The sequence below is a fragment of the Ostrea edulis genome, chromosome 1, assembly GCF_947568905.1.
Source record: "Ostrea edulis chromosome 1, xbOstEdul1.1, whole genome shotgun sequence".
NCBI lineage: Eukaryota > Metazoa > Mollusca > Bivalvia > Ostreida > Ostreidae > Ostrea > Ostrea edulis.
Genome location: NC_079164.1, coordinates 105,231,715 through 105,289,570, shown reverse-complemented (window position 1 = coordinate 105,289,570; position 57,856 = coordinate 105,231,715). Strand labels below are relative to the sequence as shown.

Below are 57,856 nucleotides of genomic sequence, written 5' to 3'. Positions count from 1 at the left end.
AGACTCAAGTATGCCTTAACCTTTCACCCCTCTAATCAGCAATGAACTTGTTTGGGATCGGCATTTCGCGGATTCTGTGGTCGTTATAACGATCTGGTTTGCCTACACAACATATCATTGGGTCAAATGCTGTCTGACATGTTTCATACCGATTGTTAGGCCGTCTTTGGCACACTGATTTTGGCTGCGGATGGCTCCGTTTGTCAGATTGAGATATAGGGCTCACGGCGATTGTGACCGGTCGACAGGGGGTGCTTGCTCCTCCTGGGCACCTGATCCCACCTCTGGTGTATGCAGGGGTCCGTGTTTGCCCAACTCTCTATTTTTTATTGATTATAGGAGTTACGAGATTGATCACTGTTCGTAATATTCACCTTCTATAAAGTGCCTAGCGGGCGATACTCGAGAAAAAACTCATGTGAATATATTTTTTCCTGTTATTTTGTAAAACGAACATATCTGTTTGTCTAGTGTTAATAATTTAATTTTACTTGTAACACGCGATTTGATTGATTGAGCACGCTGAACAAATTTCGTTTATATTACGGGACACCCCCCCCCCTCCCTTTTGACAACCAAGACGGCTACTTTTTCTTTTCTAATTTTACATTGCACCATGGAGCACTTTAGTTTAAACAATATTTATTCGTAAATAATTCGATAATAATGTTTACAAACAATGTCTTAAACATGAAATAGATTGAGAAACAAGGCTTATGTTAATCTCGAATGCTCCGATATGCGAAGAACCAAATTGGCTTCCTCCACGGTCGACAATTTGTCGGTATGTTGCTAAGCGAATCCCTGTGCTGTGCTATCAATTTCTATTTACTGTTTACGAAATAAAATTAAAAATGTTTGCATCTTTTAGTGTTGGAATTAAATTTATAAGAATTGAATTTTTTTATATGATGTAAATTGGTTTGGGACAGTGTACGCTTTTTATAAACCGCTTTATAAGCGTAAACTGTCGCAAACCAATTTATATCGTATAAAATAATAATTTAAAAAAAAAATATTCCTTAGTAATTTGAAATAAGGTCTCTTTGTTTTAAATTTTGAAATTTGGAATTAGATTTATATTTTCTGGACACATTATTTCAAACAAAACGAGAATGTGAGGAGTCTCAAAGTCCTATGCAATATATACATGCGCGCATCTAGAACACATTACATGTATATACATGTACAAACGAATAACACTACAAATTATATACGGATTATCCTAAGTTTAATTTTTTTATATTTCAAAGATATTTCTTAATATAAATATACTATGGTAATTTTTTTTTAAAATTTCTGCCCAATCCTGATATAGCAGGGTCAAACACTAGCCTGGTATCCGATGCCTTCCGATGTTCAAAGAACGTTCTTTGAACATCGGAAGGCCTCATGTACCAGGCTAGGTCAAACACGAACCTGCATTAGGACCATATATAAACTGGCCACTTAAGAGTTCAAATCTCATACTTTTATGCAATTAAACTGATCTGCCTGTTGATTGAAAGAAAAAGTTAATAGAAATTTACACATTTTGTCGACAGTTGAATAGTTCTAATGTTCTATACATGTACATGATGATGCAATGTACTGTGTGTCATTTTATCAAGCTAAACTTATGTTATAATTTTCTTTGGACAACGGCAGGTACTGTATGTCGAAATTTAGAGGATGTACATGTATCCCAGAATTTTGAGATGTGTTTTCGTAATTTCGAGATCTTTTCTCTTGATAACGATATTTTTTCCTGGATACTAATCAACTTTTCATAAGTAGCAACACATTTTGAAATCATTTATGATTATTATCATTATCGTTATTAAATAATACTACAAATTACCATTTAGGGGTGTGTGTGTGTGTGTGTGTGTGTGTGTGTGTGTGTGTGTGTGTGTGTGTGTGTAAAATATTGCACGCGTTGTTGAATCCTGTAAGAATTTAATGATTTTTTTTTATACATGAAAGCTTAATTCATAGTTTAATTAATATCGTTGATTGATCACATTTACAAATAATAATGATGATAATATTAATAACAATTGAAACTATATATACATATATACAGTATAAATATGTATTGATTGACATAAAAACATACTACAGATACTTGCATGTGTATATCATTACGGTTTCATCTGAATTTCTGTTAGATAGTATTAAAAATGCTAGTATTAATGAAAATATTCCTTTCCTTTAGAGAAATGTCGTCTCCAAACTTTTACCTGCTGTGCTTCACGATTCTAATAGTTCTTCATTCGGGTAGGTGCATGTTTGTTTTTTGATAAAAAGGTAATAAACTGCAACATGTAAATTAAATAATTTATAAATTATAAATAATCTATGTACTGTTGAATTTAATGAACTTTGGGCACATTTGTGTTTTAGATTCCTTTGAGTAGTTTTACTTGTTTGTTTTTCATATACTGTATTTAGGACGTTGTATGCTTGCATCATATTTTATACTTTAAATTGTCTTGATTTGTACTTTCTATCCATTATGACATAATGTTGCATTCATGATTATATGTGTAAGGATTATTCGTTGTGTATTCTATGGTTTTTCTTTTAATTATCAATTGTAAATTCTAGTATGTTGTACAGCGCTTTAGAGTATTTTTAGATAAGGCGCTATATAAGTGTACTTTTATTATCATTATTTTATTATAATATTTCTTTGATCTGAATCATCACTTATTCTGCTTTATGATCTGGATGGATTGAACATAAATCATTAGAAATAATTAGTTTAACATCAAAGCTATGGAACAAAAATAGTTGGGGGTATGATGTTACACAAAATATATTATTGATATATTAATAGTAGTTTTTGCCTCATTGTGCGCCTCTCCACTGAAAATACAAATTAGTCTGTCATTAGAACTGACAAATCGTAAAAGTAATTATTATCAATTATGATTTAAGAAGTTTAATGTTGGTAATTTATTTATCAAGTCGGCTTCAGAGACCAGAATAAATGAGATTTGGGAATTTTCCTCGAGTTCCGTTGAAATACACGTATTGTGACCACGAGGTGCAGGATCAGTGGATTCTTGTTGGAATCAGGAATCTTATTCGTAGTGTATTCCTGGGGGAAAGGGGGATTACTTTTGGAATGTTGAAAAGAGTAATTATTACTACAATAAAATTTGCTTTTGTAATCGTTGACATTTCAAACCAAGTTCAAAGAAAAAAAAGTGTGACAATCCATTATCAATTATTGCTTTATACACATACATACCTGTTTTTACATTCTTACGACGTAGAGTTTATTCAAAAGCCTCTACATCAGAAGAAGAAAAATCTTACTGTGGCCTTCAACTCAACATTTAGATGTATCGACGGCGTTTTATCTATTTCATTTACATGAATAATAATATTAATAATAATATAAATAATATATCGATTCGATATATCTATGTGAACTCGAGATAAAAGACACCACATAGTCCTTTTCACCTGCTTAGTACTTATACATTTTCTTGAAAATGAATAACAACGGCAAACTAACAATCCAACTTTTTGAAAAACGGGATGATTTCAGATTCTCTATCGTTAACTTCCCAGATTTATGTAGCAATATTCCATTGTTATTTATATCTCTCAACTGATTCGACATGTAAGAGCTTGTTTTACGTATGATCATTTCCAATCTAATTAAAATTATATCTTCTTTAACGGTTACACTGGATAAGGATCTGACAGCATTGCAATTGAGGTCATGTTATTGACCCCAGTCTCATGAATAATTCAATAAATATTCGACCAAAAACAATAGCTTGACAAAGAATCAAGGACCAATCAGGAATCGTTTCACTGAAGTGTATTCGGATTGTAAGTTGATAAGAAATAGCTTCGATTCATGAAACGTTTAAACAAATTCCAAATATCAGCATTAAAGGAAGAGTAAAGGAAGATCTTAGATATTACACATTCCTTATCGTTAGAATATATTTTCTGTCTTCTAACAACGCAAATGGCTGCCTCCCTTTTTCTTCGATTATTCTTCCGTGCTTCTCGGTAGCTATTGACATGCGTATGCTAAATACCAAGTATGTTCCGATATAACAGTAAAACTTTCATCTTAGCGAAAGCCGTCATTTGATTGGTCAAGTGAGAAATAATGACCTCAAATGTAATGCTGTCAGATTCTTCTCCAGTGTAACAGTTAGAGGAGATCTAATTTTAATTAGATTGGATGCAGGCTACTGACAAACAAGTTAATGTTACAGGGTTTTAACGGTCTTGTTTAAGTCAGCATTTCTCAAATTCTACAGTCGTTACACTATCATTGGTTCAAATGCTGTCTGGTGTATTTCATACCGATTGTTAGGCCGATCTTGGTTCACTAATTTTGACTACGGATTACTCCGTTTACCTAATCAAGACACAGGGCTTACAGCCAGTGTGACCGGTCGACAAGGGATGCTTACTTGGATATTCCTCCTAGGCACCTGGTACCATCTCTGGTGTGTCCAGGGGTCCATGTTTGCCCAACTCTTTATTTTGTACTCCTTATAGGAGTTATGAGATTGATCACTGTTCGTTTTCTTCACCTTTTATACATAACAGTGCTACTTATTACTCGATTTGAACACGACAAAGTTAAGATTTTTGCTAGCTTCATATCAACAATGGAAATATTTTTGGTTCTATCAAAATACATCGTACCATCATCATACACTATGAATTAAGTGTTTTGTTTATTTTTATGTTGTATTACAACCCATTTGAGAATTCTTCAATCTTTCACCTGCTGTGGTGAAGTTCTATAAATTATGACCTACGCATGACCTTGACAGTGAGGGTTCCTTATTGGGTCAACGTCTAGTGTGACACAGGTTTATTGAGAAAAAAGAAAACCCGTGACTTTCACTTACATGAATACCCGGCATTTGGCAGAGGAACATTATTACCTATATTAAACGTCTAGGGTTTGGCGTGGTGCCAAGATCGGGAAGATTTGGGTTGCTAAGGGAATGCCATAACCACTAGCGCGGCGACCACTCATTGCCTATGTTAAACGCCTTAGGTTTGACGCGGCGACGACCAAAACGTGCCCTAACAATCCCACTAGGTGCTCCGGTAGAGAATTCATATTCATTTACCTGGCGACTGCCACCAGTTACTAAATTGTTCTCTCTTTCTTTCTCTCTCTCTCTCTCCTTAATTTTCAAACGTAGGTGTTTACAAATAACAGCGTTATCATTTGTCGGGTCAATTCACAGTCATATGAATGTTTACGATGTCAAAAGTCGACAGATAGATATATATGTACATTGTACGCACGAAAAAATATCAATCTGAAATAATATGCTTACGTATCCGCACGTAGAGCTAGGGGCCTGCCCCACCCCACTCCCCACCCTCCCTCACTTTTTGATAACCATGTTTTCCCATTAATTTTACATGTAAAATTAGTTATTTTCACATGCAAAGTAAGATACCAGTATTGTTACCTTCCCCCAACATTTTTATAGTACACTGTAGTAGTGAATGGGAAGAATGTAAACTTGAATTGGTGAATTGAAAAACGAACGGTGCCTCTCCCCTTTCAACGATTTGGGAATTTGAGATTTCGTCAAAATAGAATCGTTGAGGTATCTTGTTTTGCTTGTCAAGAATTTCAGACAATGGTAAGAACTTCTTCTCCCCCCCCCCTCCCTTAGTACGTGCCTGCATACTAATCGAACCTCTTTAAAAATATAATTATAACCCTGAAGTACCAAGTACTTCATTGGTGGCCACCAAATAAGTTACGTGGTGGCCGCCCGATGCATTAAATGAAGGGTCGCCCTTTAAAGGGCGGCCGACGGTTAAATGAAGCCAATGGGGTCGACGGATAAGACACTGTCACCATAATAATACTTTTAAGGGGCAGCCGCCATATAAGTAAGTGGTTGTTTAATGTGTTTATCGTGTTTATTTCCTTGGCGTAAATCGAGAATCTCAGCCATTTCAGCACAGTAAAGATATACTTAATAGATGGTTTCACTTTTAGTCAGGGATATTCTTAAATACAATATGAAATGTGTTTTAGCTTGATAAAAAAATGTCTGAATGATAATTTTATTTCTTTAAATAAAATATCTAAAAAAAAAACCCAAATGCAATTGATATGGGGATCATTTAAAAGGCAGAATGCATAATTATGAGATTGTGAAAAAAGGAAAATCATCATGAGTATAATGATATCTAATTAAAATAATTGTAATTTTTTTTATTATTTTCGTTGAATAAAGGAATATAATCATACAGATTTCTGCAAATTTACATTACCTTACAGTTTTTTTGACATCTACAAAACAAAGACTGACACTGTACCCCAACGCTTTATCATGGAATGACGCAAAGACAGCATGCGAGCAGAAAAATAGTGCCCTACTGAAAATTTCCTCCACCACAAAACAATATTTCGTTGAACATTTTCTTCAGAATGAGTGGATCACTTCTGTGTAAGTATAAAGGATTTTACAAGTGCACGGTTGTTTACAGTTATGTTTTGGCAATTTCTTAATTGCGTGTACATTGCAAGGTGTTAATCTAAAATCCACACAATGTCAGTAGTTTGCCTGAAATCAATATTTCAAAATATTTACAATTCTAAAAATTTTGCCTATTATATCTTTACAAATTGTGATGATGTGCATTTCCCCGTGAATGTTCTGCAGTTGTAAACAATGCGCGTATGAATACAGAACTACTTGATAGATATAGTACGTCTATTTTACCGACTGGGAATTGTGACAGAAACGAAATCATAATGCAAATATAAAAAATAGATTTCCTATTTGAAAATGAACGAGGGCAAGAACAGCAACGGTCCACGTCGGCGTGCTTTTCATGAGGCACTAATGTCACGACATGAAGTGTCTCAGTTCATATCTCGTATTCTCAAAAATGAAATTCATTTCTTAAATAGCATTATAAAAATTGTAATAAAGGCGATATGGATTTTTTGTATAGAATTTAATTAGAATACCATTTCAAAGTTCTCTCTAATGCTATATGCTGTTTGTATATATGTATGTATAATAACATGAAATTTAATGATTTAACAGTTTAGAATGTATCTAGAATTGAAATTACATATAGAATGAAGAATATGCCGGTATCTGTACGAGAAAATTATATTACATTTAAGGAATGACTGTCTATTTTGTTGGTATGCGAGGTGAATATTGAGAAATGCGATAATTTGCATAACGGTGAAGTCGACACTGAATGAGACACTGCCGCTTATTTCCACATCATAATCGTGTGTTGTTGTTTTTTAAAAAAAAAAAACCATTTATCGATAAAATGGTAGAAATCATACCAGTGCTGAAACTCAGAACATTTGATTTTTGTTATACATTAATTTGGTCTAAACTCCAAGATATGAGAAAAAGGGCAAACATTGCTATGAATTTATTTCTACAGAGTGGGAAATGTATGGACGGGATTACATGAAATAGATTCGTTAGACGGATCAAAGGTGAAATGGACTGACTGTAGCGATGTAACATACTACAATTACCATTCTGCGCCAAGCCCAGTGGTAGACGGCAATAAATGCTTCACTGTGAACCCTACTACAGGACAGTGGAAGGCGGAGAGATGTGATCTAAAATTAAGCTTTATCTGTGAAGAAAATTTAGGTATGAATCAATGTATGTACGGTCTTAATTTTCATTCTAGATCGGAACATATCGCAATATTTTTACTATCGTTATTGTTTTATCTGTACATGTAATTAGTATACGGATATTACCGAGTGAAGCTCGGACGGGCCTAAGACCAGTCCGCAAAACAAGGCTCTAGAGGTAACACGTGTGTGAAGTAAAAAAAAGACATAATCGGCAAAATTGATAGAGATAATCTCTACATACTTTCATTGAAAGTTCTGCGTCAAACCTAAGACAGTGATTGCTCCTTCGCTAAACGCTCTGCATTTAGAAGTGAGAATCACGGGTCTTTCGGATATGGCCTTAAAAACGGAAGTTCCGTGTCGCGGCAGGCGTTGGCCTGATAAAGAACCATCACTGCTACGGCCCTGAGCGCTAAGCATAGGTCTAAATTTGTGGTACTTCATCTACAGCTGGTGACGTCTCAATATGAGTGAAAAATTCTCGACCGGACGTAAAAGAATCAATCAATCAATCATTAAAAATTCCGTGAGCTGTATGGGCACCACCATTTTGTTCAACTATCGGTATTCTCTTCTGTATTTGTTTAATTCGTACGAAGCCAAACCAAGGAGTTCCGGGTAGTTGATTCATTAGTTGCTTCCACCGCTGGTGAGTCCAGGAGTCCGTGTTTGTCCTATTCTTAGTTTTTATTTTGTATGGGATTTAAGAGATTCATCACTTCGTTATCTTTACTTTTTCATGGCATCAGGGTGAAATTATTCTAAGACTTCTCCTTGTCTGCTTTCTCTGCATTAGACCACCTAGTGTCGTGACTATTATGTCGTCCCAACTACGATCATCAAAGTTAATGCAATACAAGCCGTAACTGACGGTAAACAAATTGAAAAATAAAAGAACAAAAATTTAACTGCCTGTGGCAAACCTTGCAACTGATGATACATAATCGCTGTTTTTACCTTAAGCTGGATGCGCTTCACAGATGATCGACAGTTTAACTGTGAATTTGATAGAGTGATGGAATGAGTTGGCAAAGACAATGAAATTATTGAGGCTTTCTGAGCTGTTGATCCACTTCATTTCAATGTCATCAGCTTAGGGCCAAAATGGCGATTGCATCAGCAGGCAGTTTTCTGATGAATATGTTGATAGACTAGGGTTTCATGTTAGCATTACAGCTAATGTGGTAGTGATCACCATTTAAATTGAACGTGTGCGGTTTTTCCATTCGTTATGTATAATTTTCTATTTGTATTTTTGCCATGCATTAGTGTCTGTTAACTTTGCAATCATTACATGTACTATTTTTCGATTGATAATTTCACACCAAATTGTTCTAATGAGGACATTTTCAATTTAAAGATCGGTTTCTGCAATGATCTCTACCCTCATCACCCGATAAAACAATAAGGTTTTATTGTTTGTATTTTTCAAAAACGTAAGCTAGATTTAAGTACTGAAATATATCGTAGACTCATTCGTTACATTAAACTTAACAACCAATACACCCTTTGACCTTGACGACGCTCCATATTTGGTGATGGTAACGCGGACAGGTGGAACTACTCGTAGAAACCGGATTTAACTAGTTTGCAATAAATATGTATTCATTGCCGAGGATGAAAACAATGCCAATTTCAAAAGAAATATAATAGAAAAGATTCAGTGAGTGTAAATATAGTAATATATGGTAATACATGTACTCATAATGTGAATAGGATCATTTCTAATTCATCGTCTTTAAAGCTACCAGACCAGAGAGATAACTTACTAAATTGGGGCACGGAAATCAGGGTGATGTGCAAAGTTTTGCAATAGAGTAAAAAGGAAAAAAATATCGCAAGTTGTCAAATTGATTTTTCAATTATTCGTCTCAGGGCTTTGTGACTTTTCCCGAAGATACCCGAACACAGGCTGTGGAGTGACTTTGAAGCAGACAGACGAGTATAGCTTGACGGACTGCTTAGACACATGTCGAAATATTCCAATACAACCAGGAAGTAAGTACATCTTTCTCATCCGGGGTCTGCAGATGGCTTCATTTAATGAGTCAGCACAATGCACATTTGACCAGAGGAACCGGTATAGTTTCCTTCTGTTTTAACCGAAATCCAGCATTAAAAAAAAAAATAAACAAAAGCATGAAACAAGGTTAGAATGTATGTAAATGTAAACACTGGAATCAAATCGTTATTTTGATTTCAATACCATAAAAGGATGAACTCTCGTCATTATTCAAGGAAATTAGAAGATTATCATATCAATTATTTTCTTCAGTTCATAAACTTAATAGTCATGAAATCTCATTATTCCTTCTTATTCATAGTTGGATTTTGAAAGTTTTAACGATGTTGAACGTGATAAATTGCTGGGTCATTATTGCATATGAATATCTATAAAGCTAATGAATTACATGTAATTGTAAACTATATTATATCTTTTTGGTCCTCGGCATAACAAAGCACTTATTAGGTTTGTTAAGGACTGTCTACAAAATACCGTGGGAACTTCGCCTCGTCTTCTATGAATCTGTAGACCGTCAGTAACAAACCTATTGCAATAAGTAATATTGCTCAAACTATATGATTTCCTGGAGATCAGAACGGACACATTATAGGTTAGAAGACAAAGTACAAGTTAACTTAATGCGTATGTAATAATTTCTTTTAAAGATAGACAGGGTACTGACCACGTGATTGAAATATCTCATGTCAGAGACTCCACGTCATAATACGTGCAGTAGCTTTCTTCACTTTACTACATGTAGGTACTAATACTTATTCCCCATAAAATCAGACAAAATGCGTCTTTAACAATTAGTGCATCTTCGCAAGCCCAGTGACCGATTCGCTTACTCTCATCTCCCCCTTGACGGATTTAGTCGCATTTCTAAGACTTCAAAATATCGCGCTTTGGCTTTCCAAGGCACCCAATCAAATCGCGCCATACATGCAGTTTGGTTTGAGTAATGGTGGCCCCCATGTCTAGCCCATGTTGTTCCCTATGCCATGACATTTTTTCTAAAAAAAAAAAAAACAAAGACGGGGGATTTTCGTATAAAGTTTTGGGGTTTTCGATCAACTTCTATAGATAATCGATAATGTACCTCACCCAAATGACGATAAAGGATGGTTTGTGCTGGAATGAACTGAACAAAATCAATAAAATTTAGACAGTATCAAAACGAAAGTAGAAACACTGAAATCTGAATGAATTGTTTTGATACGTGATTTATGCCTTAAACACAAAAGTGGCATACCCGTCCAGCAAGTATGCACTCATAATTAAAAAACAATTCTATTGTTTTCATCTGTCAACTCCATTTTGTAAACGTACATATGTAACAGAAATTAAATTGCGTTATCTGATTGGTTAGATTTTGTTTTCGTCAAGAACGATAACTCGCTCGATCCGTTAGTTGGCAATTCAGTCGCAACTAAATCCGCTAAGGGGTAGATGAGAGTAAGCGAATAGGACATTTGGCTTGTGAAGATGCAATTAGTGCGGAGTGGAATACTTTATTTATTTATTTATTGAAAGTATGCGTCTAGCTCTTTATAAACAAAGAAAGCTTGGGAGTTGAAAACATTCTGTTGAAATTCTGCGTCAGGCTCTTTATAAATGAAGAAATGTTGGGTGTTGAATACTGTAGATTCCTAAATATACACGAGGAAGTTATTATCGCGTAGTTTCGTGAGACGCATCACTCACGAAATAAATTTACTGGCTTTTAATTTGCTGTTGCTGAATTATCTGCAAAAACTCTTGACTAACAGGCGAAACGCGAATTCATGTTCACGCAATTTGACGTATATACGAGTGATTTCGCCGTATTCGCGTAAACTAAGGAATATACAGTACTCTCTGTTGAAATTCTGTGCCATCTCTTTGCAGACGAAGAGTGCTGGGGAATTGGGCACTTTTTGGGTTATAGCGGAGATGACTGTTGGATGTTTCTATCGGTTGACCCTGAAGCATGCGCATACAACACTTTTGCATCTGGATCCATTGATGTGTACATAAAGACCTGTTTTACACGTACGTTTTAATCTATCGATACATTTATATCAATATCTTCATGTAAATCTATAGCTCAATACCTTTAACGTTTTAATCTATCGATACATTTATATCAATATCTACATGTAAATCTATAGCTCAATACCTTTAACGTTTTAATCTATCGATACATTTATATCAATATCTACATGTAAATCTATAGTTCAATACCTTTAACGTTTTAATCTATCGATACATTTATATCAATAACTACATGTAAATCTATAGCTCAGTACCTTTAACGTTTTAATCTATCGATACATTTATATCAATATCTACATGTAAATCTATAGCTGAATACCTCTGGTGGTAACACTGAGCCTATGCTATGGATATCCGATATCTATCTAAAACATTAGTCAGGATTTTGAAAAATAGTGCATGTTCACAATTATTATACTGACTGTCATTTTTTTTTTTTTTAATTTGTAAATCTAATCCCGACTCGACATAACACAAAATACGTCATGCATCAAAAAATGCTAAACGAATTGCGGTTTCTTGACTTTATATACGTTTTAAACTAAATTATAACTTACCATTACATGTGCAGCATTGTTGCCTATTAAATCCGACACAGTAAAATGTAATCAATTCACAGAATGCGATCCACATGTCATCAATTTGGCGGGACATCATCTAGTATATATGTATGACGATTTGATAGGCGGATCAAGCAATCCCCCAAGTAAAAATATATTTTATAATGAAACAGCAAAGTTGCAAGTATTTGTTATACCATTATTTTGCAAATGATATATCGTTGTATCAGAATTAGTATCCGACGAGTTTTTACCGTTAATGTTTTGTATACTTATCATGTGCGCCTTGTTTAACATCGAAAAAAATGTCGAACAAATTAAAGATATCTTATTCTGCACGGTTTGATCTGTTGATTTTCTATTTCATAGAAGGCCTACAGCTTTACGGTGCTACAATGTGAAATAATAATATAAAAAAAAGTAGTACCGTTTTGGGTCGTCAAGGGGGCGTGTCCCCATACCAAGTTACATTATACAATATAAACTAAACAATTTCAGTGTGTTCAGCCAGTCAAATTGCGTGTTACAAGTGAAATTAAATTATTGTATTACAGAAGCTATAAACATTATATTACAGAAGCTATAATATTATATTACAGAAACTATAAATATTATATTACACAAGCTATAAATATTATGTTACAGAAACTATAAATATTGTATTATAGAACCTATAAATATTATATCACAGAAGCTATAAATATCATATCACAGAAGCTATAAATATCATATCACAGAAGCTATAAATATTATATTACAGAAGCTATAAATATTGTATTATAGAACCTATAAATATTGTATTATAGAACCTATAAATATTGTATTACAGAAGCTATAAATATTGTATTACACAAGCTATAAATATTATATTACAGAAGCTATAAATATTATATTACAGAAGCTATAATATTATATTACAGAAGCTATAAATATTGTATTACAGAAGCTATAAATATTGTATTACAGAAGCTATAAATATTGTATTATAGAACCTATAAATATTATATCACAGAAGCTATAAATATCATATCACAGAAGCTATAAATATCATATCACAGAAGCTATAAATATCATATCACAGAAGCTATAAATATTATATTACAGAACCTATAAATATTATATTACACAAGCTATAAATATTATATCACAGAAGCTATAAATATCATATCACACAAGCTATAAATATTATATTACAGAAGCTATAAATATTATATTACAGAAGCTATAAATATTGTATTATAGAACCTATAAATATTGTATTACAGAAGCTATAAATATTATATTACACAAGCTATAAATATTATATTACAGAAGCTATAATATTATATTACAGAAGCTATAAATATTGTATTACAGAAGCTATAAATATTGTATTACAGAAGCTATAAATATTGTATTATAGAACCTATAAATATTATATCACAGAAGCTATAAATATCATATCACAGAAGCTATAAATATCATATCACAGAAGCTATAAATATCATATCACAGAAGCTATAAATATTATATTACAGAACCTATAAATATTATATTACACAAGCTATAAATATTATATCACAGAAGCTATAAATATCATATCACAGAAGCTATAAATATTATATTACACAAGCTATAAATATTATATTACAGAAACTATAAATATTATATTACAGAAGCTATAAATAACACTGTAATTGCGGATAATTCAACTCTTGAAACGCCATACTCATCCTGTCTGATTCAGTACACCACGACAGAGGGCAGACTATCATCAGATGCCACCACCCAGAGTACAACTCCATTAAATAGTACGTATATTTATTTATCCATCTATTAGATTTGACAATAACGGCATCATTGTTTTAGAGATTTTTTGAAATGAAAAAATGCATATAGTATGTTTTCTACATATAAATGTTTGTTAAAAGTTGCTGTTTGTTTTGTTTGTCCGTTTATTTCTTTTCCGTCCCTTTGAAATGTTTGTTACTCGTATCGCGAGGTCACCAGCTGTAAGTCAAGTGCCACAAATTTTAAATTTATACATGACGCTGAGGGCCGTAGTAGTAAGTGTTCTTTATTGTGCCAGCGCCTGTCACAGCACGGAACTTTGGCACCAAATGCAACCTCATTCAAAAGGCCCACAACTCTCCCTTCTAAACGCCGACAGTTTGGCTAACGGGACACGACCTATGGTTGGTTTGACGCGACTAATATACGAGTGGGGCTTGAACCTACGACCAGAATGGTTACTTACTATCTAAAGCATATGCATGTACTATTTCTCTGCAAAGTGTATACAATAAGATAACATCATCGAAGCATAATGCAGAGTAAGGTGAAATAACTCAAATCAACTACATTGCAAAACCATTTGGTTTTCGACAAAATGATCATGACTTAAATATTGCAAAGATTCCACAAGTTCATTTTATTTCATGTGTACAAAAAGATTATAAGACTGTTGCATTCCTTAGGAAGAATTCAACATAAGAATCCTAATTGCTGTTGGGGTTTCCTTGGTGAATTGAACTTTAAAAAAATACTTTGCACGTTTTTTGAACGATTTGAATCTTTTTTAAAATTCTGAATTACCAAAATATCAATTGCAAATAGCGGAGAGTTCTACCACTCCTGCCATGAGTACCTTTCCTACTACCGTACAAAGTCGGGACACCTATGCCACGGAGAGTAAGTGACCCACTGTCGAACGCACAAGCACTTCTTTAAAAGCACTGTCTTTATATATAATTTTTACTATGGCATTTTTATACTTGTAGAATTAATTTCATGTCTCTGATTTACATGTTGAGCTTCTAGCAATTTAACTCTCCGTAGATTGATTTAACAAAAGTACCGCCATAGATACAAACTAGGCCCGTCTGAACAATAATTCGTGACATTCGATGAAACTGAATTTTATCTTCAAAAACCACAAGTACAACAGAGAGAAATCTACACAATTATATCGATCAATTGAATTAATTTTATCAAAGAGCCGCAACTCTGCAAAATGATTCCAATTTATGATTTGACTACGGATTACTTCATTTACCTGATCAGGATATAGGGCTCACGACAGGTGTGACCAGTCAACAGCAAGTGCTTACACCTCCTACGCACCTGACCCCACCTCTTGGGTGTCTAGGGTCCATATTTCGCCTTCAAAATGAATTCTTGCAGTGAATATACCACACGTTGGAAATGAATGCATTCGTTTGAAGGCAGATTGATAATTATATATTTATCTTATTCATTATGACCGATTTATATGATTTGGGAATTCTGATATTTTTATGTTTTAAATGCTTTGAAGATATTTCAGATATGTGATATTTGCTGTTGTTGTATTCAGTTTGGGTCACAGTTATATTTCCTTCAGCAAGAAAGTTATATGACTTGTTTTCAATGGTGATTCGTGTATCGTTGTCTTTTTAGTTTTAGAGATTGTTCTAATTAAAAGATATTTTCGATGATATACTTCATTGCCCTTTTGTGTTTGTGATCTGATAACGAAGAGATTGTAATTCAAAAACGATAATACTATTTTGAATAAGTTATAATTCTATTGGGTGTACAGAAATATTTAGGGCATCAACAGACTGTTCTTCTGTGTCTTGAACAGTTTATTTCATAAAATACAGATTCATGACTTTTGCGTCACGTTTTGAATATAACTATATATACTAAAAATATTTGCACCTAGTCTGATTTTAAGATTTTATCATTTGGAAACAGATGAGATGAAAATAATACCATTTTTCTCCCTCAGTAACCTCCATGGCAACCGTAAACGGATCCAATGCGTGTAGCTGTCCGTGTAGTACAAATTATTCGCTGTCAGTAGAAGAACTTCTGGCGCAAATCAAACAAGAATTGCACATCGATAAAAAGGAAACGTCGGCGTTTCAGAGGACACGAACCTGTGCAGACGACAAACGACCCAGTGCGATGATGATTGGCGTCGGTGGAATAGTATTCATAGTGTTAGAAATGGGATTTTTTATTTTATTAGACATCCCGAACTTAATCGAAATGTTTTGCTTTTTTCAAAGGAGAGGATGTGGACGATGTAGGAAAGGGAATAAAAAGTCAGTATGATGTGTGGTGGGTCAATTGTGACAATGCTGTAAGTCAATGTGATGTGTGGTGGGTCAATTGTGACAATGCTGTAAGTCAATGTGATGTGTGGTGGGTCAATTGTGACAATGCTGTAAGTCAATGTGATGTGTGGTGGGTCAATTGTGACAATCCTTTAAGTCAATGTGATGTGTGGTGGGTCAATTGTGACAATCCTTTAAGTCAATGTGATGTGTCAATTGTGACAATCCTTTAAGTCAATGTGATGTGTGGTGGGTCAATTGTGACAATGCTTTATGATCATGGTTTCTTTTCCATTTAGTCTGTTGTTGTTCTTTCCTGATTTATGATTTAATTTTAAATTAAAGTAAATGATTGATTGAGATTGCGTTATCAATTCTTGAACTGCTAGTGTTAAAGTTACCAACACGGATATACATGTATTTGGTGAATGTCTGGTACAACAGTGGCGTTGAAATTACTGAATGACTGACGAATATGAACTATAGATGTACATACAGTTTCCGTTCATGGAATTCATGTTGAATATTTACATTTCCAATGTTTTTGCCTTAAAAATCCTTACAAATTACAATGATAACCATTTCCTCATCAATACCGGTATTGATCACAACTGTGGCGTATTCATGAGGATATCAAAGGCAAAATCATTTGAAATATGTATATAAAGCACAGAAAATTTCACTTTATTTGGATACCCACTTCCACCCCTACCCGGGGTTGAAATCGCGACCTGCGAAACCAAATCTCCTAGCAACATGTAACCAGCAGCGCGCTAGACCGCTCGACCATCTAGGTAAGACTTTTAAAAAACTTTCGATGACGATGGAATTCTCGCCACGCTGTCACACGCTACACGGTCGTTGAGAATGGAAATGGGATACAGTTATTTAACGTACATTTAAGAGGATCATACAAGGTACACATACCATTAATTCTATGGTCGTTATAACCATCTACCCGTCGTCAAGTCGAATGCTATCTGATGTGTTTCATACCAATTGTTACACCGTTCTTTACATACTAATTTTGACTACATATTACTCCGTTTATTTGATTGAGATACAGCACTGCACGGCGGGTGTGGTCAACAGGGAATGCTTACTCCTCTTAGGCACCAGACGTCATCTCTGGTGTGTCCAGTGCTCCGTGTTTGCCTTATACCGGTATTTAATTTTTATTCTTTATATGAATTATGAGATTATCTAATAATCACTGTTCGTCATCTTCACGTTTCTAATTATACAATGGTGAAACTTAACATTCACAATTTCTTTAGGGATACATTCGATCATACTTGCTTTAGTTGCTGCAATTGACCTATATTTTTTGGATGAGCGACGAAATACAAAAGAATTGCAGGCACATTCAATGCTTACTAACTTTCTGTTCTTGTTTCCGATGCTGCAATAGACCTATATTTTCTAGATGATCACTAGTGGCTGAGATGAAATTTGTTGTACAGACTCAGATTTCTGGTAACTATATTAATACTCTCTTTGACTGCGGATAGCTCCGTTTACCTAATCAAGATATAGGGCTCACGGCGGGTGTGACCGGTCGACAGGGGATGTTTACTCCTCCTGGGCACCTGATCCCACCTCTGGTAAATCCAGGGGTCCGTGTTTGCCCAACTCTCTATTTTGTATTGCTTATAGGACTTTGATCACTGTTCGTTATCTTCACCTTTCACTATATGGAGTAAGGAATCTTTCATGGAAGATACGTTTAAGAAAACTTCATTCAAACATACTTCAGATGTGGCAATTGACCTAAAGATATTTTTTTCTGAAAAATGAAATTATTTTTAAAATGGTGATATGCAAGTATAAATGTTTATAATTAGATTAGCTGCAGAACTGTAGCTCTCTGAAAAAATATTTTAACATAACAGAGAGATACAGAGCCACCCCTTATAAAAACCTTCGATTTACGGCTGGGAGTTTTCAGGTCGTATGGGGCTTTAATGAATATTTGAAGGTATGTTTAGACACAAGTATAGTAGGAAAATATGTTAAGATTTTTTAAATATTAAATTTATTAGACAGCAACTCAAGAATACAACGATATCAGGCCTCAACCGTGTGCAGCTTTTTGTGTGCTGTAAATCGAAGGTTTTTATAAGGGGTGGCTCTGTAGCTCTCTGTTATGTCAAAATATTTTTTCAGAGAGCTACAGTTCTGCAGCTATAATTAGATTAACTTCATGTGTGATAATAGTCTTAACTAAATGTTCATTATATCTAAGTATATATAATGCAACAACAGGGTACAGGTATCATTGACTTCATGTCTAGTTATGTCAGTCAGATTGCTACAAATTATGTTATTACGTTTCTGTAAGTCAAGTATATAATCCTAAGAATGCTGACAAAATTTTATGTAAATGGTGCAAATGTAAACACTCAAAATTGTTTCAATTTTTTATGCATATAAATTAAAATAGCATAAACGTGGTATTTACAACATCAAATGTAATTAATAAATAATGTGCATCAATTTGAATTTTTAAAAAAAAAATGATTTTGTAAAAATATATATTCATATTCTTTCAGTTGACAGCAGACACCCTCAGTGTTCGCTCTTTTTCTTTTCTAAGACGATGAATGATACTTAGTTGATCCTCAGTTCTGCATGTTTGGCCCTCAATTCCGAATGGCTTGGTTGCTGGTATAACCCGATCGTGTTTAGTTTCAGAACTGTATTTTATATTTTCGAGTCGTCTGCATGTGCGATCTAACTTCCCTTTGCAATCATCAAGGTCAGACAACATTGCACGAATCTGATTCACACATTTCGTTTTTTGGCTTTGTGTTTTGCGTTTTGTTAAAATGGATGAATTCTGTGGCAAGGTTGGTGGCGGTGGTATAAGATAACCAGATTCTTTTCTTACTCGGGTTCCCTCGGCACTAGTCGTTGCTCGCTCTAGTCGAAGCTCACTGGCTCTATTCCCCCCGGATGATCGCCTGGAGCCACTTTCTGTTCCCGTTTTCGGCGATCGTTTCTGTGAGTCGACACTTTCTGATCTTTTGTGGGATTGTTTAGTTGGGTTTCTTTTAGACTCAAACCTTGGCGTCCAGCAGTCCTTCGGATTGTCGAGATTCAGCTGAATATTAGTTCTGTGAAGCGTTGTCTTTGGTATTACTAGATTTAGATACTGATTAAAAGGCATATAGTTTTTGCTGAACAACTTCCCCTGAAGTTGATGTGTAGAAAACTCCAGCGGTGGCGAGTCTCGCACGGGTGCCAGATTAAGGTTCTTCCCTCTGTCGCCGACTGTCAATGACTTAGTTAGTTCGCCGTTGTTTTCAAACATTTCTTTTTCACTGTAAAATTTGATTTTATTGAAAGTAAATACAGGATTGAATATTCAAAATGCATGTATGACACAACATATGAATGGCTACATAAGGTGAAGTTATTATATGTTATATTATTAATATATGTCATATATATTAATAGCCCAATATCATAAATATATGTCATATATATTAATAGCCCAATATCATAAATATATGTCATATATATTAATAGCCCAATATCATAATATTGGAACTGCATAATTTCCTGCTATTTTATTATTATTATAATATATATATATATATATATATATATATATATATATATATATTATAGATATATATATATATATATATTATATATATATATATATATATATATATATATATATATATATATAGTTTGTGTTTTAATACCTTGCGTCTTTCTTTATGGCTAATATTGCAAAGATATCGAAATTGTCGGCAATGGAGCTGGAAAAAAAATTGTTAAGTACATATATTAATTATGTTTAATTCTGCTGGTAATTCATGTGGGAAGAATTCTTTATAACTAACTGTACCCGATTATCAATGTGTCAGATTAATCAATTAATCAGAAAATCCTGTTATATAACTTTATAAGTCTAGAAGTAGATAAAATATGTTTTGCTGATAAAGTAAAACGTGTCGAGTTCAAATGGATATATTATGACGCAAAAACTTTGAATATTAAATCGCAATTTTACGTCTGGCTAACACACCTTTTATGTGAATTCATTTTGGTGTTTTACTATATATACTTGAATTCCCATGAAAGTAATGACCATTAGAATTAATCGTCTTATGTACGTTAGATTAGTAATTGAATTTAAACAAACCGTGTTCTTGAGAAAATTGACTTTAAAAGGTTTCTCCACAACCGTGTTAATTTTGTTAAAGACCAGTCTACCGATGTATTGATCGCATTCAAAATCTATCATGAGGATAAAATTTGTTTTTCGAGTGACATTAATGGTTTAGGTTAACCCAGAGTATAAACATTTATAAGTAAAATATTATCTTAAAGAGGGACATTGTGATGGTTTATCAGATTAACATGCCAGATTTATTTATAAAAAAATAAATATGATACAAAGCAAAGTTCAGTGTTCGTTATCTTTACCTTTCATGTAAATGAATATAATTTTTACCAGTCGTATAAACACCAGTGAATATATAAAACATGTCATTTATAAATATCTTTGTTGTAGAGTGGACATCGGGTCTCTGACACTAAGTTTCTCAGGAAAAAACATGCTACATTTTTATATTTTCTTTTAACATATTTGAATAATTGGGCTATACATTCTCGGATAAAGTCAAATTTCAAGTGGCAAAATAGCGTCCTCCACCATTTCGTCAACAGCACCATAGTAGTCCATCGTGTAAACAAAACTACAATTCACTCACTTTACAGGGGATAAATTCACTTTGGAAAAAAAAAACCTTCAAGAAAATGCTTTAAACAATGATGATGTCCAATTGACACAGTCCGAAGGGAAATTATATTCCTAAATTAGAAATAGATTTTCCATAGAATTTCAACAAAACTGAAAAGACTTTTTAAAAAAATAAATCCTATTGCATCTTTAAAATTTTCTTACCGGAGTTTTGTCTCCTAGGGGTCTATACAACTTTCGGTGGGAAAATTACTAGCCAGACAAAATTCCCAAAGAATTTCGTCAAAAATCCAATAGGAAATTTGTTTGTCCGCATCGAAAAATAACTTACGACGAAGTGGGTCGAATGTCTTTGGATAATGGTTTATCAAATGACACCTGATTTTCCCTTGAAGTTGACATGAAACGGGAAGCTTAATCCACGAATACATTTTAGCTTTTAAAAATCCGAAGCATTATTCCTAAATTTCGATTACATTTCAACATATAGCACTGTAATTCTAACAATTATAAAATAACCATTATATACATAAAAAAGTAAAGATAATGATCAGTATTCGATCTCACAAATCCTATAAAGAATACAAAATAGAAAGTACAGCAAACACGGACCTCTGAAAACATCACAGGTGAGATCAGGTGCCGAAGAAGAGTAAGCATCTTTTAATGAACTATCGAGAGAATCTGAACTGTTTGTTCATTGAATTTACAACATTGCATGAAAGGTGAAGATAACGAACAGTGATCAAGCTCATAACTTGTTGTCAATTAAATAAGTTATTTCTAGACAAATTGTCCTATATCATAAGAGACACATATGGAATGACATACCAAGCCGTGGAGCGGAGTCTGCTTGTGTAGGGATCTGGCAGAGAAACCGACATCTTGTTTTGTCTGTTAAACGCCATAGATTTCTTAAACGTCCCAACCGACGAGCAAAGTTCTTTGTATTGCTGAATATACTTGCTTCTGTTCTCAAAATGACAGAAAGGATAACTCGTAGAACATTTGGACGAATGGCCATAAATACGCTTATACAAAGAGGTTGCTTGGCAGTGCTTGGCGTTACTACTAGGATGGTCCCTTTGATCCTTCTGGCCGTTATTTTTGTGACTACACGATGTTTTCCACGGACCAAAAGGATCACTTTCGAAGTGTAGCATGTTTGATAGACAATGACACTCGTCGGGTTCTTTAGTCTCTAATCTTTTTGTTGCATATCTCATGGGGACCACTCCAAAGTGACAGCCTTCTGTATCGAAAGAAAATCCATCGATTTCACTTTTCATATCAGAGTCATGTGGTGTATATCCCTCGTATACGAGATCTTCCTCAGATTCTATAGCGGAAGATAGCACCGAGGAAGCTGAAGGAATTGAACATTTTCTCAAACTTGGTTCTCTGTGCATGGGTATTCCAAACTCAGAATCACAAAGCGTTGAATCGCTGTCGTATGCTTCATCCGGGATATTTTCGTACAGACAATCGTCATTTGTCTCTTCGCTTAACATCTCGAGTTCTTGGCACTTTCTGCGATACAGGGATGTCTTTGGCCTCCAGATGTGTGGAAGCGTGCCATATTTTCTAGAAACTGCTCTCGCTGTGGATGGTCTACGAATTCCTCTACGCATTTTATCAAAGTGTAGCAAATTCACCCAGGCACAGAGAGTTTAAAGCTTCACATTCAGATATTACACTCTACAGCCCTTCATTCCACATAGATTAAACCAGATTGGTTTTGACACTTGATGAACTTCATCGTATATTTTTATTTGAATCTTTCATATAAGGATGTCGCTACAAGTAATCTGAAACAGAGGAACAGAAGATTCATGAACAATGCCTTTTGAAATAAATCTCTTCAAGTTCTAATTTGCTTTTAAATATTTCTATGTATCTCACAATAGTCGTGTTTGAAGTTGGAATAACTGAAAATAGAACAAAAGCGGAAAAGAGAGAAAGAAACTCTAAGCCTGTCCTCCACAATATTGACTAATTGGTGCAAAACGGTTTAATGGTTATCAAGAATAACATATCCGCAACACAGGAGCACTGTTGACATACACTGACAAAGTGTATTTAAAAAAAAAAACGATGGAAATCTGACTTTTTGCATCTGTTCAATTCAAGATTGATCATTAGTTGCAATGCATATGCCTCGATTTCTATCGATAGCAGTATCACAATTTGCACACAGTAAGTAAGGTAAACTCAGATCATATACAATCTATATAGATTATTTCTTCACTTACAAAAATGAATCCTCTTGATTATCCAGAAATAAAAATGTATTCGATCTATTTGAGAAAACACTTACATGATTAGAGATATCAATGTGAAACTTCCGAATGCATGAGGTAACAACGCACCTAATGTTTCCAAACAATGTGGAGTTTGTACACGATAGACATTGGAATTTAAAGCGAAATCTAATCCCCTCCAACAATGGCCAACAATATTACTTGCTGAAAGCAATGGCTTTAACACTGACTTTAGTTTTCTTTGTGCACCCTTTGTTCACACAACATCGGTTTTCTAAAACAAAAGTCTTTCATTTTTCTTCACGTTGGCCTGAATGGTGACACTGGATACTGTCCTATCTACATAAAGTATTGACTTATTGTTTAGTATATCGATATTAGTCATAGAAAATAGACATAAAGATCGGAAGAAATACGACAGTGATCAACTAATATGCACATCAATAAACATTTTTTAAATTGCCTTCTAACTTCAGTGGTGCGTGTGAGATGAATTTGCTTATCAAAGACTAAGTAAACATAAACTCGTTTCAAGTATTCAAGTAAATTGACATAGACATACAGAGATATATGCATATGCATCTACAATGTAATACAATTAGAGCAAACTTGTTTACCACTCTCATCATACAAATGCATAACTAGTCTGCATTGATCAAGTTCGTCTATCTGATGAATGATACTATCGGAAGCTACATGCATGTATAGCATGTACATTTCCTTTGTAAATTTCTTGCATGAATTCCACGATAATTCCCACGACTGTATGACTGTTCACGTGGTTTCCGTGATTGAAGTATACACCCAAAACTTCTCTTAGACTTTGTATTACAATGTTAACTCGCCTAGAACTGGATGAACACAGGTAAAGGTTACACGGAGTTGCAGTTTTCCCCACATCTTTCTAACCTTGAAGATAAATTCAGGAGGCTAATTCGTTACGGAAAATGTGGGCCATTTCCAAAAACACACATAAATCGACATTCATATTAAATTTAAACAAATGAAAGAACAGATAAATACTCCAGGTTTATATCTGATATTTACTTTGCTCGCAGACAATTAATAATTTATATTGATTGAATATTCGTGCCCATCGACAGCTGTGTTTATTGAGTTCACCACGTTTTAACTATTTTCACGATGGCCACGTTACATTGCACTTGTCTTTTTCAGTGGATATCGGTAATTTATCTATCTATTAACACCAACTTCTTAGTTTTCTTTTACATGTAAAAAATAAAATAAAACAGGACGCTTTATTATTTCGGGTATGCTGTGTGTATCTTACAATTATCAATTATTGATATTTTAAGTTCAATGCGATGCTTCAAGTACCTGAGAAGTACTATAGAGAGGGCATCTCGACTATTGGATATTGATTTGAGGGTACAATAGAGAGGGCACCTTGACTATTGGATATTGATTTGAGGGTACAATAGAGAGGGCACCTTGACTATTGGATATTGATTTGAGGGTACAATAGAGAGGGCACCTTGACTATTGGATATTGATTTGAGGGTACAATAGAGAGGGCACCTTGACTATTGGATATTGATTTGAGGGTACAATAGAGAGGGCACCTTGACTATTGGATATTGATTTGAGGGTACAATAGAGAGGGCACCTTGACTATTGGATATTGATTTGAGGGTACAATAGAGAGGGCACCTTGACTATTGGATATTGATTTGAGGGTACAATAGAGAGGGCACCTCGACTTTTGGATATTGATTTGAGGGTACAATAGAGAGGGCACCTCGACTATTGGATATTGATTTGAAGGTACCTCAAGCATCGTTTTGACCTTAAAAAAAATCAGTAATTCTTTCATTATATGATTGTGTAATTTAAAGCATTGAAACTGGCTACTAGAGCCTGCGAGATAATATCTGGTCGACCATTTTGTATACAGATACAGTGCAAGACCTCGTCGAAGGTGATTAAATTGATTGATTGTATTTTGTTTAACGTCTCTCTCAAGAATTTTTTACTCATATGGAGACGTCACCAAGATCGGTGAAGACTTCAAATTTAGGCCTTTGCTCGGCGCTTACGGCCATTGAGCAGTGAGGGTTCTTTAGCGTGCCTATTGTGACACGGGACATCCGATTTTAAGGTCATCTCCGGGGACCCGTGACATTCACAACTGATGCCGAGCGTTTGGCGATGGAATTATCACTACCTGTTTTAACGACTTAGATATGTCGCTACCGGTATTCCAACCCCCGCCATCCGCATGCGGGGCGAACACTATAAGCTCTAAACCACCGCAGCGGTCCGAACGTGATTAGAAATGCGAGTTCTCATTGAACGACCAAAATGATAATCAATCGAATCATTTTGGAAATTTCCAATTGAAATTTGGTCCGATGTTGGAGATGGTCCAATGTGGGAGAAATCAAATGTTTTACATTATGTATTCACTTCGAAGGCACCGTTTCGTTTGAAAATACATGTTCACTAGGGAGAAAATTGCTTGAACCGTATCTCAGAGAATAAGATTCATTTTACCAGATGACGTCACGACGCAGTGAATCGATTGACCTGAGGATTGCGATCAGTGTCACTGAGTCAGATTTAATTGGCGAACATGTTTACATAAAATGATAAGTTTTAATGTACAGTCCTAGAGACATCCCCCTATTTATTTCATGTAACGCCATCTTTTTTCAAAATCTTCACTTCCTCTTCACTTTTGATGAAATAAACACCACTGAGTTCAGAAGTATCAGAAGTCATATTTATTTTTAAAAGATATTCTTAAAATGAAATATTGCAACCACATAACATTTATTCATACTGTGAATTTTTTTTATTGTTATTGTTATTAATTAGAAAATTACATATACTTGAATAAAGAATAAATCAATGTTGAAATTGACATATTTCTACAATACATGATTATAGAATTATTCTGAAATTATTAGATGATAATGTGAATATTTTTGAGATCAGTGTTTTCTATTTCATCAAAATTGGACTAGAAATGAGTTCAGAATAAATGTTTGAAAAAATGAAAAGGTGAAGATTACGAACAGTGATCAATCTCACAGCTCCCATAAAGAATAAAAAATTAAGAGTTAGGCAAATACAGACCCCTGGACGTACCAGAGATGAGATCATGTGCCTAGATATAATTTTGCATGAAATTCATAATGAAAATTTTTTTGGGAACTAAATTTTGGTCATGGAGTGTACTTAAAAATAGAAAACCGCAAATTATTACATTTTATGGTAGTGTATTTGAAGACGTGTTTTGTGTGATGTCAAGAGTACTTTCTTTCACGTCGGATTATAAAGTGTAAACTACCACAAGTTAGGTTACATAGCATAACATAGGCAAACATAGCTTCATTCCTTAAAAGTCTACAATAGCATACGTTCTCATGGTACATGTACATGTTCTCGATAGCATCTATTATATCTTCTTCACAACTTTACAATAAACGGGGTGATTTCAACTTCTCCATCGTCAACTTCCCATATTTATGTATCAATATTCCATTATCACCTACATATGGTGTTCATATCGCTCAACAGATTTGATACGCAAGAGCTTGTTCTGTGTGTGATCAGTTTTGAAATCGAGGTAGGCTACTGACAAAGAAGTTGATGTTGCAGGGGTTTCAACAGTCTCGTTTAATATCAGCATTTCGCAAATTCTATGGTCATTATAACAATCTAGTTTGCCAATACAACCTATCCTTGGGTCAAATGCTGTCTGACTGGATTCATAGCGATTACTAGTCCGTTCTTGGCACACTGATTTTGACTACGGATAACTCCGTTTACTTGATCAAGATATAGGGCTCACAGCGGGTGTGACCGGTTGACAGGGGATGCTTACTCCTCCCAGGAACCTGATCCACCTCATGTATATCCAGGGATCTGTGTTTGCCCAACTCTCTATTTTGTATTGCTTGTAGGATTGTAGATTGATCACTGTTCGTTTTCTTAACTTTTCATGTACTCTAATCCAAAGCCATGCTGAGGGACCAATATCACAATAATGCATCCTTTAAGCACATGCGCGACGTTTCTCATTAAAATATAACTTTTTTCTTGACATTTTACATATAATTGAATTCATTCGTATCATGGGTTCTATTACTATGTCTGATTTAGATTTAGCATATTTTGACAAATTCCTGGTTGTTGCAAGTAAAAGTGTAAAGTAAGGTCTTATGCATTACAGAAGGTTGTATATCATTATATATGGAATTACAAAGTTATTGTAGCAAAGTGGGGAGAAATTTCCTTGGAACAATCGGGGGTCCACTGAATGAACTCTTCATATCGAGGAGATGGAAAAATATTTCTAGAGAAAATGTCAGAAACGCCATGTATGTCCTTAAAGATCAACATGATGACGAAGCGATCCATAGCATTTTTATCATAGGGGACCCCGGCCGTCTATTTCCTCTACTTTAAGTTCCTTTCGTGCACTCTATGCTAAAACAAGTACCTCTTGATTATCTTATAGTGAAAATTGTAGAGTACAAGAGTTCCTTATCCTCCATTAGAATATGTATTATCTAATGGCGTTAATTTTAGAGGGGTGCTAATTTGGTCTATTTTGCGATGGGTTCCAAATCGCCAAATATAATAATCACCAAATTTAGATATTTTTATGGTGGACATTAATCAAATCGCCAAATTCACAGTCCCTAAAATTACTGACATACCTTGAACTCCTAAATTCCTCAATTTTACTCCTGCCAAAAATACACGATAAACGTCATCATCAAGACATCCCTGATATCTTTAAATCCGATAGCTTAATATGATAAAAAAAACAAAAAAAAACTTCGTGTTTCATAGTCATATTTGAGTAATCTTAAACATTGTTTCTATCCTGAACGGTGTCCTCACACGTTGCTAGAATACAATGTATTCCATATTTGTCTTGAGCATACATGTACATATCCCCCGTCGATGGTAATGAAAATATTTCCTTCTCTATTTTCCATGCCACTTTCTTCAAATCGTATATTTGGACAGATTTAAATTGTTCGTCGTTAATTGAAAAAATTACTAGGTAGAATAGGGGTGGTGTAATTTTCAAGGACCGAGGTTGACAAACGAACGACGGTAGAGATAATTGAACTCAAAACATCCACTTAACTGGAAGTGACACTTCTCCGCTACACTATTTGATCACTGTCAACAGAACTATTGCGGAAGATGTTTATAGATTTCCACTTTAAACGTTTCCTTAACTCTTTTTCATAACCGACAGAAATCTGGGAAGAAAATCTCTTCGAAATGACAAACGACGGTGTCCGTAAATTCCTTTACAAGCAACACTGAGTGCGCTCTCAAGGCTATAGACATTGAGATAATAGTTACTCATAGGTGTGACTTTGATCTTTCAGACAAAATTATGGATATATTTTGAAGAATTTGAATTCATAGATAGAACAACATTTTCACCATTCCAGTCAAGCCGTATAGACAATTTACCAAAAGTTAATGTAAGAGTGTTTCTTATCAGATGACCGTACCAATTTCTCAAGTTTCACAAAGCATAACTAATATACATGAATCAATCACATGGAGGTTTTGAGAGAGAGAGAGAGAGAGAGAGAGAGAGAGAGAGAGAAGCATGTACATGTATACATACATTTCAATATTATCACTCTACGACTTCTTGTCAGTCACAGGATGAATATAAAACAGACACATTCGGGTTCGGTCACTGATATTGTAAAAATATAGATAATCCACTTTCAATCCAATAGAATCCAATTAATTGAAATTTGACATTAGGAGCACACTGTTAACAGTTCCAAATTAATAATTGAATGACATTTAAAGCCCCATGTTCAGGACTGAATGTCAATATCAGCCGGCGAGGTTACTGGTTATGCTTCGATCTTTCAATAAAAGATTATGAGATATACCGATATACAGGTTATTAAATTGTAAGAAGCAGGTATAGTATATACAGTGGGTTGTACTTTAACATTTGATACAATCACAATTTATGAAAATAAACGGCATTTTTAACTGTTTGTTTACCTGAGTGTTCACAACGAATCAAATTGTTATTGTAAACATGGACAATCAAATATTTTACAACCCTATTTGTAATGTATACGGCGAATAAACACTAATTGTATTTAATGTTTTCAAAAGGAAGCAATCAATTCAGCGGAGTATATTTCTGATGCTTTGTTTTCATAGTCTATAAAATAGAAGGAACAAATTTACCTCATAGAGTCAGTTCTGCTCAAACTAAGGATATTCTAGATTTAACTATGACATTCCTTCATGCATTGTGAGCATATGATATTTATCTAAGAAATATAGACGAATTTTATGGGGGGAGGGGGAATAACCCACGAGGGTGATAGATTTTGTTAAAAAAAATAAAAACCAAACCCGATGGGTCGAAAATTGTTATGGAGAGGACATTGCCTGTTGTCTAAGTGTATTCTCTCTGAATAAGATATTGTTAACATTAAGATGTCTGACAACCAGTTAATATTAATCATTTATTATGACATCATCATACATATAGTGATGTATAAATGATTTATACATCACAATATATACGATGATGTTTGTAACGCGTACAAAATGTTGCTTTTCTTTAGGAAACAAAAGCGGTGAAAGTATAAAATCTCCAATAAACCACCCAACGTACATATAACAATAGTTTTTTATGTCAAGGGGTTAAGTACAAATTTTAAGACAACTACGTGTGGAGTAACTTTAAAGTTGCTATTATAATCATGATGCATACAGGAATAAATCGATTGATTGATTGTATCGTGTTTAACGTTCCTCTCGAGAATGTTTCACTCATATGGAGACGTTGCAAGAATAAAGAAGAGTAATGTAAAAGGACTAGTATATGAACTTATCTCATACGACAGAGGAATTACACAGTTAGTGGCTTTACTAGGTTCATTGACATCATAGGGAAACCCAGTCTGCTGATACAGCTGCACTTATCCTGCAGAGTCATTTCTATGTATTGATAATAGAGCTGAAAAAAAGTCTAGGCTTCAAGTAGGACCGGAATGCACGCTGGTATGTTATGGCAGGTCATGCTCCAAACTGCATAATTTTTAAAATCTGTCCTACACAGAGAGAGGGATCTACTAACTGTTAAAAAGCTATTTTGGTTGTTTATATGAGAACATTTTGTATCATAACAATAAATAATAATAATACACTTATATAGCGCCTTATCTAAAAATACTCTAAAGCGCTGTACAACATACTAAAATTTACAATTGATAATTAAAAGAAAAAACCCATAGAATACACAACGAATAACTACATGACAAACATGCACTTCCGTATGACGTCATTGCATGACTGTTATGAATAGATCACGGATGTACCTTAATAGAAAATGGAAAAGTAGCACACTACCCCAGAATTTAAATATTAGTCTAACTGGCGATAATGACGGTAAAACACCCATAGTTTATCAGAATTACTGATAGAATCCTACTACTTTCAGTCAGAAATAATTATTAAAAAGAGGGGCCTCCGTGGCGGCGTGGTTAGAGCATCGCGCTCTAAATCACACGGCCTCTCACCTCTGCTCGGCGCGGGTTCGAATCCCGCTCGCGACGGTAAGTGAATTTACTTGCGGAAGGTCAGTGGTCCCTTCCCAGGTACATTGTATCTGGGTTCTCTCTTCCACCAATAAAAAACTGGGCGCCACCATATAGGTAAAAAAAATTGTTATGTGTGGCGGAAAACATCCATCAATCAATTACTAAACATTTAAACACGAAACCATCGAGCCCATGTTTTACATTTTGCACTGATGCTATGCGGTTTTCTTTAAAAGTTTTCTTAACAGTAATTTTCGTGTACATTAGTTTATGACCTTTCACACGGTGTGAAAAAAGTATGTGGCGTAGTGTGCTACTTTAGCAGTTTTATTTCAGTGTGTGACAGAGGAAAATCGGATCGACATGCTAAATGGAATGTTTTCCCCGTTAAACAAAGTTGTCAATGAATGAAATCAACATACCTTCATAATATCAATAATTCTCAGCATTTCACATATATATCCCATGTCATATATTTCAAATACTCCATATTTTGTTGATATTTACACGGCACACTTTACTTTACATGTTTCAACGTCACTCGATGTATAGTTATGACGTCATCAGTTTACTTTCATATTTGTTGCATGACTGACCATGCCATGTGCGTTTTTACAACGTTTTTATTGAACTGAATCATAACAGAACAATCAACACATAAGACAATACACATTCAATCAAACGCATCGGGGACGCTGAGCGGCATATGGTAAAAGTAGAATACATTACATCCTTCCCTTCAAGATTGATATCATTATCACACACACACACACACACACACACACACACACACACACACACACACACATATATATATATATATATATATATATATATATATAACTTTAAAATATGTAAGAAAATTTACCAATATAAAATTTTGAGTCTTAACTTTAAAAACAATCAGATCAAAATTTAAATAACAAAATGTCCTGAAGAATCCGAGTCATCCTTAAGAATTCCAGCTCTTGAGAATCTTGAGACTAGACATCACGGAATAGCAAACAAATTAAACAAACACATATATAGCACTTTTCACAAATACACTATTTTCACAATACGATTAACTGGCTTTTCACAAAAATACTATCTTCACAACACAATTAATTGGCGAAGTCCTCAAATTTCTTTGGCAGCTTCACAACGCGTCCTGATTGGGTAACAACGCAAGACGACGACTGAACTGTTTCAGCATATTTTGGTGAGTCTGATTATTGTGGTGTGCTCCTGGCATTCTGTGGATTTTCATCAGATGATTCTTTGCTTATTGTTGAATTGGACGAGTCAGAGATTTCTGTTTCTGTGGGGTTCTCATAATGGTTGAATTGAGCTGCGGTTGGTCTTAAATGTTTACGATTTTGTCTGAATTTGGATCCATCCTTGGTTTTGACTATATACTAGGATCTGTTGCAGTGTCCATTCATCATATTTCCAGGTACCCAGTCTTTTCCATTTTTCATAACTATGTTTTCACCTGCTCTAAGTGGTCGAAGTTTAACTTCTGTTTCCTCTTTCTGGTCTCCATGTGCATCTTGAGATCACTTGAGGAGATTGCTGCTGACAAAAGTGGAGAAGCAGTAGGAAGATCCGTTTTTAGTATCCTGCCTAAGAACATCTGTGCAGGCGATAAGCCCATTTCCTCTATGTTAGTATTGCGATAGTCAAGCATAGCTTTGTATGAGTCTTTGGCTTTACGCAACAAGTTTTTGACTGTTCTAACAGTTCTTTCTGCTTGGACATTGGCTTGCGAAAAACGAGGTTACATGAACAAAACCGTATTCTTTGCTAAAGTCTCTGAACTCTTTGCTGCTGAACTGTGGTCCATTATCAGTAAGGACAATGTCAGGTAGTCCATTTCTGGAAAATTGGGACTTTAAACACTGTATGGTACCATAACTGCTAAGTCCTGGTAATTTTGCAACTTCTGGCCATTTTGAGTTATGATCAACTGATACTAGAAATTGTTGGTTCTCAAACTCAAAGATGCCTGCTGAAATGTTTGCTCATGATCTGTCAGGTACTTCCAAAGGAATAAGTGGTTCCTTCGGGTTTGGTGGAGAGTGTTGTGCACATACCTCACACTGAGACACGATTTTCTCGATGTCTTTGGACTTTCCTGACCAATACATTGCATCTTTGGATCTGCTTTTACACTTCACAGTTCCTAAGTGGGAGTTATGTATCAGGTTCAACATTTCTGCTCTCATCGACTGCGGGATGATCAACTTGTGGCTTTTAAATAAACGTCCATCAACACACGAGATTTCGTCTCGAACATTCCAGTATGTCCTGATCTCATCTGGAACTTCAGCTTTAGAGTCTGGCCATCCCTCTAATACTGTGTCTAGGAGTGACTGCAATTCTGCATCATTTGCTGTAGCTCTCTTGAATTCTTCATACTTTGAAGGAGAAACCGGCAAGTAAGATATCAAGTGAATATCATTTACTGCAATGTCTGGAACAAGCTTTCCCTTTGTTTCACTGAGATATGATCTGCTGCGAGTGTCTGCTAAATTCATTGTTTTCTTTGGATTGTAGATCACATCTAAGTCATACTTCTGTAAACACAACAAAGGTCTTTGTAATCTTGGTGGAGCAGAATGAAGGGGTTTTCTGAATATGCTCTGTAAAGGTTTATGATCACTTTCTATGACAACATGACGTCCAAATATATATTGGTGAAATTTGGTACAGCCAAAAGTGATTGCCAATGTCTCTTTTTCCATTTGAGCATAGTTCTGCTGACTGTCTGTCAATGCTCTAGATCCATAAGCAATGGACTGATTCTCCTGAAGAATACAGGTTCCGAGTCTCTTTGAACTTGCATCCACTGTGAGTACTAAATCTTCATTGGGGTTGTAATATTGAAGTACTGGAGCTTCTGTCACCAGCTTCTTCAGTTTCTCAAAACTCTTCATTTGTTCCTCTTCCCAGTGCCATGCTATGTCTTTCCTGAGTAATTGTCTCAATGGTGCACTAATTTCGGATAAATTTGGAATAAATTTTCCCAAGTATTGCACAGATCCAAGAAATGTCAGTAGCTCTTTCACATTTCCTGGTGGTTTCATCTCTTGTACTGCTCTAATTTTTCTGGTCTCACTCCAGCTTTAGAGAGTTCATGTCCTACATATGTGACTTTGTCTCTGCGAAACTCACACTTTTCTGGATTAAGTTTTAAGTTGAATTTCTTTACGCGATCCAATACATGTCGTAGACGTTCATCATGTTCCTGTCGATCTTTGCACCATACAAGAATATCGTCTATGATGGCTTTACATCCTTCAATGTCCTTCACCATGTCAGAGATCGCTCTCTGGTAGACTTCTGAAACAGATTTGATGCTAAAGGGCATTCTGGTGAAACTGTATCTTCCATATGGTGTGTTAAAAGTGCATAGCTTGGTACTCTGCTCATCAAGTTTGAGCTGCCAAAATCCGGATGTTGTATCAAGTTTGGTAAACATACTAGCATCTCTGATTTGTGTGATGACTTCATCCACTGTCTTAAGTGGGAAATGCTCTCGGAGAATGGCTCTGTTGAGGTTTTGAGGATCTATGCATACACGAATTTTTCCATTGGATTTGATGGGTGTGACCATTGAATTTACCCACGGTGTAGGCTGATCCTGTCTCACAATAACACCATTTGCTTCTATCTTGTCCAGTTCTGCTTTCACTTTATCTTCAAGTGATATTGGTATCTGACGAGGTGCGTGAATGACCGGTGTGACATTTGGATCCACTTTTATAGTGTACGCACCTGGCATGCATCCTAATCCTTCAAAAACTTCACTGTATTTCTCCTGTAAGTCACTTGGTATGCCACTGTTCTCAAGTTGATATACTCTTGATACAAGTCCTAAATTTTCACAGGAATTTACTCCAAGAATTGGTTTGACATCCATTTTAACCACACGAAAATTTAAATGAATTGTTTTGTCTGTGTGTTTGACTGGTAGACTTACAAATTCTGTTGGCTTTATGGTGTGACCTGAATATGATCTCAATGATACGTCAGATGGTTTTATAATGTCTATGCAGTGCATCTTTTCAATTTCATGAAATGGCAACACATTGCACATTGCTCCAGTATCCAGTTGCAAAGTAATCCGTTTTCCATATATTTCTAGTTCTGTAGTCCATGTGTGTTTGTCTATTATGTCGACATACAGGCTTCCCATAAACAGAAATGCATCTCCTCTCTCTGTGTCACTTGAATCTGAGTAGTCTTCTTCCTCGACTAGGCGAACAGACTTCGATTTGCTTTTGTTAGTTTTGGTTCGGCAAACTTGTGCAAAGTGATCTCTTTTGTGGCACTTCTTCCATGTTTGTCCAATGGCTTGACATGGTTTTCCATCATGTTTGTATCCACAAATAGTACCCAGTTTTTCCTGCTTAGAGTCACTGAAACTGTATTTAGGTTGTTGATTTCTATCAGATTTAGCGAAACTTTTCCTGTGCGGTTTACCATACTATATTTCATATCCATTATATAGCAAACTATATTTACAATCTCACATCATCTATACACTGAATGTATTGTGTCTATTAATCTGACGTGCTGTGACACGGGCCCTCGGTTTCCTCGGTCTCATCCGAAGGACCGCTTCATTTAATCACCTCATACGACAAGCAAGGGATATTGAGGACCTTTTATAATCCAGATACCCGAACCGAATGCACAGGATGATGAAAAACATTAAAGGCCTTGTTTCGTATTTAGAGAACTTGCATAATTTTATGAAAAATATTCTTTGTAATATAATTGAAAATGATACTAAATACAATCAAAATTATGAGCATATTTGCAGAGATATTGCGAGTTGAAATTCTAACACAGCAATATATGCATATTTCGATCAGAGATTTATGCTCCATATTACAGTGATGTAATACAGTAAAATATCTGTATCTCGAATATGGTTTATCTCGAATATCCCGCTTGAGTCGAAGTCGACCGCTGGTCCCGGCCTTGTTCCCTATATAAATGATTAAAAAACTTCGGATATTTCGAACACGGTAATCTCGAATACTCCGCTTATGTCGAAGTATTTTCAAGGTCCCATGCCCTAAATTCACCTGGTTTATCTCGAAGTACAGCCATTTTTCCGCTCTGCTTAGCATACCTGGTGTCGTTAAGTCCCATATTCACGCCCACGGCTTCACCAATCGACTGCTAATCCACGCTCGCCTTTTTCGAGTAGACCCAGGTCGCAATAATTGGTTCAACAGCTTGGGTAATTAGTGAGGGGCCTTCCCACATTACGGATTAAGTCCACCGCCAATTATGAACTAATACGCCCGATTCCAGGGACGGTGTTTAAAATGATACACGCTATATCATTAACATGTGGTTTAGATAAACGAACGAAATTGTCGAAGTACGCTTGAAAAAAAAGTAATGCCCATAATTACGAAAACGCATTTGATAATACACGCTTCATCATTACATTAAAAAAATATTCAAGATCGAATTTGGATATCTCGAACCCCTGGATATCGAGGAAGTTTTTTCGAAGTCCCTCGGACTTCGAGATAGAGATATTTTACTGTATGTGACAATTGGAATGAGAAGACCAATTTTAACTCGGCTATTTCCGTAACCGCAAATGAACCTCGTATGTAGATCGATGACATCAGAGTCACATGGTTACGGAAAAGGACGAGCGCGTGATCCGATTGTAAGAAGGCATGATTGATTGTATCTTGTATATATGGAGACATATCTATGAAGGGCTTCAAATTTAGGCTTTAGTCATTGAGCAGTGAGGGATCTTTAGCGTGCCACATTTACTGTGACACGGAACATCCGTTCTTAAGGTCATCTCTAAGGACCCGTGACATTCACACCTGATACCGAGCGTATGGCGATGGAACTGTCACTCCCTGTTTTAACGACTTAGGTCTGTCGTGGCCGGGATTCGAACCTCGGCCTTCCGCTTGTAAAGCGAACGCTCTAACCTCTAGACCACTACGGTGGTCTGACAAGGCATGTAGTCAGCAGGCGGTCATTTAGGTGATAATACAATTATCTTATCAATACAACCGCATTGACATTATTATATGTGTATTTACTAATCAATCAATGGATTATGGTGTATTGTGCGGCATACGGTTGCACCAATATTCAGGGGAAAAAAGTGGTGTGGATTTTAGAGACCGTCCACGCAGATATCAGGCAGTCGCTGTAATAAGGCTGGCACATGCTATTCTCCACAATTTGAATTATACTCAATAAAAGTGAAGATCATATACCAATTTTATCGTATGTAAAGTAAATTTCGTGAAAAACATTGTTAAGGGCCAAAACTTGGCCCATTTCATTTCTCTGAGGAGCCTATATAATCTATAGAAAACGACCAGTTTGGAAAATTAAATAAAACCCAATACAATAAAATTTGTATACAAAGTATAGTCACTATTTAAAGAAAACATCTCAATGATTAAGATGAAACAATAAAATTGCTGGGAAACCATGCTACTGCTGAGTGTTTACCGACAAAAGTAGCCGATGAGCGAGTAATCTGAGTTACCTACCTTTGCGTAAAAAAAATAAAATGACCCAAACTTTGCATAAATTGCAATTTTTGCAGAAAAGAATATTTATTTATAATACATCTACCTTATTTCAATATGATTTATACAAAATGTAAACGTTTAAAGTTTTTTTTAATTATATGGTCAAAATATAAATATTCAGCCCGGATCTTATCAAGGTTTCGTGGGTAAACAAAGATGGCTGACAGGTGATGGAAAAGTGCAGTTTCTATGGCAGTGGTCCTTGTTTTGGGGACTTAACACCTCTTACTAGTTGTTCTAAAGATATAAGCGGGCATTTAAGATATCTGAAAGTTGGAACGCCTTGCAATTCAACCGAGATTGACCTCCTGCTCTACAGATCGGGGTATTTTGATGTAAAACTTATACGGTACCAATTTTGATGCACCAGATGCGCATTTCGACAAATAATGTCTCTTCAGTGATGCTCAACCGAAATGTTTGAAATCCGAAATAACTATGAAGTTTTAGATCTAAATATAGCCAAAAACAGCGTGCCAAACAAGTGGAGCCAAATTCGTCCAAGGATAAGAGCTATGCATGAGGGAGATAATCCTTAATTTTGAAATGAATTTCTAAATTTTATAACAGCAATTAAATATACATCCGTATTTTGATGTAGAGCGATTGTGCAGACGACTTTTACTAGTATGCCAATGGCATCGTGATTCCTTGGGGATTTACTGGAGGCAACCCACCATTAAATGCTGTTATCCATTACATAGAGGAAAATGTAAACCAGACAGAGCTGTGAACTTCAGCGTGTTTAGGGAAATATTTTACCTATTTCAAGAAGTTGTTCCCGTTGGAAGTGGTAATATATCAATGTCGAATTTTCTCTGATCTTTTTCTTAGATAATTCTGTCTTTGGTTGTTTGACAATTTTGATATAAATTCTTATTATGGATCAATGCCAACAATTCATTTGATAAAATTAGTTTTTGTTTGAAAATAATTGTTTGTTTTGTTTTTTTTTTCAATGTAGGAATTTGTAAAACCTGCAGAACACAACACCTCCAAACCGTTGAATCAAGAAACAATGAAATCCTATGCGGACAAGATGAAGAAGGTCAAAAATAATAAAATAGATATGAGTGATAAGTTTTTAGAAAATGTTTTCTGTAAATGTTTTTTTTTTTGTCCTGCAAGCTATGCACATGTAAGCACTGTATGTATAAAAATGGTTATATTTATTCATATAATTAAATATTGTGTGACCATTATAAGGATCACCAAAATATATATATACTATAGTGACTTGGAGCTGTTAAAGGTTGACAGTGTTACTACTAACTGATTACCTTTTTCTTTGTTAAATGGATTATATGTCACTGGGAAACATGACCATGTTATTATTATTGGTTGTATGCCTATGATTAGATGTGTAAAAATACTGCCATAATTTTTAAAAAGCATGTAAAATATATCATTTCAAAATCCATTTTGGTCATCTTCCAAATTTATAGAGAGTAGGGAATTTGGAAGTGATTACTTAAAATGTTTACACACATTAAATTTTATATCCTAAAGATTTTACTGAATTTTCATGTCAGAGATTGAAGACCATGTTAGTGTTGGCCATGCCAAATTTTACACACAGATGGCACATGGTAAAGCAGTAAATTTCAAAGTCAGACCACTCCCTTGCTGAACATGTCAGGAAATTTTACAGTTTCAAAATTTGGCTCTACCCATTTCCTATTATACTCCTACTGGCCTCAGTTTTAAACTTATAGCTCAAGTGTTCTAACACTGGATTTTAAACAATCATAGCTGAGTTATTCCCTTTTGAATCTGCAAAGTGATCATGGTAATAGGCATTATCATTTTATATGCATACATATACAAGTCATTATTAGTTTGTCTTTTCATTTTTAGCTGGGATTCAAGGTTCTACAAGTGTCGCAGCTCAAATTTCTACTCCTCTGTCCTCGATGGAAGCTCCAAAGCCTGGTAAGATAAAAGTTTTCCATGTCAAAAGTGTGATGGCTAATCTCATTTTGAATTCCAGATTGTTTAACACGACAAAAAATCTTATCATGATATGTATGCATGCAATCACCAAAGTTTATTAGTGTAGTAAATATACTAAAGCTTGTTAATGAAATATTTCTAAGTATTGATGCTGTTGATTAACTAAAATGCTAAGTACTGTGCAAACATGAAATCATCATTGGTTTAACTATGAATGATAATGAAATTGTTCTTCTCATGTTGGAATATTTAATTTTGATACTATGATTTTATCAAAACACCCATTTTACTACAGACATGGAAAATAATGATAGTCAAATTACTCTTACTGCAAGCTAATTCTCTGACTGTAGCAGTGAGTATACTTTTATCTTTCAATCATAGATTTTAAATCATTTGTAAATTCAGACCATGGCTCGGCTGACCTTATTGTATTGTCATAATTCATAAAACTTTTTAGCTTCCCTGAGGATGCAGCTCAGAAGAAAGCTTAGGTCATCTCTTGCTTTGGACTAACTGTCTTTCAGATTGTGTCTTTGTGCCGTTCTTAAAAGAATAAACTAGAACGAGTCGACTGGAACTCCATATATATATTCTTTATTCGGGACTTTCCTCATGAGACGAGGGTAAAAAACTATAAAACAAATAAGAAACAATCATAAAACACTGATCAACTTCATCAAAATGTTGGCGAAAACGTGAACACAATAAAAAACACTTTAACCAGTCATGGCTCTATACGTATTACAAACGTATGGTAAACGTATGACAAACGTTTCGAGTGAAAATAGGTCACATTACTGAAAATAAACCATGAAGATTCAGAAAACGATTACACATAATCATACCTATAGAAAAACATCCATATTATTGTAAAGTTATTGTTTACAAAGATATTTAAGCAAACTTACTCCTTAGGGAGGCCCAAATACCCAAAATTTACAGAGACATAAAGCATGCTACGGCGTCACGGAAGTATACACTAAAACACTAGTACACAAACCGGAGTGGCAAAATTCCGGACCGCGACATCACACTCCCCCTCTGATTTCTACCAGAAATCAATATTTTTTAAGTACAAATAATATTTGTATAATAAGAATGAAAACCTTTTCAAAATACCAAAAACTTTCAAATCTTCAACATGTTTCATATAAAATAAAATTAAAAAAATTACACAAGAGTTCAAGTTCTGACTAAGTACCCTAATACTCAAATATTCGAATATGTTCATTCAACCTCTAGAAGTGTTACAAGATCTGTGATAGGTCTAACATACAAAGCACGTCTACCATCCCTAACCACAGCAACTTCAACTTTTCTAACAATACCATCTTTATTAGTATATTCTAATTCTGAATTATCATATTATCATATTCGCTTTCATGAATAATTTCATTTCATTTCAGGAGATAGGCGTATAGGGCTCTTTTGGCTGCTGTTAATTATTTAATCTTCATCTAAATATTCGAAAACACAATGCTTTTGCTATCAAAATTTGGCCCCATAACTTTCTCACCCTCCATATTCAGAATATAACACTCATTCAAACAGTATTCACAGTACTTTCATTAAAATCCTTAAATTTTGATTGTGCAATTAAAATGCTCTCCTCATCAGAAGACAACATGTTGATATGACTTACTACCATACAGTTAGTGAATATAAAACCTGCAGTGCAAAATTACTTACCTGACTCTGTCCAATAAGTGAACAAAAGAAACAGACTTCTACGCAAGACTGGTTCTATCATCAGACTATTCCAAAATAGTTTTTTTTCCATTCTATTTTTATCATTGTCAATGTGTTTACCTGCTTTTGTCCATTCAACAATAGCTGAACAATAGATGTAATGTTTTAAGTAGGATATAAGCCTCAAAATATCCATTCTGTGAAAGGAAAAACTAATCTCAGTCCATCAGGCGTCAGTCAGTTCTTTCTCTCAGCGAATAGACAGTTTTTGGCTTATCTCCTTTACGAAGACGTCACCTTTTAGGCTTATCCTTGGCGCTTTGAATAGAGTGGGTATTGAGAACTGAGGAAAAAGTTAGCAGAGCGTAGTTTCGATCTACGGACTTCTGGGTTATGGGCCCAGCACGCTTCCACTGCGCCACTCTGCTTAAAGGCTCCAGGGGGAGTCGAACCCTCGACCTCCAGTTTACTAGACTGGCGCTCTAACCAACTGAGCTATGGAGCCTTCAGATCACACCACAAGATATGACCTATTTAGAATAAACTGACCCAAGAGAAAAGAAAGAAAAGTTAATCGCCCAACGTGGGGCTCGAACCCACGACCCCGAGATTAAGAGTCTCGTGCTCTACGGACTGAGCTAGCCGGGCTGATTTACCTACTTCTTGCGTAATGAACTGTCGCCTAGGTCCGTTATCAGAAGCGAAAACCACATATATCGATATCTCACGGGCACAATCAATACCTATCTTAAAAATAAACACGAGTACTTCTATTTATAATACTTTTGGTTATGATAAGAACTAAGACTAGATATTAATTTTATATCGATATCTTTAGGGCACAATCAATACATGTGTCCAAATTAGGTCTACACGAGTAGGCCTAATTGTATTTAGAGTACTTTTGGTTATGATAAGAACTAAGGCTAGATATTATTATTTTTTGTACATCTTATTTACTTTCATTTCAGATCTACAATGTCATTATTGTTTTGATGCCGATAAAGTGCACGAGCTCGAACCTTGCTCATATGAATGTCATGCTGCAATAGCACACTTTCCCCATCACCAGAATATTTTGGGTTCTTTGAGGGACTGCACTCGAGACTTTTGAAGTTTAAGTCTCTTTAATTGGCTGCCTTTCGTCCTGAAATAGAATCGTGTTCGCTCCTAAGATTAAATAGATTATATACTTCGCGACCGTGTGATATTAAATAGTGATCCCAAATCATGTTTAGGAATTTAACCCTTACTTTGTATTAAAACATACTTCAAGAGGTTTACCTTCTCAGAAAACATAGTACAACTGTCCCTTAAAAAAGTCTTAAACCACAGGAGAAAGTCGGGAATTTGTGTCTTTCATGATAGACGTTAATTCTAGCAGAATTTCAGTGGTGAATTACTGCTGTGCTCTACACCAGAAAGAATTCCTTGACACGAAAGGGACTTTGTCAAAAGGGTACCGTTCCCGGCATTAAAAAAAAAAAAATTAGAATCTGATACCGCATTCATTGAAAGAGCAAGATGAATCATTTCATTTTCAATATCAAGACTTCCATTTTTTTATATTTTGGAATTGGTTTTGAATATACATTATTTGTCGAAATGCGCATCTGGTGCATCAAAATTGGTACCGTATAAGTTTTACATTATGACCCCTGGGTCGAGGCCTCTGCTGGTGGAATGTTAGTCCCCGGGGGTCTCTAAAGCCCAGTAGCTAAGTACTTCGTTACTAGCTTGAAAATACAGATGTACATTTAATTGCTGTTATAAAATTTAGAAATTCATTTCAAAATTAAGGATTATCTCCCTCATGCATAGCTCTTATCCTTGGACGAATTTGGCTCCACTTGTTTGGCACGCTGTTTTTGGATATATTTAGCTCTAAAATTTCATAGTTATTTCGGATTTCAAATATTCCGGTTGAGCATCACTGAAGAGACATTATTTGTCGAAATGCGCATCTGGTGCATCAAAATTAGTACCGTATAAGTTTTACATTATGACCCTTGGGTCGAGGCCTCTGCTGGTGGACTGTTAGTCCCCGAGGGTCTCTACAGCCCAGTAGCTAAGTGCTTCGTTACTAGCTTGAAAATACGGATGTATATTTAATTCCTGTTATAAAATTTAGAAATTCATTTCAAAATTAAGGATTATCTCCCTCATGCATAGCTCTTATCCTTGGACGAATTTGGCTCCACTTGTTTGGCACGCTGTTTTTGGCTATATTTAGCTCTAAAATTTCATAGTTATTTCGGATTTCAAACATTTCGGTTGAGCATCACTGAAGAGACATTATTTGTCGAAATGCGCATCTGGTGCATCAAAATTGGTACCGTATAAGTTTTACATTGTAACTATAGGACTATAAGCTTTAGCGAATGTTTATTTATTATGCCTGCTACATGTACAGGATGTACACATCAAATAATGGTGATGTTGTAGTGCGCCTCACAAAAAATCCTATCAGATTGCAGTATGTGTCATTCATGCATTTCAAATCCCATCCGCTTTGTTAATGATCGTCCGTCGTTCAGTTGCTCATTTTAGAGACACTTACTACAAAGAAATCGAACTTCTCTGTTTGCAATTATTTCTGTACACAATGTGAATAGTTATTCGAAACATGTTAAAATTCAACAAATGTTGCAACATTGCAAATTGAATAAAGAAAAAAATTGATCAAATTATTAATGTTGACAGAGTATTTATTTTCAGATCTTTCCTGTAAAGATACACTCTTTTTACAAATTGATTAAACAATTGTTCTAGGTGCACTATCTTGGTAAATAAGATAGAATAAGTATCAATAAATACTCTACAGTAAATCAATTGCAAACATGCCAGAATTAGTGGGGATTTGGTATACAAAAGGCCCTTAGTTCCCCTTACTTGTCGTAAGAGATGACTAATTGAGCGGCCCTGCGCTGTGGCACAATCAACATCCCTACCTCCTTAATGACCGTAAACGCTGAGCATAGGTCTAAATTTCCCAGACCTTCAGTGGCAATGGTGACGTCTCCATATCAGTGAAAAAAGGTTAAAGAATGTACAACCAACCACTAAAAAACTGTAAAAAAAAAAATAAAAAAAAAAATGCAGCTCTTCAAAGTGGTCGTAGACAAATTGGTTTGTACTGTCTTTCAGATTGTATCTTGGTTAACGTCTTTCTCTCGATCGATCGAGAATTTTTCAATCATATTATATCGAATCACAACCTCAATTTGAAAGACATTTTTCCATGCTGTATTTCAATTTCGCTGATCCAGAGGCACCTTCCCAAACTTCTTCACAACACTTTTTTATGTTTTCTTTACTAGTATATTCTAATTCTGAATTATCATATTCGCTTTCATGAATAATTTCATTTCATTTCATTTCCCGAGACGGGCGTTTAGGGTTCCTTGTGTTTAGCAATGAAATTGGTCGCCAGTTTTTTAGATAGTGTTTTGTTTATCTCCCTTTGGTAACAGTGTAATTACCCCATGTCTTTGTGTGATGGACAACATATTATTTCTATATCCATAATTAACAGATCTAACAACAAACACACCGATATATTTCCAAAAAACTTTGAAAAACTCTGTAGAAAAACCATCAGATCCTGGTGATTTATTTGATTTCATATTGAAAAGTGTCTTTGATGCCTCAGGTAAAGTGATTTCCCCCTCTAGGCTTTTAGACTCCCCTTCTGAAAGTTTAGGAATATTGTCATATGCTAGCTCAATATTTTTATCTAAATCTGCATTATCTAGATTGTTTTTATATAAATTTTCATAAAAAGATTTTGTTTCAATCAGAATTTTTGACTGATCATGGATCATATCACCATTATCCATTTCCAACTTCGGAATGATCTTACTTGTAAAATTTCTTGATTCGAGTTGACAAAAATAGCTTGATGGGTTTTCTCCTTCCTCTACCCATTTAGCTCTACTTCTGATATAATTTCCTTGTAATTTATGTTTTCTAATTTTTTCAAGCTCTTGTTTTTTATTATATAACTTATTTATATTGCCTTCAGAAATATTTTTATCAATACTTTTTATTTCTTTCATTAACTCCTGCTCTTCTTTGTGTTTTTTCTTTTTGATATAAGAAGAATAAGAAATACTTTTACCTCTTATTTCAAATAGCAAGGTTTCAAGGAATAACTGATCATTGATAGTGAAGAAAATGTTTTCATCTGGAAGTCTGTGTAAATTCTCCATGTTGTAAACCGGGACTGCATATTGTTTTTTAACCTGTGCAATTTTATTTTTAATGCTTTCTAAATAAACATCATCATAAAGTAGGGAGTTGTTGAATTTCCATAGCCCCCTTCCTTTTTTTGAATTCATTGAAAGTTAATGACAAAGATATTGCAGAGTGGTCTGACCTGTAACTAGATTCAATATTGCAAGTATTTAAGCTTGACAGTAAAGATCCAGATATTTAAAAAAAATCTAGTCTACTTTGTTTAAGTGGGGATCTTTTCCGCCATGAATATCTACGAAGATTTTCATGTTTCTCTCTAAAGGGGTCTACATAACCATGCGACTCTATCATTTCTAATATTTTGTTTCTAGCCATTGGATTATTTATATGTTTATAATTATAAGAATCTAGAGCTGGGTTCAAAACTAAATTAAAATCTCCACACCAGATTATATTGTTACAGTTCATATTATCAATATGTGTCTGTACAGTTTCAAAAAACTGAGGGGTGTCATTGTTTGAACCATATATGTTGCATAGCAATACTTCATGATCCTCTATTAACATTTTAAGTAGCAAGTAGTTTCCATCTACATCTCCTTTTTCGGTCAGAACCTTGAAATCAAAATAATTATTCATTAGGACAGCAACACCCCTCGAGTTTGAAGCATAAGAACTGAAGAAGCATTGCAATCCCCATTGATTTCTGATATCATTTTCAATTTCGTTTGAAAAATGTGTGTCCTGTAAGCAATAAATATTGAAATTCAAAGATCGTAAATAATTAAAAACATCTCTACGTTTTGCAACATCTCCTAGACCTTGACAATTTACTGAAATTAACTTAACCATTTGAGTTTTGAAGTAATGTAAATTTTAAATATACGATACCCACCAGAACCATGTCTCCTGTCCTTTGAAATAGAATTAGAAAAAGGAAAGACAGAAAAGAAAGGAAAGAAAAGCTGAGAAGATATATAAATATACAAAAAAACAGTTCAAAAAATTCTTAGTGAAGCCTTGGCAATGTCCTGGACCTCATTTCATTTCATGCCAGTCAACGCCCATAACCGGAAGTTCATAATAACAAGAATAAACCTAAACCAAAATATGTTCATGATAGAGAATTTGTTTTCCCGGAATAAGTATAGCCACGGTCATTTCTTCCTCTTTCTGATTTTCTCGTCTATATTGTCCAGTAGATCGAACTTCATTCTGATGCCATCTTTCTCACCGTAGACACTACCATTAAAGTACCATGCATTGTCGATTTGCGGATGTTCCTTCAGTTTCTTAATCAGCTGACCATTCAGTTTTGTGACATCATCCGACAACCATCAATGTCCATTAGAATTTTTTTTAACTGCAGATCTTTTACGCATTACGCTGGATTTTGCCATATAGTCTAGTCAATCTAGCAAATCACCTCAAAGTAATTGCAACAGAAACAAACTCGACGGAATTTAATAAACAAAAGCGTGATTGACAACATAGAAAAAATCGGACAAAATCGGACAATGGGAAATATTTAAAATTTAGACCTAAATGTTTTAGTAAACCATCGATATTTTGTGGTGTTTACGGCACGCCGTACACGTAAAGGGGAGTAACTTAACTGTGACAGTCATAAGAATGAAGTTATACACGACGATCTAAAGTGCATGTAATAAAAAACGCGATTAAACAGCTTAACAGTTGTATTAAAAGGTGATTTTAAGACCTTCTATATACATACAATATTGCTCAGCATCTCATATTCTTTGCTGACTTCCATTCCCGGGGAACTTTCGCGAATAAAGCTTCAAAATATTTTGTTTGACCCTCTACTGAATTAATTTTGATTATAAAACACAATATTTACTTTAGAAGTTATGAATAATCAATTATAAATGAAATCTTAAAGAATTAGTGTCAATTGACAAGGGGGAATTACGGTTGTTAAAAAAGAAAGTATGGAAAGCCATTCGGGTTAAAAGTTTCAGTTATTTTGTATCTTCATCATTTGAGCAAGCATTTTGTATTAAAAACTTTTATAAAACTAAGTAAGTAAAGTATTTTTGCTTTTCTTTTTCAAATTCAGGTTTGGGGAGTCATTCATGGGTATTAATAATGATAATAAAACATAGATAATATAAATAATAAAAATCAATGTACATTGTAATTAAACACTTGCGCATAGTATCATGATTTGATGTAAAATCGAGTAGTTACTCCTTTTAATTAGTCTTGGGCTCACGACCTGCGGAACCATATCCCCTAGCAGCATGCGAACAGCGCGCTAGACCGCCCGGCCATCTATTCAAGACAAAACTTGTTTTCGATGACGATGGAATTCTCGCCACGCTGGCACACGATCATTGAGAATGGAAATGGGATACAGTTATTTATCGTAAATTTTAGAGGATCATACAAAATGCACATTGTGTTTGAAATGTCTATATATAAAGCACAGAAATAGCAACGAACTCTGAAATAAACATAACTGTCCTAAGGGACGAAATCAAGGTCGGATGAAAATTTAAATTCAATTAGTTAGGGGGAGGGGAATAAAAACTCCCGCAAGTTTCTGTCATCCGACATCGATTACACTTTAGTGGAAAAAGGAAAAAGACAAGCGACTGTTGAATACCACATAATATTTAAAACATATTAATGAACATTTAGTAGATTTAATGTACACTTTCATTTGTGAATAAACAGTAGAAAAGGTATACAGAGGTATACAGAGTGTTATTTATAATCGTACGTTTCTTTTCTTGTTATTCGATTAGTTTCAACATTTGTCATATTAAGTTTTAAAGAGGGGGGGGATTCTTGGTGAAAACTATGTGAACTTAGTTTTTTGTGAGACATTGAATTTTTGATCTTGCCCCTAATATAAGTGAAGAATATCGATAAAACCAGACGTCTTTTTAGGAAACGGAGTTTGTCAATCCTTGCCCTTTCTACATGCATTCACAGGATGTGACACAACGTCAAGAATGTTCGGCATCGGAACATGTCCTGTATAGTCAAAATGTAGACAAATCGCGAAAAAATTCTGTATATGATTAGTTTTTAAATGGAGGCAGGCTACTGACAAACAAGTTGATGGTGAAGGGGTTTCAACTGTTTCGTTTAAAGTCAGCATTTCGCGAATTATATGGTCGTTATAACAATCTACTTTGCCAATACAACCTATCATTGCGTCAAATCTGCCTGACTTGTTTCATATAGATTGTTAGGCCGTTTTTGGCACAATGATATTGAATAAGGGTAACTCCGTTTGCCTTATTAAGACATATAGCTCACAGCGGGTGTAACCGGTCAACAGGGGGTGCTTACTCCTTATAGCCCATAGGCATCTGATCCCACTTCTGGTATATCCAGGGGTCCGTGTTTGCCCACCTCTCTATTTTGTATTGCTTATAGGAGTTACGAGATGGATCACTGTTCGTTATCTTCACCTTCCTATATGAGGATTTTATAGAGAAAAAGATATATTCTGGTGTCGATGTCATATCGACTTTGTACAATGGAATACCACAGAGACACTTATAGGAGATTTGCTATGTGAAGAATTGTCTAACACAATATCATTTTTATAAGTTCAGTCATTGCCACTAACTACTAACTACAGCTGCAGAAAAGGAGCACTGCAAGAATTTTTTAAGTCATAGAGTGGACTAAAGAAATGATTAATTTGGATCCTTCGAATTGGGGCTTATAACTGCTTTCAGCAATTCTTGTATCCGTTAAAACTAAATTACAAGTCGCGCCAGATAAACTTTTGAACGTTTTTCGCTGTAAATGCAAGGCAAATTGTGACACTAGCCGTTGTACTTGTAAAAACATGGACTGAACTGTACTGCAATTACTCAAATGATCACTTATATAATTATCAGGCACGTAGTAATAATGGCTCTACACCTTTTATCATTACATGCAAAGTTGATAAATTTTTACGTACAGAGGTCGATTTTTAGACAGATTGGTTGTCCTACCTCCTCTTTTTTTTTTTTTTTTTCTTTTTTTTTAAAATAGCATTGTCGTGAACTGTACACAGTGGAAGTGTAAAATTGAACTGAGAGAACAACCTTAGCCCCCCACCCCCCCCACCACCACCACCACCAACACCACACACACCATCAAGAATTTTTATAACTTTGGATGAAAATTTACTTGTCAATTTTCAGGCAATATTGTGAAATTATCTTCACCCCCCCCCCCTTTTTGTACGATGCTGCGTGCCTGATTCATTTTGCTTTTAATTCTATGTGTCCAATGTTTTTAAAACATGTGGTAACTCATATATGCCTAATGGACAGGAAAAAGTATTTTCTTCCAAAATCCAGTTTTTAACGATTTTTGTTGGAAAATGAAGATTTCAGCCCAAAATTCGGCAAGGGAAAATTAATTTTGGTGCAGAAAAGTTTAGTTGTGCATTTGGACGTTTTATTCTTAAATTTATAAGATCAATGTCATCTCTTCTATAAAACAGTCATTTCCTATCGATTCCAGTTTTTCACTATTTTTGTTTTAGAAAAAGGTAGGTTTTCCTACCTAAAATGGTATTTTTCATATATATTGCCATAATCTATATATCTTACTTGTTGAGCAGTTTTTAAAATAAATCCCAACTTCAATCTTTTATTGGTAGACTCAAATGTATGACAAAATGTGGGTTTTCTTCTTAAAATTTCAATCTTTAACAATTATATTCAAAAAAGCAAGATTTTACCCAAAAATTACAGTCAAGGAAAGAATATATTCTGCTGTAAAAAAAATTAATCGAACATTTCCAGGTTGAAATTTGAGATATGAAACTTATTTTTACTGTATGTTACATAAAATGGACATTTTCTTTAATTTCCAGTTTTTAGCGATTTTCATGAAAAAACACATCCTTTTACCCCAAAATTCCAATTTTCCCATGGAAATACAAAAGCCGATTTTTAATATGTTGTTTGCATGTGTTTTCTTGCATGAATAATCAAATTTTCATTTCTGTTGCAATTAGTTTGAGGTTTTGCTCATTTTTGAGCTAGATTGACTAGACTAATATTGTTTTTCAACTTCACGAGAATTGGTTTGGGTTCTCCTGCTTTCCCCGGAATTCTGTGAATAGCGATGACATCGGCTTCGTCTAACTTGACCCCCTCTTTTTCAAGAACCCGTTTAACAACTTCTTTTGTGTTTTCTCTTTGTGTTTCTTTTATTCCATTGATTTTGAAAGTGTTTTTTCTTGAATATTGTTCATTTCTATTTGCTATTAAATACGCTGTAATAGCGTAACGCTTTGAATCTTCAATATTCTCTTCTAGCTCACTCACTTTTTGTTGTAAATTTTCAATAATCTCATTTTGAGAGTCTACCTTTCTATGTAACGCTCGTAAAGATTGTGTATTCTCATCGATTGATCCTTGGATTACTTTGGTTTTTTCATCGAGAATCTTTTTAACTATACCTTCTAGGTCTTTTTTCGTGATTATCTCCGATTTCAATCGACGAATCTCATCCAAAATACTTTTGTTTGAGCTTTGAGGGCTTGACTCAGTTTTTGTGCTGCCCCGTGTTGATCTTTCTGTCATGATGAGGAGAATGCTATTTATATTACACTCTGTGTGTACTCACGTATTCACTGATCGTTTTGTACAAATGTCTCAAATGTGCCGTTCCCATAAATAGCTCCGAACACAACTCACGGGAGAAAATCACTGAAAATGTTCTTCTTTGGATCTCAAAAAATAATCTCCATATATGCTATATCACAAAAACCATCACAGACACAATCAATTGGTCACTTGAAAAATCAGTAGGTGATATTGTATTATAGTTATAGAGGCCCTCGACACAGCCGACCTCACTACACGTCCACTCTGATTGACGCCATTTTTAAAAATGGCCCCATAACTTTCTCATCCTCCATATTCAGAATATAACACTCATTCAGACAGTATTCACAGTACTTTCATTAAAATCCTTAAATTTTGATTGTGCAATTAAAATGCTCTCCCCATCAGAGGACAACATGTTGATATGACTCAGTACCATAGAGTTAGTGAATATAAAACCTGCACTACAAGATTACTTACCTGACTCTGTCCAATAAATGAACAAAAGAAACAGACTTCTACCCAAGTCTGGTTATATAATAAGATTATTCAAAAATAGCTTTATTCATTCTATTTTTATCATAGTCAATGGGTTTAATTCCGCTTATCCATTCTTAGAAAAATAGATGTAATGTTTTAAGTAGGATATAAGCCTCAAAATATCCATTCTGTGAGAGAGAAAAATTAATGTCGGTCCTACGGACCGATATCAGTTCTTTCTCTCAGGGTGGGTATTGAGGACTGAGGAAAAAGTTATGGGCCCAGCACGCTTCCACTGCGCCACTCTGCTTAAAGGCTCCAGGGGGAGTCGAACCCTCGACCTCCAGTTTACTAGACTGGCGCTCTAACCAACTAAGCTATGGAGCCTTCAGATCACAGCACAAGATATGACCTACTTAGAATAAACTGACCCAAGAAAAAAGAAAGAAAAGTTAATCGCCCAACGTGGGGCTCGAACCCACGACCCCGAGATTAAGAGTCTCGTGCTCTACCGACTGAGCTAGCCGGGCTGATTTAACTACTTCTTGCGTAATGAACTGTCGCCTAGGTCCGTTATCAGAAGCGAAAACCACATATATCGATATCTCACGGGCACAATCAATACCTATCTTAAAAATAAACACGAGTACTTCTATTTATAATACTTTTGTTTATGATAAGAACTAAGATTAGATATTAATTTTATATCGATATCTTTAGAGCACAATCACTACATGTGTCCAAATTAGGTCTACACGAGTAGAACTAATTGTATTTAGAGTACTTTTGGTTATGATAAGAACTAAGGCTAGATATTATTATTTTTTGTACATCTTATTTACTTTCATTGCAGATCTACAATGTCATTATTGTTTTGATGCCGATAAAGTGCACGAGCTCGAACCTTGCTCATATGAATGTCATGCTGCAATAGCACACTTTCCCCATCACCAGAATATTTTCGGTTCTTTGAAGGACTGCACTCGAGACCTTTTAAGTTTAAGTCTCTTTAATTGGCTGACTTTCGTCCTAAAATAGAATCGTGTTCGCTCCTAAGATTAAATAGATTATATATTTCGCGACCGTGTGATATTAAATAGTGATCCCAAATCATGTTTAGGAATTTAACCCTTACTTTGTATTAAAACATACTTCAAGAGGTTTACCTTCTCAGAAAACATAGTACAACTGTCCCCAAAAAAGTCTTAAACCACAGGAGAAAGTCGAGAATTTGTGTCTTTCATGATAGATGTTTATTCTAGCAGAATTTCAGTGGTGAATTACTGCTGTGCTCTACACCACAAAGAATTCCTTGACACGAAAGGGACTTTGTCAAAAGGGTATCGTTCCCTGCATTTTAAAAAAATAGAATCTGATACCGCATTCATTGAAAGAGCAAAATTAATTATTTCATTTTCAATATCAACACTTCCATTTCTTATATTCTGGAATACATTGTAACTATAGGACTATAAGCTTTAACGAATTCTTATTTATTATGCCTGCTACATGTACAGGGTGTACACATCAAATAACGGTGACGTTGTAGTGCACCTAACACAAAATCATATCAGATTGCAGTATGTGTCATACATGCATTTTAAATCCCACCCCCTTTGTTAATGATCGTCCGTCGTTCAGTTGCTCATTTTAGAAACACTTACTACAAAGAAATCGAACTTCTCTGTTTGCAATTATTTCTGTACAAAATGTGAATAGTTATTCCAAACATGTTAAAATTCAAAAAATGTTGCAACATTGCAACCTGAATCAAGAAAAAATTGATCAAATTATTAATGTTGAGAGAGTATTTATTTTCAAATCTTTCCTGTAAAGATACACTCTTTTTACAACTGTTCTAGGTGCACTATTTTGGTAAATAAGATAAAATAAGTATCAATAAATACTCTACAGTAAATCAATTGCAAACATGCCCGAATTAGTGAGGATTTGGTATACAAAAGGCCCTTAGTTCCCCTTACTTGTCGTAAGAGATGACTAATTGGGCGTCCCTGCACTGTGGCACGATGAACACCCCTACTTCCTCAATGGCCGTAAACGCTGAGCATAGGTCTAAATTTTCCCAGACCTTCACTGGCAATGGTGACATTTCCATATGAGTGAAAAAAGGTTAAAGAATGTACAATGAACCACTCAAAAACTGTATAAAAAAATGCAACTCTTCAAAATGGTGGTGAAAAATTGGATTGCACTGTCTTTCAGATTGTATCTTGGTTAACGTCTCTCTCTCTCTCTCTCTCTCTCTCTCTCTCTCTCTCTCTATCGAGAATTTTTCAATCATATTATATCGCATCAAAACTAGAATTTGATAGTCATGTTTTTATGCTGTATTTGAATTTTGCTGATCAACAGGCACCTTCCGAAACTTCTTCACAACGCTTTTTTATGTTTACTATACTAGTATATTCTAATTCTGAATTATCACATTCGCTTTCATGAATAATTTCATTTCATTTCATTTCCCGAGACGGGCGTTTAGGGTTCTTTTGGCTGATGTTAATTATTTAATCCTCATCTAAATATTCGAAAACACAGTGCTTTTTTTTATCAAAATTTGGCTCCATAACTTTCACACAATCCATATTCACAATATAACACTCATTCAGACAGTATTCACAGTACTTTCATTAAAATCCTTAAATTTTGATTGTGCAATTAAAATGCTCTCCCCATCAGAGGACAACATATTGATATGACTCAGTACCATAGAGTTAGTGAATATAAAACCTGCAGTACAAGATTACTTACTTGACTCCGTCCAATAAGTGAAGAAAAGAAACAGACTTCTACGCATATCTGGTTATACAATCAGACTATTCAAAAATAGCTTTATTCATTCTATTTTTATCATAGTCAATGGGTTTACCTGCGCTTGTCCATTGTCCATTCCTAGAACAATAGATGTAATGTTTTAATTAGGATATAAGCCTCAAAATATCCATTGTGTGAGAGAAAAAACTAATATCGGTCCTACGGACCTCGATCAGAATGAACAGTTTTTGGCTTATCTCCTTTACGGAGACGTCACCATTTGAATAGGGTGGGTATTGAGAACTGAGGAAAAAATTAGCAGAGCGTAGTTTCGATCTACGGACCTCTGGGTTATGGGCCCAGCACGCTTCCACTGCGCCACTCTGCTTAAAGGCTCCAGGGGGAGTCGAACCCTCGACCTCCAGTTTACTAGACTGGCGCTCTAACCAACTGAGCTATGGAGCCTTCATGTCACACCACAAGATATGACTTATTTAAAATAAACTGACCCAAGAGAAAAGAAAGAAAAGTTAATCGCCCAACGTGGGGCTCGAACCCACGACCCCGAGATTAAGAGTCTCGTGCTCTACCGACTGAGCTAGCCGGGCTGATTTACTTACTTCTTGCGTAATGAACTGTCGCCTAGGTCCGTTATCACAAGCGAAAACCAGATATATCGATATCTCACGGGCACAATCAATACCTATCTTAAAAATAAACACGAGTACTTCTATTTATAATACGTTTGGTTATGATAAGAACTAAGACTAGATATTAATTTTATATCGATATCTTTAGGGCACAATCAATACATGTGTCCAAATTAGGTCTACACGAGTAGGCCTAATTGTATTTATAGTACTTTTGGTTATGATAAGAACTAAAACTAGATATTATTATTTTTTGTACATCTTATTTACTTTCATTTCAGATCTACAATGTCATTATTGTTTTGATGCCGATAAAGTGCACGAGCTCGAACCTTGGTCACATGAATGTCATGTTGCAATAGCACACTTTCCCCATCACCAGAATATTTTGGGTTCTTTGAGGGACTGCACTCGAGACTTTTTAAGTTAAGTCTCTTTCAATGGTTGACTTCCGTCCCAAATTAGATGTGCGTTTGCTTCTAAGATTAAATAAATTATATACGTGTGGTATTATAGTGATCCCAAAGCATGTTTAAGAATTTAACTCTTACTTTATATTAAAACATGCTTCAAGAGGCTTACATCTTCAGAAAACTAAGTACAACTGTTCAGGAAAAAGTCTTAAAAGAAAGTCAGGAATTTGAGTCTTTCATGATTGCCGTTAATTCTAGCAGAATTTTTAAAAGTCGTGAATTACCGCTGTGCTCTACACCACGCAGAAAGGATTTCTCGACTCGAAAGGGGCTTAAATTTATTGAAAGGGTACCGTTGCCGGCATTTATTCGTATAAAGGTAGAATCATATACCGCATACATTGAAAGAGCAAAATGAATTATTTCATTTTGAATATCAACATTTCCATTTCTTACGAGGGCGAGTCAATTAGTAACAAGCCTAACTTATTTCCGGTTGAGACCCACCTCTTCTTTTTTTTCTCGAGGTAATTGCCCTCTCGTGTGATGCAATTCGACCAACAGTGTTTAAGTGTCATCAGCCCAGAACTGAAAAAGTCAGGGTCCTTTCCATTGATCCACTCCTCAACTGCCGTCACTTCTTCGTCAGACCGGAAATGACGTCCAAAGGTATCCTTTTTCAAGATTGGGAATAGGAAGAAGTCGCTAGGAGCTAGGTCAGGCGAATAGGCAGGATGTGGTATTAATTCATACCCGTTTTGCTCTACAACATCCATTGCAACTTTGCAAGTGTGGACTCTCGCGTTGTCCTGTTGCAGCAAAACGCCTTTAGAGAGTTTACCTCGGCGTTTTTCACGGATAGCGGTTCTCAGCTGGTCTAGCAAGCTTGCATAGTACACTCCAGTTAGTGTACTTCTCTTGGGTAAAAAGTCCAACATGATAACGGCCCTTTCGTCCCAAAATACTGTGGTTATCACCTTGCCAGCAGATGGTTGCATCTTGAACTTCCTTGGCCTAGGGGGACCCAGGCCCTATCTACTGACAACTCTGAGTTTTATTCTCTGGCTCATAATAATGAATCCAAGTCTCATCTACAGTCATCAGATGTAAAAGGAAATCATCTTTTGACCTAAAACGCTTCAATAAGGTGCTGCATACTGATGTTCTGGTTGCCATTTGCTCATCGCTAAGGGATTTGGGGACCCAACGGGCTGTTAGCTTGCGCATACCTATACAATCATGTAAGATTGATGAAACGCTATCATGTTAAACTTATACGGTACCAATTTTGATGCACCAGATGCGCATTTCGACAAATAATGTCTCTTCGGTGATGCTCATCCGAAATGTTTGAAATCTGAAATAACAATGAAGTTTTAGAGCTATTATAGGGAAAAACAGTGTGCCAAAAAAGTGGAGTCAAATTCGCCTAAGGATAAGAGCTATGCGTGAGGGAGATAATCCTTAATTTTGAAATGAATTTCTAAATGTGAAATGCGCTATTTCTTCCACCTGAATTCACCTATCAGAGTATACCAGATCCCGAACTTTCCTACACATCTCTTCGTCGGTGGCATCCAGTGGGCGTCCAGACCTGGCTTCATCTTCTAAAGACATTCTACCTTGTTTGAATTCCCCTACTCAGAATTCAACATGAGCATAAGATGGTGTAGAAGACCCATAAACATCGGCTAACTCGCCATGTATTTGCTTGCCTGTTTTACCTTTTAAATACAAGTACCGAATTATAGCACGGTACTCAACTTAGGTTAAAAGCATGCCTTTGCATCACTAGCCATGTTTGACATTCAGTATCTTATTAAAGAATGACTCAATACGCGTGCAATTTTGTACCCAGGTATAAAACATGTATTAAAACAAGGCATGAAAATCATGACCGTCTCGGTCAATCCGAAATGGGATAGGCTGGTTACTTATTGACTCGCCCTCGTATACAATGTATCTTGAAATTGAGTTTTGGATATAGCTAGGAGTATAAGCTTTAGTGAACGTTTTCTATTATGCCTATTACATGTACAAGGGTGTACATATCAAATAATGGTGACGTTAAATTGCAGTGTGCCTCACATAAAAAACTATCAGATTGCAGTATGTGTCATACATGCATTTCGAATCCCCCCCCCCTTTGTTAATCATCATCCGTCGCCCAGATGCTCATTTTAAGGACATTTACTACAAAGAAATCGAATTTCTTTGTTTTCAAATATCTATGTACAAAATGTGAATAGTTATTCAAAACATGTTAAAATAGCAGCATTGCAAACTGAATAAAGCCAAGTTAATCAAATTATTTATGTTTACTGAGTATCATTTAGAGATTTCCCATAAAGATACACTCTTTTTACAAATTGATTAAAAAATTGTTCTAGGTGCACTATGTTGGTAAATAAGTTAAAATAAGTATCAATAAATACTCTACAGTAAAGAAATTGCAAACATGCCCGAATTAGTAGGGATCTAGGTTAGAACAAGCCTTAGTGCCCCTTGCTTGTCGTAAGAGACGACTAAATGGGGCGGTCCTTCGGTGTGACACGATCAGCACCCCTACCTGTTCAAAGGCCGTAAGCGCCGAGCATACTAGTATTTCGCTATTCTCTTCCATTGGAAAGGGGCGTGGTCCTTCATTTGAACAAATTTGAA

General features: G+C 35.2%; 2 protein-coding genes and 6 non-coding genes across 9 annotated transcripts; 1 reads left to right on the top strand and 7 right to left on the bottom strand.

Annotated features, from left to right (window-relative positions):
• Positions 1-2,200: 2,200 nt before the first annotated feature.
• LOC125664767 (uncharacterized) lies at positions 2,201-16,670 on the top strand. Its single transcript, XM_056153166.1, has 8 exons — positions 2,201-2,259; positions 6,284-6,452; positions 7,420-7,637; positions 9,503-9,625; positions 11,520-11,663; positions 13,882-14,016; positions 14,822-14,896; positions 15,978-16,670. Exons 1-8 carry the CDS (start codon positions 2,202-2,204, stop codon positions 16,304-16,306), a joined length of 1,251 nt encoding a protein of 416 aa, XP_056009141.1. The 5' UTR covers position 2,201; the 3' UTR covers positions 16,307-16,670.
• A 2,045-nt stretch (positions 16,671-18,715) lies between these two features.
• LOC125668127 (uncharacterized) lies at positions 18,716-29,183 on the bottom strand. 2 transcript variants are annotated; one of them, XM_056153165.1, is made up of 4 exons: positions 28,913-29,183; positions 21,857-22,833; positions 20,022-20,078; positions 18,716-19,631 (listed from the first exon to the last, which is right to left on the bottom strand). In XM_056153165.1, the coding sequence occupies exons 2-4, from the start codon at positions 22,654-22,656 to the stop codon at positions 18,857-18,859; spliced, it is 1,632 nt and encodes a 543-aa protein (XP_056009140.1). In that variant the 5' UTR covers positions 22,657-22,833; positions 28,913-29,183; the 3' UTR covers positions 18,716-18,856. The 2 variants fall into 2 exon arrangements, with proteins under 2 accessions (XP_056009140.1, XP_056009139.1); XM_056153164.1 differs by lacking the exon at positions 28,913-29,183 and adding an exon at positions 23,343-23,523.
• Positions 29,184-41,520: 12,337 nt separating this feature from the next.
• Trnat-agu (transfer RNA threonine (anticodon AGU)) lies at positions 41,521-41,594 on the bottom strand. The gene has a single exon. It is a non-coding gene; the product is annotated as a tRNA-Thr (tRNA).
• A 70-nt stretch (positions 41,595-41,664) lies between these two features.
• Positions 41,665-41,737, bottom strand: Trnak-cuu (transfer RNA lysine (anticodon CUU)). Its single transcript has one exon. It is a non-coding gene; the product is annotated as a tRNA-Lys (tRNA).
• Positions 41,738-51,673: 9,936 nt separating this feature from the next.
• Positions 51,674-51,747, bottom strand: Trnat-agu (transfer RNA threonine (anticodon AGU)). The gene has a single exon. It is a non-coding gene; the product is annotated as a tRNA-Thr (tRNA).
• A 70-nt stretch (positions 51,748-51,817) lies between these two features.
• On the bottom strand, positions 51,818-51,890 carry Trnak-cuu (transfer RNA lysine (anticodon CUU)). Its single transcript has one exon. It is a non-coding gene; the product is annotated as a tRNA-Lys (tRNA).
• A 2,633-nt stretch (positions 51,891-54,523) lies between these two features.
• Trnat-agu (transfer RNA threonine (anticodon AGU)) lies at positions 54,524-54,597 on the bottom strand. The gene has a single exon. It is a non-coding gene; the product is annotated as a tRNA-Thr (tRNA).
• Positions 54,598-54,667: 70 nt separating this feature from the next.
• Positions 54,668-54,740, bottom strand: Trnak-cuu (transfer RNA lysine (anticodon CUU)). Its single transcript has one exon. It is a non-coding gene; the product is annotated as a tRNA-Lys (tRNA).
• Between the last annotated feature and the right edge of the window lie 3,116 nt (positions 54,741-57,856).

Bases quoted from the DNA above. Each gene is read 5' to 3' on its own strand.
- LOC125668127 (XM_056153165.1), bottom strand. From the start codon at position 22,656: ATGCGTAGAGGAATTCGTAGACCATCCACAGCGAGAGCAGTTTCTAGA. The intron at 20,079-21,856 runs GTATGTCATTCC...TTTTTTTTCCAG, and splicing joins AGACTCCGCTCCACGGCTTG to CTCCATTGCCGACAATTTCG. The intron at 19,632-20,021 runs GTATTAAAACAC...CAAATTTTACAG, and splicing joins GCCATAAAGAAAGACGCAAG to TGAAAAAGAAATGTTTGAAA.
- LOC125664767 (XM_056153166.1), top strand. From the start codon at position 2,202: ATGTCGTCTCCAAACTTTTACCTGCTGTGCTTCACGATTCTAATAGTT. The intron at 14,017-14,821 runs GTACGTATATTT...AATTGCAAATAG, and splicing joins GAGTACAACTCCATTAAATA to CGGAGAGTTCTACCACTCCT. The intron at 14,897-15,977 runs GTAAGTGACCCA...TTTCTCCCTCAG, and splicing joins GGACACCTATGCCACGGAGA to TAACCTCCATGGCAACCGTA.